A 72,025-nucleotide genomic window follows, 5' to 3' on the forward strand; every position below is an offset into this window, starting at 1 on the left:
AGCTTAGTTTCGCTCACAGCCAATTACAAAGCAGCATGTCCAGAGGCCGGGATTCAAATGCTTCCTGCTTCCTTGGAGCTCTTTCTGAGCAGAGGAAAGGCTTTTTAAAACCGATGCTTGGATTTCTCCCTCCCTTCTTTTCAGATCGCTCCATTTTTTGTTTTTTTGTTCTTAAAATGCTTTTTTATGTGGCAATTGGGTTTGTGGGGGGGGGATGGAAATTTCTTTCACTACAGCCAATTACGAAGCAGCATTTCAAGGGACAGGGATTCAAATACTTCCTGATTTGAGCTTGAAGACTGCTGGTGCATAAACTCCCAACAGGAAAGTGTGGGTCCAGCGAACTACGAACCTCAGGTAAAACTCCCATGCGTAAAATGACCCCAGATTCAAATCCCCACTCTGCCATGGAAAATTGCTGGGTGGTCTTGAGCCAGTCACTCTCTCTTAGCCTATACTACCACAGTAGCGTTGTCAACCTCCAGGTGGGCTTGGAGTTCTTCTGGAATTACAACACCAGACTACAGAGAAGACCGCCCCCTCCCTGCATTCAAAGAAGTGAGGGGAGGGGCGCATTTGTCTGGCGCGAAAAGAGAGCCAGTCCTCTTGCATCTTTTGGCCTGACGTGGGGAAGAGGGCAGGCCTGGGAAAAAGGGCTTAATAGAAACGGGGTGGAGATTTCCTCCCTCTTTTGAAGCGGACAAAGCAGACATCCCACCCTCCCTCTCCTTGTTTCAGAGTAGGCGCAAGCTGTCGCCCATCTGGGGGCCGGGTAGGAATTTTTTTACCCCCCAGGCACTATTGGCAACTAGCCGAAGGGTTTTTTTCGCCTACCCTGCTCTGAAAGTGATAGGTAGCATGCGGGAGCAGTGCGGGAAAAAGGTGGCTTCATGGTTCATGTTACAGCTCCGGTGAGCACCCTGAGGCATCACTTGGGAAGATGAAGGAGTAACCCTCCAACCAGGACTGGGGCCTCGGTGCCTGGCAGGGACCTGGGACAGGAACTCCTTGAGGGGTGCCACTATCCTTTACCTATAGACCTCGCGGCTAGGGTGGATTGGACGCGGCACACCTCCCTCGAGCACTAAAAAGGCTTGGCAAGGAAAAGCAGGAGCCGTACCACATGTGACGGCTCGGAGCTCAGAGCCAGGGTGGGTCTCGCCCTTAGAACGGGGATGCAAAAGCAAGAGGAGGCCTGACTCTTCAGCATCCCCGCAATGGCCCGCACTGCAGTCAGTTATTGGGGATGTTTGGTTTTGTGCGCTGCAGATCCCTCTTGAACGATTAAATAAAGTTGGCTTTTTTATTATCCCAGCTCTGGTGTCAGCTCTCATTATTTACGCATCCGCGGACAACAGTTCCATGGAGGAAATAGCAGCTTCAGGGGGTAGACGCCATGTAATTGCATCTTCTGAGCCCCCTTCCATCACAACCCCCACCTTCCCCTAGGCACCACCTCCCAATCTACAGGAATCTTGCAATTTAGAGTTGGCAGGCCTATACCATATGGTTTTTGTGAGGATAATATGAAGGACTGGGAAATGATGATGCAATGCCTCCCTATTGTGGTGTAGTGGTTAAGAGCAGTGGTTTGGAGCAGTGGAGTCTGATCTGGAGAACCGGGTTTGATTCCCCACTCCTCCACATGAGCGGCAGAGGCTAGTCTGGTGAACTGGATTTGTTTCCCCGCTCCTACACATAAAGCCAGCTGGGTGACCTTGGGCTAGTCATAGTTCTCTCAAAACTCTCTCAGCCCCACCTACCTCACAGGGCATCTGTTGTGGGGAGGGGAAGGGAAGGTGATTGTAAGCCGGTTTGATTCTTCCTTAAGTGGGAGAGAAAGTTGGCATATAAAAACCAACTCCTCCTCCTCTTCTTCTTCCTCCTCTTCTTCTTCCTCTCCAGGTTATATGTTATATCAACTGAGGGCAGCCTGCTGTCTTATCTGGCCAATACGATTGGAATTTAGGTGCCATTTTGGGATTCTTGGGGATTATTTTAATTTGGGATTTTTCTGTTTTAAATTTAGAATTTGTTTTTAATTTTATTGTTTTAATATTGTCGATGTATTTTAAATGCTGTCACCCGCCCTGAGCCTGGCTTTGGACGGGGGAGGGAGGGCTACAAATCACAAAATAAATCAATCAAATAAATAAACAAACTTCTTTGGGTCCTCATTGGAGAGAAAAGCAGAGTATAATATCTGACTAAATACGTGTGATGCATATGCATGTGTGAATTAGCCATGTGTGTTGAAATGGGATTCAAGTGTATATTCTTACGCTTTGGGAAGGAATGTCGGGCATTAAAACTGACCGGCAGCAAAATGGATGTTTGTCTGCTCTCCCTGGGGATACAATGGACCAAATAACCTTTCCATTTCAACTCTCCAGAAATCTGTCATGTTATATTAATAAAGCAGTATAAAAAACTTACTAGATACTTTCCAAACAGTATTTGATCATTTGTCTCAGAGGAGGAGTTATAAAATGTCCTAATTCACACTTTATCACATGTCCAGGCAACCATGTTAAGGACAGCTTTGTTGGTTAAGAACTTAAATTAAATGTAGCCACATTTGTGGCTAATTTATTCCAAAGAAATGCAAATTATACTTCCCTACCACCAAGGAGCTGGGATAGAGAGGAGGGACTCTCCCAGATTTAACTGTGTTTAACTTGGCTTTTGCTGTTGTAAATGTAGTTGGTTTAGAGTTTTCATCTCTTTAGAGTCACCCAACTGGATGATTCATTTAGTCAAAGGACTTTTCTTAGCAGCTCAGTCTTTCACTCCAGCATTGTCTATGGATGACTTTGGTGTTGCATGTATGATCACGAGCTGAGTTCGATCCTGGTGCAAGTCGGTTTCGGGTAGCCAGCTCAAGGTTAACTCAGCCTTCTATCCTTCCGAGGTCTATAAAATGACTACCCAGCTTGCTGGGGCTAAAGGGTAGATAACTGGGGAAGGCAATGGCAAACCACCCTGTAAACATAGTCTGCCTAGAAAACATCGGGATGTGACGTCCCCCCATGGGTCAGTAATCACCCTGTGCTTGCACAGGGGACTACCTTTACCTTTTTTACATTTTAAAAACCCTGCCCTTTCTCCAAAGAGCTCAGGGTGGTATGCATTAGTCTGACTTCTTCAGTTTTATCATCACAACAATCCTGTGAGGTAGGTTATGCTGAGGGAGAGGGGCTGTGGCTCAGTGTTAGAGCATCTGCTTGGCATACAGAGTGTCTCCCTTTCAATCTCTGGCATCTCCACTTAAAAGATCTGGCAGCAGGTGATGTGAAATACCTCTGCCTGAGACCCTGGAGAGTCACTTTCAGTCTGAGTAGACAACAATGACTTTGATGGGCCAAGGGTCTGATTCAGGATAAAGCGGCTTCACATGTTCATATGACCAGCCCAAGGTTATCCAAGAAGCTTCATGGTGGAGTGGGGATTTGAACCTGGGTTTCCTAGATCCTAGTCAGACACACTAATCACTATGCTTTGTAGGGAAAATGGATTCTGGTATTATTGCTTTTTCATTTACCAAAGCTTCTTGAACTGGAACCAAGTTCCAGTTTCCCCCTGGAATTACAGCTCATCTCAAGTCTACAGAGATCAGTTCCCTTGGAGAAAATGGATGCGTTGGAAGGTGGACTCTATGGCATTCTACCCCACTGAGGTCCCTGTCTCCCCCAGGCTCTATCCCCAAATCTCCAGGAGTTTCCCAGCCTGGATTTGGTAACCCTAACCCCTCCCCATCCCCTGCTGGTGGCTACGGGTGACCTGGCAACCCTAAAGTTGAGTTAGCCGAAACTTGGGTACAACATTGTTGTTGGGGGTGGTGGTGCACAAATTGCTTTCTGGGGATCAGATGCAGGGTTAGAAGATCTGCTGCTTAATAGCAATGTGGGAACAGGTCAATATCAATATGACATTTGCACATGATTAGGGTTGCCAACCTCCAGGTGGTGGCTGGAGATCTCCCGCTATTACAACTGCTCTCCAGGCGACAGAGATAAGTTCCCCTGGAGAAAATGGCCGCTTTGGCAATTGGACTCTATGGCATTGAAGTCCCTCTTCTCTCCAAACCCCGCCCTCCTCAGGCTTCACCCCCAAAATCTCCAGGTATTTCCCAACCCAGAGCTGGCAACCCTACACATGATGCAACAGCACTAACAGGCTCCCTTTTAAAAAAGAAAAAAAGAGGAAAGTGAAGGCTACTTCTGCTGATTGGTGAACTGTGAGAAGGAGTGGAATCCAGGGGCAGTCTTAGTGATTTTGGGGCTTTGGGCAAGTCCAGGAAGTCCCACAGAATCACTGCCAACCCCACTGAGCCTTCCTGTTACCTCCACCTCCAGGGCCAAGAAAGGGACGGCCCCCACCCTCTGTGAGGCAGGTAGGAGCCATTATCAGAAGCTGCCTGCCTGAATAGGGTTGCCAACCTACAGGCGACGACTGGAGATCTCCTGCTATTACAACTGATCTCCAGCCGATAGAGATCAGTTCCCCTGGAGAAAATGGCCCCTTTGGCAATTGGACTCTATGGCGTTGAAGAGCTACACAGAGAATTGTCTGTATATAGTAGTAGGCTTGCATAGAGATTTTGTCTAAAAACATCTGATGTCGCTTGGCCAGACACGGGGCCATTTGAGGTAGCTATAGCCTGTGCTGTGCCAGGGAATGTAGCCCATTTTGCATTTCTGATTTCTGTGGCGCTGCACATCCCAATGACGGGGGGAAAGTGACATTAAAATAACAGCCCTTCGAGGCAAGCTGGGCCTTGATTGTATACCTGAGATTACTTGAGCCCGCAGCCTCCCGTGGGGGATTGTGTGTTTGCGGCACCATAGCCACCGGGCGCCAGGAGAGAAGGGTACAAAAAGTGAGATCGTTTTCAGATCCTCTGCCCAAACCTCCTTTGGCTAGCAAAATGACTGTCCTGGCCAGCATGGGTCCCTGAAGGCCCGGTGTGGAGAATGGTGAATGAGATGCTAGAGAGGGCTGGCAGTTACCGGGTATCCGGGCCCTGGCAGCTGATCAGAATGGCCCACTGCTGCCTAAGCAGAGAGGTATGCGATAGAACCAAGGCGCCATCCGAGGCCAGGGTGAGTACTCTTGTGAATGAACCTACAGAGAGCCCGCTGGCTAGCGGACCTGACGTCGTCTGTGCACAGATCCTCGTGTTTACTCTGAAGGTATATTTGGTGCGGCAACTCAGTTAAAAAAATCACACTGACTGAATTAATCCTGAGCTCTTAGGGAGCAAAAGCCCTAAACAGCCTTATAAAGGAGATGAATTTCTAGTCTGAGAGCCGCTGGATACCAGCTGTGTCTAAAAGTCACCCAGAAACCCTTAATTTCAGATTTAAGAGGGCAAACTGGGGCAACTGGGTGAGGAAAGAAAGGCCCAGGCCTAGGGTTGCCAGCTCCAGGTTGGGAAATACCTGGAGGTTTTGGGGGTGGAGCACAAGGAGGGGGGTTTGAAGAAGGGAGAGACTTCAATGCCATAGAGTCCAATTGCCAAAGTGGCCATTTTCTCCAGGAGAATTAATCTTGGCCACCTGGAGATCAGTTGTAATAGTGGGAGGCTGGCAACCCTGCCCTCTGTATATGCTCAGGAGCACTGACTTGATTCTTACTTGAATCCTGGCGCTTTATTGCCCCCGAAAGATACACACTGACCTTGGGTCTCTTTTGTGTGGGAAAAGGTGGATTATAAATAGGTACAGCCCGTGGGTCACAAACTGCCTCTTGTTGTCCCATGTAGTTGGAAGAGGGCAGATTCTACATGGCTGGAGAGCAACGTGGAACCACCAAAAAAAAAAAAAAAGCTTCTTGGAGCCAATGCTCAGCTCAGGCTTCCAAATAGCTTGGTCCTTTGAGCCACTGCTTTATAATTTTGTGTCCTGTTCTGACTAATGGATAATCGTTTTTTAATGTTTGATTCTGACCAAGAGCACATTAGCATAGGCAACATTTTATTTTAAAAAATACTCTTGGAATGTTCTGTCCAAACAGATCACTGACATTCCCAAAGCAGCCTAACACTGCTTGTTTTGGCGTACTGACAGCGCAGTCCTAATTTTTTCTAAGCCCATTGACTTCAAGTGTGTGGATGGCACTGTCAGGGCGCTCCTCCCGAGGCAAGACAAATATAGCTTCCATATTAAACAGCAAAAAATCATCTTGGTTTGAATTGGCAAGGCTGCTTCCCAAGTGTACTGCAGCGTAAACACAGCAGTGAGAAATGGGTGTGCAGCTGAGGTGAGGCTCACATGAACAGGATGTTCAGATGATGTTTTCTAGGATCTTGCACTTGCTGCTGGTGGTGTGTAGTTTTCACTTGTGTGTACATGAACCCACGCTGTGTGCTTGCCTGTTCAGTATGCCCATTAGAGAATGGACGAGGAAAAAGTCTGGCAAGATTAAACAAAAACACAAAACTAAGTGAGATGATCAGGATGAAAAATGGCAGGCAACACAAGACTTCACAAACCTGCAGTTTACAGAATGATGGAAGCCATTCAGTAATTTTGGAAAAGAAGGAGGAGTTGGTTTTTATATGCCGACTTTCTCCACCACTTAAGGAAGAATCAAACAGGCTTACAATCACCTTTCCTTCCCCTCCCCACAACAGACACCCCTGTGAGGAAGGTGGGGCTGAGAGTGTGTGACTAGCCCAAGGTCACCCAGCTGGCTTCATGTGAAGGAGCAGGAAAACAAATCCAGTTCACCAGATTAGCGTCCACCACTCACGTGGAGGAGTGGGGAATCAAACCTGGTTCTCCAGATCAGAGTCCACTGCTCCAAACCACCACTCTTAACCACTACACCACACTAGCTCCCAGGCAAAGTTGCTCCGCTCTGCTCAGTGGACTTAGGCTGGAGTCACTCTGCATAGGATTGTGCTATTACAGTGCAATCCTAAACGTAGTTACACATTTCGCTGCCCCCAGTCCTCCTGCTGGTTGCCAGGTGTGGCCCGGCAACCTAACGGCACTACATGCATAGGCAGAAATTAGGCTTGTCAACAGGCTGGAGAAAAAAATTCCTGTCTCTTTGATAGAGGCTTAATGTGCGGAAATGGGAAGTTGAAGTTTTTCATGGCGTGGAGGTAAATAATATTATCTGGTAAATAACAGCCCATTGTGTGTGTGTAAAGTGCCGTCAAGTCGCAGCCAACTTATGGCGACCCCTTTTTTGGGTTTTCATGGCAAGGGACTAACAGAGGTGGTTTGCCGGTGCCTTCCTCTGCACAGCAACCCGGGACTTCCTTGGGGGTCTCCCATCCAAATACTAACCAGGGCTGACCCTGCTTAGCTTCTGAGATCTGACCAGATCAGGCTAGCCTGGGCCACCCAGGTCAGAACAGCCCATTAGCCTCTGTTAAATGGACAGATCATTTCTTTTCTCCAGAGAGTTGGCAACCCATGGCCCTCCTTCCCTCCAGGTGAGCTCTTTATAAACCAATTGATTCTAAATGATTTGAAGAACTTGCTGCTTTATGTACAATGAGCCACTAGAGGGCAGCAGCTGTTCACACAATAAAAACGGAGCCTGTTGGGACTTAATCACAGGAAAGGGCTAATTTCATATTGACTACAGTGGAGAAGGTGGCAACTCTCCTGTGCCACTGTACGGCAGGCAATGATGGCTAGGTGTTGGTTGGGTGTGTTTATGCACAGGGTTCCCTAGCGAATTCCTCTGTTTGCATGAATGATCTCTGGGCCAACTGGTTTCTTGCTTCCCTTTTCCTCCTGCATCCTACTGATCTCTTACAAAAGTCAGAGACTGCTCATTAGTTATACTAACCTACACAATGTCTGTACTCGTTTTCTAAGGGGGTGGTATTTGGATCAGAGCTATGACACTGATGGAGGGGCTGTAACCCTTCCCTCCTCTTTCCCAGGAGGGCTGCCTACTGCTTGGTGAGAAAAACACACACCCTTTAATAGAGTCATAATGGTACCATGAAAAGCTTCAGCTGCCCATTTTCTCACATTAACCCTTTATATAAAAAAAGGCAGAACATTTCCCCCCAGGTCAGTTGGCAACCCTATTTTCTTCTCAATAGAAATTGCTGCTGTTATCCAAAGGAAGGAAACAGGGCAGGTCTCTCCGGAGTATCGGTCCCCTCCTCCATGGGGTTGAATAGCAGGTAAGTGAGATGGGAAACAGCACTGGGAAAAGGGTTAACCCCCTCCTCCAAATGAGGTCTTTTTGTTTAAGTGGACTTTTGAAGGCAATTGAATAATGTTTAGGAAGCTGAGTATATGGGACTGAGAGAAGTTAGGGCTGCTTTTTTCTGTCTTTTTACCTTGGTATTTAATATGTCCCCTGACCTGGGTGTCCCAGGCTAGTCCAGTCGCTTCAGATCTCTGAGACAAAGCTGGGTCTGCCCTGGTTAGTACTCACATAGGAGACCATCAAGGAAGTCCAGGGTTGTGATGCAGAGGAAGGTGATGGTGAACCCTCTCTGAACATCTCTTGCTTTGACAACCCTATGGGGTCACCATAAGTCAGCTGCGACTTGACTTCACTTTCCACAACCATTTAATATGTCAAAGGTAAAAAGACAGGAAAAAGCAGCCCTAACCTCTCCTCCACTACATGTACTCAACTTCCTACACATTATTAAATCGCCCTCAAAAGCCCTCTACATCATCTAATGTGTGCCCTGACCTAGATAGCCCAGGCTAGCCTGATCTTGTCAGATCTGGAAAGTTATGCAGGGTTCGCCTTGGTTAGTATTCGGATGTGGGAGACCACCAAGGAAGTCTAGAGTTGATATGCAGAGGCAGCAATGGCAAATCACCTCTGCTCATCTCTTGCCTTGAAACCCCTATGGGGTTGCCATATATTGGCTGTAACTTGATGGTGAATTTTTTTAAAAATAATAGGTATTATACATATTTGTGTGGTGTAGCTCACACCTGTGTTTGTAAGCTGCCTTGAGCTACCATTTGATCGTGGGAAAAGTGGAAAGTAAATATTTTAATAAACAAATAAATACTATATCCAGGAGAAATCACTGTGAAGAAGGCTGAAAGGGTTGGTAAGAACTTGAGGGAGGAATTATACAGCCCTGCACATACGTGCAAAAGCCACCACTTCACTTTTCTTAGGGAAAAACAAAGCCCTTTCCCCTGCTTTTTTGCACACTGGATGTTTTCATTTTTAAGCCGACTGATGTATGAAGGCAAGTTGCCAACTCCTTGGGAGGCGAATGAAACATTTCATTCAGCACCGTATGTGCTCAAAACCAGCCTTTCTTCCCCCTTCTTAATTTTTTTGGCAACGAAAAGGGAAGGGAGACAGAGAGGCCTGAATTATCCCACCTTTGGGGCTTGAGCATGTTCTTTTCTATCAGGAAATTAAGAAACAGACACCCCTTTCCTTTCCTAAAGCCACCAATGCATGCCCACGTGCCCTGGCTTCTGCTGTGTTCCCCTGAGGTCAGCCACAGCTGAGAGATACACACGAACACACATGAAACTGCCTTACAATGAATCAGACCCTTGGTCCATCAAAGTCAGTATTGTCACCTCTGCTTAGCGTCTGAGATAGGACAAGATCAAGCTTTCCTGGGCCATCCAGGAAAGGGCCTCACCTCCTGGAGATCCAGCATGGTGAGGTGGTTAAGAGTGGGGGTTTGGAGCGGTGGAGTCTGATCTGGAGAACCGGGTTTGATTCCCTCCTCCTCCCCATGAGCAGCGGAGGCTAATCTGGTGAACTGGATTTTTCCCCCCACTCCTCCACACAAAGCCAGCTGGGTGACCTTGGGCTAGTCACTCTCTCTCAGCCTCACCTACCTCACAGGGTGTCTGTTGTGGGGAAGGGAAGGTGATTGTAAGCCGGTTTGAGTCTCCCGTAAGTGGTAGAGAAAGTTGGCATATAAAAACCAATTATTCTTCTCCTCCTCTCATTTCTTTCCCCCATCTCACTACACAATTATTTTCACTCTAGTGAGGTAAAACTTGAAACTGGAGAGACCATACCCTTCCCCCATCCCTCAGCTCAGCAGGATCAAGATAACCAAAGAAAATGCTTCTTTTTTTAATTGGAGGGTTTTTTCTCTTCCCTTGTCAGGTAGATTGGGTGAACAGATTGGTAAGGGAGAAGAAGAAGAGTTGGTTTTTATATGCCGACTTTCTCTACCACTTAAGGGAGACTCAAACCGGCTTACAATCACCTTCCCTTCCCAACAACTGACACCCTGGGAGGTAGGTGAGGCTGAGAGAGCTCTAACAGAGCTGTAACTTGCCCAAGGTCACCCAGCTGGCTTTATGTGTAGGAGTGGGGAAACAAATCCAGTTCACCAGATTCGCCTCTGCCACTCATGTGGAGGAGAGGGGAATCAAACCCGGTTCTCCAGATCAGACTCCACCGCTCCAAACCACCGCTCTTAACCACTACACCATGCTGGCAGCCATGGCAAAATATTTGGGATCTAGACTGAATGAGTTTTGGGTCAACCAGGCAAAATGGGCAAGGTTAGAAGAGGAAGAAGCCATTGTCAAGTACTCATACTGTCAGTGGCTCTCCAGGGTCTCAGGCATAGGTCTTTCACATCACCTACTTGTCTAGTTTCTTTCAACTGGAGATGCTGGGGATTGAACCTGGGACCTTAAGCATGCTGAGCAGATGCTCTACAACTGAGCCACAGCCCCACATACAGAATGGCCCAGGAAAGCTTGATCTTGTCCTATCTCAGAAGCTAAGCAGGGTTGACCCTGGTTATTATTTGGATGAGAGACCACCAAGGAAGTCCAGGGTCACAACACAGAGGCAGGCAATGGCAAACCACCCCTGAACATCTCTTGCCTTGAAAACAAGGGGTTGCCTTATCAGCTGTGACTTGATAGCACTTTCCACCACCAATGTAGGTGAGGGAGGTGAGGTGGAGCTACGAGTAGACCTGAGCGAGAGCCTTGCCCATTTTTGCTCCCTGTCTAATTCCTCAAGCAGCACATGTTCTTGTTTGTTTCTATTTATTTGATTTAGATGTTCTTGTACTGCTGCCTGGGAACTGTTGTTCAATCAGCCAGTTCTGAGCATACGCCCACACAACATCACTGAAAATGATTATGCCTGATGTGTTATTGTGCCTTAGCACAATAACTTTTCCTATCTGTCTTGACAAAGTGGCCATCGTGTTTGCGTGCAGATTTCTGCTACACCGAACTCACATAAGGGAAATGAACAACAAAGGCATTCTGTACCACCTTGGGATGGACAAAGATGAGATATTGTGATGGGCAACCTATTCAGTTTCACACATGAAGCTGCCTTATACTGAATCAGACCCTTGGTCCATCGAAGTCAGTATTGTCTACTCAAACTGGCAGCGGCTCTCAGGCAGACGTCCCAGGCAGGGGTCTTTCACGTCACCTACTTGCTTAGTCCCTTTAACTGGAGATGCCGGGGATTGAACCTGGGATCTTCTGCATGCCAGGCAGATGCTCTACCACTGAGCCACAGCCACAAGTCTAATCCCAGTTCAGACATGGATTACCTGGTTAAATCACTAATTTCTAGCTTTCAGGGCCAGTCTTCTCATTACAGTGTCCCTACGTTTGCTGGGGGACAGCACAAGGATTTTGTATCATATGGGAATTTTGTGTCTTCCAGACTCATGCTGGTCATCTTCTGTCTGTGTCTAGGGCATGCAAGGACAAGCAGCTTCAGCCTTCCTCCCACTCTGTTTTCAAGTCCTCAAATTGCCTTGTGGAACCTCTGTTGCAAAAATTACATGTAGTCATATAAGTAATGTGATTTTTGCAATGGAGCCAATAGTGACTCCAGAGGCAGGATTGCTATTTGCCAGCCCATGGTGGGCAAAGTGCTTCCCAGTTCCTCACCCTCAAGAATCTGAGGCGCAAGAGGAAAAAAATACTCAAAAAATGGCCTCCATAGTGATGTTCTAGGAATTTCTCCATATCTCTATAGTCTTTTCCACAGAGGTTAGGGGAAATTCCTAGAGGGTCATCCAGGAGTGACAACCTGCCCCAAAGTCCACTTTGCCCAGGCCCTTCCATCAAAATCTCTTGGCATTTGCTGAGGTGATGGTCAGAATCCATGGGGCAGGTTGAGGATGTAAAATCAGCAAAGGGGGGAAGGCTGAAGCTGCTACTTCCTACTTGCTGCAGTCACAAGCAGAAGAGGGGCAGTATTTATCTGGGAAGCACAAAACTCTGGTCAGAGAACTGATACAAAGTCCTCTTGCCTTCCCTGAGCAAATGTGAGGACTTTGTGATGTGAAGATTGGCCCTTAGTTTCTCATGTATGAATACATTATTATTATTATTAATTAATTAATTTTTTTAAATAGGGGGTAAAGAGAAAAAAGAAAGGGAAAAGACAGATAGGGAAAATTTAACATTTTATTTTATCCGTACCCAGGGTAGCCCGTCAACTTATTCTTCCCCCAGAATAAGATCCCCCAGAATAACAATACACCATTTGACTATTATTCAAAACTCATTAATACTTCATTTCTATTCTGTGCTTCATCAATCTTTACTAAAAGACCAACTTAAGCCTGTACTAATAACTGTATCTATATTTCCATTGTAGAAAACTAAACCCAAGTCTGTATTACTGTTATAAACAACTAAGCCCGTTATTGAATACATTATTTCTTGTGCAGATAGATGAAATGATGTTGTTACCCCCTCTAACCTTTAGAAACAAAATGTGGTTATTCGAAATCAATAATTTTGTTCCGGTGACCGCCTGACTCATCTAGAAGGTCACTGAGTACAGGACGACCTGTGCGAACCTGGCAGCGCCAGGCAAGCTGCTACGTTTGCTTTGGATTACCAAGCCTCATGACAGGTTCCAGGCTTGTTCCCTGTGATATGCCACAGAACATACTGTGCTGGTTTCCTCTGCGGAAGCAGAAAGACACTCTCAGGTAATAGAGATGCAACAGCATCTTTATTCATGTTCCTTGAAGCCCCCTGGTGAATTTGACATTTGAGCTGGAAATGGAGGAGTTGCTGATGTACAACTAGCGAGCGTGAATGATTTCTGGCTTGACTGAAGATGTTGACTGTGTCGGTCAGTGATTGCACAAATAAATATTTTTCGGTCGTTTCTCTCCGGTCCTTTGTCGAGACGCCAAGCACATAATCCATAGAGTGGCAAAGACAAGCTGGTTTTTTTTTTTTTTTTTTTGGTGTGTGTGTGAGTGGCCAAACTATATTTACAACCCATTTGTAAGGGCTGGCAGGGGGGAAAAAACTCCAAAATACAGAGGCTACTGGCATTTCCGGCAGGTTTTAAAGGAAACCATTCCTGCCATGAGGCAGGAGGATTGGGTGACCCACTAGAGGTTCTTTCCAACCCAAAAGAGCTGCTGATTTTCCTATTTCAGCCTGTGATTTAAATTACTGCCGAGGTTTGCTTAATACATTAAGCTTTAAGAGCTTTGCGCTCCGGCCATCCCGTCTAACGGCTTTGCAGTAAACAAAAGCTTATTTGCTTATTTCAGACTATCAGACTGGGAGGAAAAATATGTCCACCCCCAATTTGAGCAACAAAAAAATGTGGCTAAATATAGAAGGAGGCCTTCCTTCACAAAATTAGAATCGCAAACTATTTAGCTGGGAATATCTCAAAAGGGAGGAGAACGGAATTGTCCATCCCATCCATTTGGTCTATAATCAGTTTGGAGAAACAAGGCATACACTTCAGTTTTTCCCAGCTTTTTATTCGATTCCAGCGCTTTTCAAAGGAGACCGAAGGAGGATGTGCTTTGGGGAAAGGGATCGTGTAATGGGAGCAACTATATTCCTGAGTCCTGGGACATAACTCTCCGTATTGCTGGTTGCATATTATAGCGCAGACCAAGGATTATAATCTTGTGGGCTTCCACTCTATCGGCACGCATAGCACTGTAAAAAGAACCTTATTCAAGACCATTCAAGACCATCAAGATTATCCATGGCTACTAGTCAAAACGAATACTAGTCATGATGCACACCTATTCTCAAGTATCAGAGGAGCATGCCTATTATATTAGGTGCTGTGAAACAAAGGCAGGATAATGCTGCAGTTGTCTTGTTTGTGGGCTTCACAGAGATCAGTTCACCTGGAGAAAATGGCTGCTTTGGCAATTGGACTCTATGGCATCAAAGTCCCTCCCCCCTCCAAACCTTGCCCTCCTCAGGCGCCACCCACAAAATCTCCAGGTACTTTCCAATCCACTGCTGGCAACCTTACTGAAGCCCCAAGACTCGCAAAAATCTTCCCCAATCTACAAGGGTCATTAGACTATTTCAAATGAGGCTGCCAAGAAAGTTCGAGGAAGTGTGGAACAATTTTCGGTTTGCTTGCCCTGCCTCTTCCAGCTTAAAAGGGGCGATTGAAGTTGCTTTGTTGGAGGTCCCACTTCAAATTCTGACGATACCACTCTGTATATTAAGGATTGTCTTCCATGATGATGATTCTAGATGAGCAGCCATATTGCTCTGTAGCAGCAAAATAAAGTGGGAATCCAATGGCTCCTGAAAGACTAACTAAATTTATTCCACTGGATTCCTGTTTTATTAATGAGTCCATTTGGAAGGGAGGGAAGGCAGCATGGTATAGCCCAATCTTATCAGATCTCGGAAGCTAAGCAAGGCCAGTGCTAGGATGGGAAACCACCAAAGGAAGGACCTGCAGAGAAAGGCAATGAGTGGAAAACCAACTCTGTTTTCACTTGCCTTGAAAGTCCCTTGCTGGGGGTTGCCATAAGTCAGTAGTAACTTGATGGAACATATATGCATATGTCTGGAGGAACAATGAGAAACAGTATATCAGCTGTGCATACACAAATGAGCCATAAGGGAACCAAGTGGGTTGGAATGTGATGTAGCCCAATCTGGATTTTCAGACCCTTGGTAAGCACTATTGCCCAACATAACTTAGTCAGAGCAGTAAACTAGAAGGTTGGCAATTCTACCCTACTTGTGCAGAAAATAGTTCCATCAGAATGGCTCATCCAACACTTAGCACTTACATGGGCCAATTATGAGCTGTGTGTCTTTTAGTTACAGCACAACCAATATGCAGAGCTGGAGAATGACTACAAAGAAACCAGTAACACAGAAGTCTTCAACCTCGTTGAACCTATGGGCACTTTTGGGAGCAGGAAGTAAACATTTTCACAAAAAGGGTTGCCTTGGGAGCAGGGGCAATCACAAAAAGCTGGGTAGATCCAAGCCAAGCATCCTCCTTTGACCGAGGTAACTGTTTCTGAATGGGTGCTCCAGGCAGAAGTAAAGGTGATGCCTCCTGAGCACTTCAGTGAGATGGAGGAAAGCCAGGACTGACTTCTTGCTTTGGTGAAGTGGGTGCTATAAAAACACATTGGTGGGCACCATGTTGTTTATCTCCGTGGGAGCCCACAGCTAGTATTTGCATTGTACAGGCATTTACCTGAGGCTTTACAGCTTCTCCTGTCTATGTAATATTTGTCAGGAAAGGTGGAGTATCGTTCAAAACAGCTGATGTGTGAACATGTGGCCTCTTCTAGCGGAGCGCTTGGTGTTTATGTGTGCGATGACTTACAAAAGCCAACTCATCAATGCATATTAGGGTCGACGTGCTGGTCCCCTTTGGAAAGTCTGGGAGGCAGAGATAAAATGAAACATTGTAGGTTGTGAGCAGAACCAGAAGGGAACTAAGTGGGTGGGAATGTGATGTAGCTGAATCTGGATTTTCAGACCCTTGGTAAGTACTGTTGTCCAACAGAACTTAGTCAGACCAGTGAACTAGAAGGTTGGCAACTCTACCCTACCTGTGTAGAAAATAGTTCCATCAGAGTGGCCTCATCCAACACTTAGCACTTCCACAGGCCAATTGGTTGAGTAGGAGCTTTGTTAGTACAGGTGCTGGACTCAATATGGAACTGGTGCTCAGTTGATTGGTTGGTTCAAGCTGTACTTTCACAGAAGATGTGGAAAATCCTATCTAGGCTGCAGTCCTAAACATTCCAGGTATCCTACTGAAATCAGTAGGACTTACCTCTGAGTAAACACAGGATGGGATTGCTGATGTAGACCCCACTACATAACCATGCAGCTCCATCTGCATTTACTGCAGATGAGATGTCACCTGAATATTCTGCAAACCAGAATCCAGGGATGAAGATTTCATCACTAAAAAAAAGGGGAGTACTTCCAGTATTTTCACATAGAAAATATTTTGGGTAAACTGTTTCATGCTTTGATTTGTACTGTGGAGCATGATATGCAGATAGGGCTTATCTGTGAAAGACATCCACTGGGATTTTTGTCTGGCCAGCATCAGAAACCTATGTAAGTGTTGCAATACATGCCTTCATACAGTATTGAATAAAAAAGCAGGACAAGAGGAAAGGAAAGAGAAGGCAACTCAGAGCAAAGTGCACACAAAAAGTCTTATTTTGCTGTTCTTGGCTTCTCCCTGTTGAGTTGCACCACCAATCCCCCAGTGGTTAAGATCTCAAATGTTCTCTGAACATCATTTTCACATGGAGTCTATGTTCCCAATCGACAAATATTGATTTTGCTGACCACAGCCTCGCAGCCAATCCCTTGAAGCATTCATAGCTTTTAACTATACATGCAAGCAAAGCAACTTTTTAGAGCCCTTCTGCACATATTATTGGGGTGGTAAAAAGAGCCTCTTTACTAGATCTCAGACTTTGTGAGTGAATAAATTGTACTCACCATAAGGATAATACACAGTCCAAACCAGACTCAGTGTAGGGAGCAAACCCTATCCTGGTGGTAACATTTAGAACTCCTGATTCTGAGATGTTCACATCACAAGGAGGCAAGATTAAAATATCTTCAGCCTGTGCTTGATGGCTTTCTGGGCGAATCCAATGAAATTAAATTGGAAAACTTATTGTCTGATAAAAATCACTGGGCATCCAGACAAGCTGCTAAATTTTGCCTCGGGATATGTAAGACTCAGTGAACGATAGTAAAGCCGTTGTAAAGCTGTGTAGACTTTTATTCTTCCATTGTATTCAATCGCTGTTTTAAATCTGGCACTTTTGTTAAATCTTGTTATAACTTTTGTTATAACAAAAGGGGTATTCATGGCTATTAGTTAGAATGGTACGTGGACAAGGCCATGTCCATGGGGTACTCCGTAGCTTGTGCTGCGTTTGAGGCCTTCAGCACATTCCTGGAGTGGGCCATGATAAGGAAATCTGGGGCTACGCAGGTCACCCATTATCTGGATGACTTCCTGTTCATAGGCACATCAGGCTCAACGTGTTGTGCTGACCTTCTGCATTCTTTCCATGAGCTGGCGGGGGAACTGGGGGTCCCACTGGCTCACGAGAAGACCGAGGGCCTGGCTACCAGGTTAACTTACTTGGGCATCGAATTAGACTCCATGGCGGGTACATCTCGCCTCCCGTTGAACAAAATCCTGGCCTTTTGTCAATGATTGCGGCCCTTAAGAAATGTACTCTGAAACAGCTGCAATCCCTGGTGGGCCACCTCAACTTCGCGTGCAGGGTCATTGCACCGGGCAGGGCCTTTTGTGCTCACTTGGCTAGGGCCACCACCACTGGGTCGCGTCCTCACCACCGGATTCGGATCACCAAGGGTATGCGGGCAAATTTAAAGGTTTGGGAGGTGTTCTTGAGCGCGTTCAATGGGATATCCCTTTGGCAAGAGCAATGGGGACCTCGGGGGTTCTTTGCAGGTGCAGTTGGACGCAGCCGGTGGGCTGCGGTTCGGGGTCTATTTTGACGGGCGTGGTGCGCGCAGCGGTGGCCTCCGCAATGGGCCGCCCTGGGCATCACCTGGGATCTCACGTTCCTTGAGTTTTTTCCCATACTGGTAGCTGTAACCCTGTGGGCAGGGCAGTTCCAGGAGGAGTGGGTGGTGTACTGGTGTGACAATGAAGCCGTGGTGAGGATCATTAACAAGCAGTCTTCTCATTCTGAAAGGGTCATGCGGTTGGTCCACAGGTTCGTCTTGACCTGCCTAGTTTCAAACATTTCCTTTTCAGCTAGACATGTGTCCGGGGTGGATAACAAATTGGCGGATGCGCTGTCTCGGTTCCATGTGGAAAAGTTCCGCACCCTGGCCCCGAGGGCAAAGCCGGGCCCGGAGAAGTTTCCAGAGGAGCTGTGGTCCCTTGGCGCAGAACCATAATGGAAGGGGTGTGTAACTCTGTCGCACCTTCTACCTTTCGGTCGTACTCGGCGGCTACCAACTCCTTCCTCGCCTTCTCAGCCAGAGAGGGGGGTTCGGGGGGCTGGCCGGCCTCGGAAGAAATGGTCCTGCGTTACTTAGCGGAACTACGAGAGTGTGGGCTGGCACCCAGGACCATGTTGGGTCACATGGTGGTCATTTCCTTTTTTAGTAAAGTTCATGGCTTTGATGACCCCTGTGATGCCTTCATTGCACGGAAAGCAGTGGAGGGTTGGAGATGGTTGACCCCGCGGCCGGCAGATAAGAGGAGACCCATTACCCTTGATTTACTGTCAGGTCTGATTGCGGTTTTGCCGCAGGTCTGCTGGTCCCCTTTCGAGGCCATCCTGTTTGAGGCAGCCTTTACACTGGCCTTCTACGGAGCCCTTCGGGTGGGAGAACTGGTGGTGGGGTCCACCAGGGATGCATCTGGCCGTTCTCTGCAGGTCCAAGGAGTGACGGTCCTAAAACGGGAGGTGCGCATCAGGGTCGCGCGCTCCAAAACCGATCAGGTGGGCAAGGGGAGCGTTCTGAGGCTTGGCAGCACTCCTCACCAGGTGCCTTGCCCGGCTAGGTCCACGAAAGCCTTTGTGGCGGTCAGATCAGCCGGGGGCGGGACCTTTTTGAGGCATGCAGACGGTGCTCCGCTTGTGTGTGTGTAAAGTGCCTTCAAGTCGCAGCCGACTTATGGCGACCCCTTTTGGGGTTTTCATGGCAAGAGACTAACAGAGGTGGTTTGCCAGTGCCTTCCTCTTCACAGCAACCCTGGTGGGCAATACTTTCACATGCCTGCATTGGGTGTTGATTGTCTCTTTAATGTTCCCAAGTAGGGTCAATATGGGCTTTCCCATGTCCAGTTTGTTCCAAATACCGACGCTTCTTAGCTTTCAAAATTTGACAAGGTCGGGTTATACGATGCTATTTTCCTTCCTGCACATTTTTAATAGCCTGCCAAATTTAAGACAGCCACTATGTAATCTCATCCCCCCTTCCCAACATTTTTTTTATTTGCATGGTTCAGGTGGGAGCTGCTGTTTTGATGTTGAACAAGGTTGTATTTGGGAGTGGAGTTGTCTGAAGCAAGACTGGGGTTTTCTTTGGAGTTGAAAGGGTGGTCCAAGTGTTAACCAGGTCAGCTTCCCCCTCTTGAGCAAATGAATGGATTCTTGGACATCATGGAAATATCGGAAAGCAGCATGGAAGCCCATCTCTGAAATCTTAGACATCAAATAAGAATCAAATAAGAATGTCCTGTAATCTGAAAGGCACTGGCTGCAGGCTTTCACAAGCCTGTGAAACACACTAAGGAACAAGAGAGTCTTCCAGTGCCAGAGTCATGACTAGGGAAGTCAGAGAAAGAGGGGCTTGTTGGCAAAGCTCGCCTGGCCCTTTGAAGAGGCTGACACTCACGACACTGCGGTCTGTTACCACTGGGCTCCTCTGTAGGCCTTCAGGAGTTCAACACAGGTTAAAAGCTAGTGTGGTTTTGGCAGCAGGCTCCCTTCTAAATCAGCCTTTAATGCTAAAACAACATGCTTCAAAATAGAAGATTGGCCTTTTGATGCTGCTTTCGTCTGAAGGTTCTAAATAAACCTTCCAAGCCTGCAACATGTGTACAGTGGATAACTGTACATTTGTGGAACGCAGATGCACCCTAAGTAGGGTTGCCAGATCCCTATTTGCCACCGGCGGGAGGTTTTGGGGGTGGAACCTGAGGAGGGTGGGGTTTGGGGAGGGACTTCAATACCATAGAGTCCAATGGCCAAAGCGGCCATTTTCTTCAGGGGAACTGATCTCTATCGGCTGGAGATCAGTTGTAGTAGCAGGAGATCTCCAGGTAGTACCTGGAGGTTGGCAACCCTAACCCTAAGGTACTCTGATGTTTGCTGCAGAGTTGCTAATTAAAAAAAAGCATATCTTTGCACATATAAATGGATCTGAACAAGCAGTAGGGGGAAACGGCCTACATCCAGTGGCAATTTGGCTGGGCATCACATTTCACATGCTTCCAGCATCCTCTGCCACACTCCCACAAATGCTAAATTCTCCATAGCTGGCACCTCAGTCCTTGACCTTCTCTGATGCCAGAGAAGAAGGCACCAATATGGCCCTATATTTTGTATAAGATGCTGCCGCCTTTGTGATTTGGCCAATGTGGGAAGTTGGTGGCCTCTTATAAGAAGAGTTGGTTTTTATACTCGGCTTTTCCTCACTCCTCCATATGAAGCCAGCTGGGTGACCTTGAGCTAGTCACAGCTCTCTTAGAGCTCTCTCAGTCCCACCTACCTCACAGGGTGTCTGTTGTGGGGAGGGGATGGGAAGGTGATTGTAAGCCGGTTTGATTCTCCCTTAAGTGCTAGAGAAAGTTGTATATAAAAACCAACTCTTCCTCTTCTCTCTACCTTAAGGAGTCTCAAAGCAGCCTTCCCTTTCCTCACAACAGACACTTTGTGAGGTAGGTGAGGCTGAGAGAACTCTGAGAGAACTGTGACTGATCCAAGATCACCCAGCAGGCTCCACATGGAGGAGTGTGGAATCAAACCTGGTTGTCCAGGTTCTTAAGAGTCCAAAGCTCTTAACCACTACACCAAGCTCTTAACCACTACACCAAGCTCTTAACCACTACACCAATTTGTGAACTGGCCATTGGTGGATCCTGCCTCCTGGTACAAACTGAAGAAAGGTGCTTGATTTATTGTATTGTATATAATTTATCCTGCATTTTTTTTTGTTTCATTGCATAATAGAGCCTGATTTGGCTAATCACCAGCAGGGCAAGGGCCCTGAAACCCCACCCCTGCCCACTGAAAGCTTAATGAGTTACCTATCTCACTTCTTGGATTGCAGCTAGCATGGCTACACTCTTATACACAAATCTTGTTGTTGTTTCTTAAGAAACAAATGAATGATTCCAGGAAGCTGAATTCTGTGCCCATTACCACTTTCTGCATTCCCCCCTCCAGCGCACTCACAGAATCACATACAGTTCTGGCTCTAGCTTTGCATGAAGAGATGGAAGTTGGTCCTGGTGAACTCCTGGTGGATGGTGTCAAGCAAGCTGTCGGAATCCTGCGCCATCTCCTGCAAAACGGGTTGCCCCGTGAAGAAATTCTGCTCTGGCGTATATGTGAAGCTGAAAGTGCTGGAATGGATCAGACCATCGTTCCTTAGGAGCAAGAGAGGCACGGTGATTGGGTATCTCAACCACCTCCAGTCACGGCTAAATGCAGAAACATCAGGCACAACACATACCAAGGACTTGGGACTCCTGGGAAAAATGCAGAACAGAGGAAGGTTTTTTAAAAAAATGTCTTTAGTTTTCATTAGATCAGAACCCATTCATATTATAGAAATGAACGGCAAGAGTTTTAACATCTGAATTCGTGCAGGAGCTTGCTTGAGTTATGCACTACTTTTGGTTATGCACTATCTCTGAAATATCTATGCAGGGAGCAATTTTGTCCAGTGCCCCGTGGCAGGGCAGCACTTCAGACTAAGATCAGTTTTGTACCACTTTGTCTGGGAGTTGTCTTTTAAAGGTTCTCCGTTACTGAACTACAGTTCCCAGGCTTCGGTGTGCTTCGCCTTAGGTGAAAGCACTGGCTGCCAGCAGGATACTGTGCAGAGGATAGGGTGGAACAGGAGCTGTTTACATTGATATTTCTTACCTGTTCTATGCACCATTGGCTATGCAAGGTCCTTTTAGTGGAGATACCAGTTCTGATTGACCTCAATAAGAAAAAGCCTGTATTCTGGAGCCATGGCTCTAGCGTGCATGGAGAGCTCCACTATAACCTTCCCTTCCAAATGAAGGGCCTTCATGGTTATGGCGGCAAAACGTGGGAACTCCGTCCCCAGGGCCGGTCTCCCTCTGTTGTTTCTACCAGCAGGGGAGCACTTTTTTGTTTGGTTTGGTGTCGTCCCCCCACTAACTGTTATTGGCCTTCCTCCTGGTTGTGTTTTGTGGGTTTGTGTTTATAAGTTTTATTGGTATCTTTGCACTGTTGGCCCTTTTATTGTTATCATGGGTCATGGCTGCCAGAAACATCCTCCCCGAGGTAAATGGTGCCATCTATATTAAAATGTATTGTATTGACTTTAATCTTGATTTTAATTTTATTTAAAATTTGTACTATTATATACATGATGTTAGCAGCTCTGAGCCTGGCTCCGCTGAGGAGGGTGGGGTATTTATTATTATTATTATTATTATTATTATTATTATTATTATTATTATTATTATTATTATTGAATTGCTTGATTTTTTATACATACTTTATCTTAAATACTGTTTTAATGCAGAAATGTTTTAATGTTTTGATGTTTGCTGCCTTGGGGACCCTATTGGGTGGAAAGGCAGCCTAAAATGTTTCAAATAAATAAACTATCGCTCAGTCTATTCCTCAGGACTGTTGTGAGGGACAAAATGGGACAATCCCTGGTATGTCATTCTGAGTTCTTCAGCGAGATATAAAACAACAGTGTGAGGGAAAACCACCTTTGGCAACTTTATTTCAAAATTAGAGATAGATCTGTGGCTCAGTGGTAGAGCAACTGCTTTACATGCAGAAGGCCCCAGGTTCAATCCTTGGCACTTCCAGTTAAAAGGATAATGTACTAGGTAACCAGAGAGACCTCTGCATGAGCCCTTGGAGAGCTGCTGCCAGTCAGAACAGACAACAACAACCATGATAAACTCAGGATACCATGATAAACTCAGGTTTGACTCAGGATAAGGCAGCCTCAAATGTTCACATGTAGAGACTACATTTCTGATTAGGAGACTGACCGAATATTTGCCACATCAGCATTCACAGACACCACAACAACTCTGTTGGTCTACTTGCCTCCAGTGTGGCTCAAACACCTACCCTACCACTGAGACAGAGAAGAATACTGCTTCCCATCAGATGGTGCAGTTTATCATAAGCCCCAACTGTTCCCACTCCCTTTCTCATGTGGCCCAACAACTGACAGTGTAACTCATTCATTTCTCCAGCAATCTGGCTGATCCCTCCTGTTATCATGCAAGAAGGGATGGTGTGGCAGCCCTCCCAAAGAACACTGGCTGTGAAACTGCCTGTGTGTAACATACCTTGTGTTCGCTACAGACTGTCTCTCTTCCTTACCTGTACATAGTTTCAGCTTCCACATCTCCAAACCAAACCTTCAGGTTTTCGTGGAAGCATTCGCCCTGCACCTCCAGCATTGCCACATCTCCTCCACCTGTCAGCTGTGAGGAGCAGACCCAACCACAAGGGAGAGAGTTACGCAAAGCACCTCATGCAAGTAGCGAAACACAGACCCTTCTCTCTCTCCCTCCTCCCAAACCTGTATCTTCTGACATTAAAGCAAGTGCAGAGACATCGCTTTTTGGAGAGCTTCCTGGCCTGCTGGTAGTTAAATTTGGCTAGGCATGAGAAGGACCATACCCCTTAAGAACTTAAGGCAGGCCATGCTGGATCAGACCAAGGCCCATCAAGTCCAGCAGTCTGTTCATCAGGTGCTTCTAGGAAGTTCACAAACAAGACGATTGCAGCAGCACCATCCTGCCTGTGTTTCACAGCACCTGATATAATATAATGGGCATGCTCCTCTGATCCTGGAGAAAACAGGTATGTATCATGACTAGCATCCATTTTTACTAATAGCCATGAATAGTCTCTCCTCCATGAACATGTCCACTCCCCTCTTAAAGCCTTCCACATTGGCAGCCATCACCACATTCTGGGGCAGGGAGTTTCACCATTTAACTATGTGTTGTGGGAAGAAATACTTATTTTTATCTATTTTGAATCTCTCAGCCTCCAGCTTCAGCAGATGACCCCACATTCTGGTATTATGAGAGAGGGAGAAAAGCTTTTCCCTGTCCACCCTCTCCATACCGTGCATAATTTTATAGACCTCTATCATGTCTTCCCTGAACCACCTTCTTTCCAAGCTAAACAGTTCCTTGTAATGTGTTTTGCAAACTGATGGTTCCAGGTTTATTCCCTAGCAGTTCCAGGGTTTTAAAAAAATCTGAAGTATCTGGTCTAGAAAAGCTGCTAGCAATTTCATTAAGGCAATGCAGGGTTAGTTTGTTTCCAAAAATAATGTATAAATCTGTATGTTCATACTGCTCTAGGGTGATGAAAGAGGCAGGAAGGAGGAGTTAGGTCTCTGAATAGGACATTCATCTGTGCTACATTTTCAAACCACTTGGTGTCTGACAATGCATTTCTAAGCAGAGTTACACCCTTCTAAGCCTTCGATGGATTTAGAATAGCTTTGCCAACCTTCAGGTGAGGCCTGGAGAGTTCCTGGAATTGCAACTGATCTCCAGGATACAGAGACCAGTTCTCCTGGAGAAAACAGCTGCTTTGCTTTAGCAAAGAACTACATCCTCGTAAAACTATAATGCCCAAATTCTGTGAGGGTCGGTGCCAGAGTCAAATTAGTTCCAAATGTACAGGGAGGGGCTGTGCAGCATGGCTATAGCTTGGTGGTAGACCATCTGTTTTGCATCCAGAAGGTCCCAGGTTCAGTCCCTGGCATCTCCAGTGAAAAGGACCAGATAACAGGTGATGTGAAAGACTTCTCTGTCTGACACCCTGGAGAGCCACTGCCAGTCAGAATAGACAGTAGTGAACTTGATAGACCAACGGTCTGAATCAGTGTAAGGCAGGTTGATGTATTATGTCCTTAAGAGTTTAGAGGCAGCAAGAGTAAGGAACGCCAAGTGGAATTTCAACTCCCTGTTTTTAATTAAACTTGGTCAACCAACATTTTTTTGCTCAAGTTTCTCACCAAGCAAGCAGACAGAGGATGGAATTTTTTTTTAACATACCTCTAGGACAGTTATGAGAGGGGCTGGGCTCACGGGGTCTCGAATGCAGTTCAGGCTGTCACTGAATGTATATTCCACGGTCTCTGTCCCAATGATGGTCCAGCAGGAGCTGTCATTCAGCAGCTCCCGGTTGGCTTCTCTGGGACACGGAGATGCCTGAATCAAAACACGCCAGGGCATTAAAAGATGGGGTGGTGAGCTGAGCCCTGATCTATGTTGCCTGAGCTGTCTGGTTACTGATTCCTAGAAATATTGTGATAACAAACTGGGAAGGGAAGATGGGTGGACAAGATGGGACACGCAAGCATAGTTTCATTCGATCTGGGAGAGCCAGATTCAAGTTTCCACTCTGCCACGGAAGCTTGTTGGGTGATCTTGGGCCAGTCATGCATCCTCAGTCTAACCTACCTCACAGGGATGTTGTTGTAAGACTGAAGTGGAGGAGGGGAGAACAACGTTGTAAGCTACTTTGGGTCCCCACTGGGGAGAAAAAATGGGGTATAAATGAACTGCACAGGAAGAAGAAGCAACCACCGGCTGCTGCCCTGAAAGCCGGGCAGGTGAGGGGTCGGATGGTGGCAGATCTGGCCAGCTCTTCCTCCCTCCCTCCTTCATGGGGCAGGAGGAGGAGTTGGGAGTGGGGTGGGGAAGGCGTGCTAGGCAAGCAGGCCCCCACCAGCATGAATCTGGGTGGCAACACTAGGGTTGGAGACGCTGCTCAGGGTTGCCAGTGTGCCATTTGCCACCCCTCTAGCACCCTAGACAATTGTCTAGGTCACGGGTCCCCAACTTGGTGCCTGTGGGTGCCCTGGTGCTCACCAACACCTTTCCTGGTGCCCGCTGATAGTTTTTGGAAAGTGGGCAGGGCCAGGTGGGTCTTATGCTCAGCAACACTGCTGATTGGCCACTGGAGATTTGATTGGCTGTGCATATATTCAAAGACATTGCTTTGGCTGCAGCTGCCACCACAGCACAAAGATCTTCACTGTGTGACTGGAGGTAAGCTGCTGCAGCCATTTTGTGCCTGGCTCTGCCTCTTGGGGCAGCCATTTTGTGGAAGCCGTATAGCTGCTCCCACCACACTGTGTCAGACTTCCAAAGGTGCCCGCAGGCTCAAAACAGTTGGGGACCCCAGTCCAGGTCCACCTAATTGGTGGGATGGGCCTGTCTGTTACCAATCATAATATCTTTCGATGCGCCGGTATAAAAGACGATGACCTGTGACATTTGATTACTGGTTTTTTTCTCTGAACAACCTGTTACCTGGAACTGGATCACTTTCTCTGTGGAGAGGCACAGGTACATCCCATCACTGCCGTAGAGCTGGAAAGCACATTTGTGCAGCTGGGAGATGGGCTCGTCCACATCCATCAGCACGGACTGCTTAGCAACTTTGCGAATGATCTGGGGAGACGGACACAGAGATGGGCTAGCAGCTGTGGGGGGGGCAGGGGAGGAGGGGGGAAAGACTCCATTCGACCTCAGAAGCTGCAAAGCATTTCTAAGAACTCTGTCCCTTGTTTTCACTCACAGAAGTGATTCCCCCCACACACTTTTGGATTCACTAATAATGTCACCAGAAGAACATGATCTTCTGAAGATGGAGATTTCTAACCACACAGCTGTACTAAAGTGTCAGGATTAGGGCTGTGCGTATCGATAAACCCAAACTGAAAATTAACCCAGAAAAGGCCTTTTCGGCTTCTTTCGGGTTTAATTTAACCCGAATTTTAAAGGGAATCAAGCCGAAGACGGATAGACGATCGCCGAATCAGCCGAATAGGTATTGGGCTTTTTTTTGGCTTTCCCCAGGCTTTTCCCTATGGGAATTTTTAATGAGCTCTGGGGGAGGCATTTTTGGAGGTCCCAAATTTTCAGGGTAGCTTCAAGGGACTCTCCTTGCATGAACCCTGAAGTTTGATGAAGATTGGGTCATGGGGCCCAATTATATGGGGTCCCAAAGGGGTCGTGCCCCCTCCATAGAAAAGCATGGTAAAGTTTACAATACTTTTCTATGGAGGAGGAGGGGGTCAACCTGTTCAGGACCCCATAAAATTGGACCCCTGACCCAATCTTCACCAAACTTCAGGGTTCATGCAACATCCCAGAAGTGGTCCAGGTGTGAGGGAGAGTACTCCAACCCTCTTGGCTTTCTGGAGTTATTTCAGAGAGTTTTGGGAGCAGACTGAGCCTGAACAAAGGGGGAATAACATGCTGGTGGGTGCATAAGGCATTTTTACATTGGCTTTTAATACTTTCCTATCTGTAGTTTTACCCTAACCTGGATGGCCCAGGCTAGCCCAATGTCAGGTCTTGGAAGCTAAGCAGGGTTAGTATTTGGTTAGTATTTGGATGGGAGACCACCAAGGAGGCCCAAGTCATGACGCAGAGGCAGACAATGGCAAACCACCTCAGAACTTCTCTTGCCTTGAAGATCCTACGGTGTTGCCATAAATTGGCTGTGACTTGATGGCCCTTTCCACCATCTGTTCTTTTAACGTTTGTTTTATCAGATTGTTTGTATATTGTTGGCACCCATGTTGAGGACTGAGATGCTCAGCAGCAAGGTGAGCATTTCCATATTTATTTTATATAAACAAACAAACCAATTAGACAACTCTATGATCCACATTTTGATTGACAGCTGAGACTTACCAAAGGGGGCAGTGCAACACCTGTGGTTGTGCAAACGAGACGGACTACGGATCCATAGCGAATGTAGCCTTCTCGGAGGGGGAACTCACTCCGGGGCTGGGAACAACATTCATTTGCTTAAGACAAAATGGATAGAAAAAGACAAAGGCTGAAAGCAATGAGCAGGATGTGGGGTTGACTGTAATGTTGGAAAATAAGACATTTTGATGGAATAGGAACCAAACTCTGCTTTAGGACCAAAATACATCTTACGTATGACACGAATCAGTTCAGGGGTGCTTAACCTGTCTCTCAGTCACTCATTCACCCTGGGACTAACCTCTTAAAATCTCTCTGTTGTTTCACATGGCTGCAAACACTGCAGGAGGGACTACAGGCTTCCCTCCAGTGGTGCTTTCACCAGTGGAAATGGCCACTGGAAGCTGTTTCCCCAGGCTCCACATAGCCATCCTAGGGCATGTGGAACCCAAGGATGGGACAATTAGCCCCCACCCCTGAGGCTATTTCCGCTGGTGAAAACAGTGTGGGAAGGAAGCCAGAAGTCTCTCCTTCCCCCTCACAGCATTTTGAGCTGTGTGGAGAAATTGAGAGGTTTTTAAAGATTGGTCCCCATGTGAACATGTGATTGAGAATCCGGTTGGGCACCTGTGCCCAACTCATGTAACATGTAATGTGTATTGTGGCCCTGAGCCATGGCTGACACTGGATTAGCCCCTGTCTCGTAGCCTTAGTTCACTCCTTGTAAAACTACTTTACTGGATCATGCCTAAGTTTCAGTTAATTTCACATTCTTTTTGCAAGAGTGGTCAGCTAGATGCCTCCAGGAAGTTTACAAATTGTGAAAGGAAAAATAAAAATATTGTGCCCAGTCAACCAAAATTCTGCACCAAAACTGGATTTAGTGTCAAAACTATGCCAGCTGGGCCCATCTGAATAACTTATCTTGGTTTGCATATGGTATTTTGTAATGTGCAAGTGTCACAACCATGTTGGATCTTTATTTTGCATTTCAAACTTATTTCTGCTGTAGTGGGTAGACATGACGAGGCACATTCAATCCCTGTTGCCACCCACTCTATTTAAAGTAATTTATTTACAAGGAAAATAGCAATTACAAGAGGGACACATATCCAAATCAACAACTCAAGGAGGCCACATAAGTAAACAAAACAAAAAACCCAAATTGATGCCATTTCCAAGAAGCAGTAGACTAAAGTCTATTAATCACAGTTAACTATGTTTCTTTATATTATGTTCATCCCCTGTAGAAAACTTCATACATTTGATTTTCTGGTGCACTTTATCTCAGGCTCATTTAAAGTTTTTAACTTTCAACAGTGACCTGGTAAAAGATGTTAACGTTATTTTGACCATCTCTGAACCCCGCCATTAAACACTCTCTTTGCTTTCGGAGACTGCCACCCACTCGTGGGCACGGTTCCCTAGGTTCAGCCTTGCCAGCGCCTGGTCAGGGGCAGCCTTCTGAACGTCCCCGCATGAAGGATTAGAAACGAACATGCACATCACAAGCCTCACCCAGATGAAGCGTAAATGCTGCCCACTGCCTGGCACTTGCAGTGAAGGCACCGCCCTCCACGGAAAGATAGCGGGTGCTGACCGTTTGGGAGCGCAGGCGGTTGAAGAGGGAGACCTTGGATCCAGATGAAATACACACTGTGGGGGGGGGGGAGGAAAGAAGGAGACATCAGTGACGCAACCCCAAGAAGCACCTTTGGGGGGTTGCATTATTGTGTAATGCACATTAAAATAAAACTGGCATTGGCAGGAATATAAATTTGAGTCTTGCTGCTCCACATCAATATGTTACTGAAATATTACAACTGCTGTTGCTTCTACGTCCCGGTTGTGGACTCATTTCCACTGCAAATACAGAGGCAGCATTGGAGCACCCAACTGGCCTGATTCAGTTCCCCCACCCATGCCTGTCGTCCAACCTCTGCAGCTTTAAAAAAAAAAAAATCTGTAGTTGATATATTGCTATAGCATCAAAAATCCCTCCTGCAGCTGGAGAGGAATGACAGATGTGAGTGGAAATGGACAGAGAGGGACATCAAATGTGGGTTGTAAAGCACAGAAATCTACACCTTCTCATCCACATGTGGGCTAATCCACTTTGACTCTGACGTTTTTGGAAACATCAGAACAAAGAGGAAAGGGAGGGGAATCCATGGAAGGCCCGTGAGAAGAGGACAACATCATGTGGATGTTCTGAAAACCCACAGTGCAGTTTGAGAGCCGGAGCATAGAAAATCCTTCACATGGAAGACTTTCCATAACAGACTTGTCCGTAATGTGACTAACATAGGAAGCAAGTAGGGTCCCAGTATGTGGTTGGAAGGCACCAACCTTATACTCAGAGCTAAGCCAGTCTGGGTCCGGCCAGTACCTAGATATGAGGCCTCCTGGGAACCTTATGAACCTCGCCTAAAACAGCCTGGATTGTGGGCAGCATTTCTGACTGGGGAAACGGTGCAGGGAGATGAAAGTTTAATCCCTCCTTCCTCAGTGCTGCAGCCTTAATCACACTGGCCTTTCCTTGGCTGCTCTTTTGCAGGTGAATTACATGTTTGGGGATTTGGTCACAGAGCCTCACCATCGTGTGAAGTCTTGCTCTTAGATGAAGGGGAGTCATGGCAGAAGCCCCTGTTCTGCAGCCCCGTTTTTCTGTCCTCCATTTGACCCCACAGTGATTCCCTTATCCCCTCTTGCTTTTAGCCATTCTTATCCTAGAGCTCAATGACCATCTACGATATACCCCCAGGGCCTAATGGGAACCTGGGATTCCTAACTCACCCATGATCTCATCAGATCTTGGAAGTTAAGCATGGTGGGCCCTGGTCAGTGCTTGGAAGGGAGACCACCAAGGAAGTCTCAGGTTGCTTCACAGAGGCAGGCAATGACAAACCACCTCTGTTTGTCTCTTGCCTTGAAAACCTTATGGGGAGTCACCATAAGTCAGCTGCGACTTGACGGCGCCTTCCACCACCTCATATTAGTTGGGGAGCGTCTCACACCCTCTCTGGGTGAATTCATTACTGTTTGGAATGGTTCTAGTTTTGAATCATACTCTCTTTTTAACCCCCTCCCCTTTCTGTTTTGTATATAAATCGGCCTGATGGATGTACATCTCAGGCATTAGGTGAACTGAGCTCTGACTTACAAAAGCTTATATGGAAATAAACTGTGTGAGACTGCGGGGTGTCAAACATGTGGCTCGGGGGCCAGATACGGCTCCTTAAGAGCTCTTATACAGCCCATGAGCCAGCCAAGGCAGCCACCCCCTCCAGTTCCAGTCTGGGTTGGCAAGCACACTGTGGGCTCACAGCTTGAGGCATCCACCACCACCCCACTCCCAATCAGGTCTGGCAAGGCACGGCCCAGCTCGACCAAGTGACATTTATGTCATACCCAGCCCTCGTAACAAATGAATTCGACACCCCTACTCTAAGGTGCCACTGGACTCATTTTATGCTACCACTCTTTCCATATTTCTCTGTAGGATAGAAGGCTGCCTCAAAAAAGACCCAACACCCCCCCCTTCACTAGGACTCAGCAACCCAGCAACACTCACACTCCGTGTTTTTCAAGGACTGTTTCTTCTGTGAGGGCTTGGAGATCACTTTGATCAGCTTGCTGTGGAAAGTGCCAATCTCCTGGCCATTGCCGAAGAACAACTTTAAGACCAGCCGGAAGTGTTTCCTCTTGTCAGAGTCTGAAATGTACAGAGTTTTGGCACAGCCGAATTCCTGCATTCAAGGGAGAACTTCTGTGAGGGAGAAATTATGCTGAGGCATTACTGTTTGAAGGCATGGAGGCAAAATTAAGTTGTTCGTCTCTATTTAATTTTAGGTGGGCCACAGAAGTAGTTTTTGTGCAGAAACTTTGACAGGGATTTTGACTGGTCTACTGATTTAGCTGAAGATAGTTTGATGTTGGATCTGTTTTTATTGTGATTCTAATTAACTATGTTAGTTAAATTACAAACCACTTGGTCTGGTTAGACATCATTCCACCCTGAAACAAGGTAGCAATGATTTTTTTTTTAACAAGATACAAGGGGGAGGGAATCACCTCCTTCTACTGAGAAATAAGATTGCAAGGCATCATTTAATTGAACTGAAAACAAATTGACCTTCACAGGGAATCAGCGTGAACTGCAATGGATTGGCCCAGCTTACAACCAATAAGTATGAAATATGGGACAAAACTGCTCCCACTGGAGTGCATAATGCTCCCCATTCAAAGCTCTTTGAGGTTCATGTAAAGGGGAATGTGATTAGAGATGTTATTACAGGTGGAATGAAGAACTCAATGACAGTGAAGGCTTTATTTACTTTGGGGTTGGGGATATCTAAATGGAAATCAATGTTCACGCACAATTTATGCTGCACAACATAAGAAAGTTCCTAGGTTTACAGTTCCCAGTCATCTTGGCACTCCCTCTGTCCCGGATACCCTTTGCTTTCACAATGAGTCAAGCGTAGTGAATACAAAGGTCCTCTCTGTAGCCTTTCTGGCCCTCCTCTGGTCGCCGCATTCTTCTGAGGTTGGAGATAATGCTGTAGACACTTTTGTTCTACAAGAAGGTGCCAAGTTATCACTGCCTCTCTTGATCTTTGGGTTTTCTTTCGCCACTTATCTGCCAATAAAAGAAGGCACTTCTGCTCGGCAACCGGTGACATCATTGTTCATCAGCAAGGCGTGTAATCCCTGGCAGGTCTCCAGTCGCAGAGAGTACCAAGTGTGGATGGACAGATGGGTTTCTTTGAAGACCCTAAAGGCTGACTTTTTCTGGCTGCCATGTGGCAATGCATGTTGATGGTGCAGAATTGGAAACCGTGATTTGTGGGAAGGGTGCTGAAGTCGATGGCAGGGGATAACTGAGAAGCTGCGTGTCATTGACTGTTAGTTGGGAATCAGAAGAAATTTGAGTGGCTTCTCCAAGTGAAAACCCAACTTCTGCCAGGTTCAGTACAGGAAACCAGGTGACTTCTTTCTAACTGGACAAGATAAACAATGGGTTGGATCCAGGGGTCCATCGGCAGAAGGAGCCGGCAGTTGTGGATCTTTCCTCTGCTCCCCTCCCCCAGCAGTCATTTCTGACCCTGGGAAAGTTTATTCCTGAGGCTGTGGGAGCTGTGATACCCATGCTGGCTGGGAGACTGCATTGGGGAGTGGAAGTGGACCGAAATTGACCTCCTTTCTCACAGAGCTCTACTGACGGAAGAGGAAGAAGAGAGTGATTTCACCCCCTTCTACCGCACCCCACCGACCCCGCGAGGCTATTAGTCCTCAAGGGTCCTGCAATCCCAGGAATAAACTTTCTCAGGATTGCAAAAGGCAGCTGGGGGGAGGGGAATGCAGGAAAGATCCACAATCTTTGCATCTGTGGATCTACTGGATCCAGCCCAATGACTTAGGGCCATTTCACAGGCTATACAGAGGCAACGATCAGGAGTGAAGTGGCCTTTATTGATTCTGTTGCTGCAACACCAAAATCTAAGCTGTGTTCTCCTTACTCTGCAGACGGTCAAATGAACTAAGCTGCTGGCCGTTGCTACGCGTAGGGAATTGCCTCTCCTCCATCTGTTGGGAGGCTCCTGTAATGAAGTTTTGAACACTCGTCTCGATTTCATCTGGTATCGATGTCTGTGTGCCTTTTGCCAGCATGTGGCATAATGCTAGACTAGACTTCATCCAAGGGCAGACCGCCTGACTAGGGACAGGCTTCCTCTAAGTTTCCATTACTCAAATGTAAAGGACATTCAAGCAATCCAAGGCTGAGATCAAAGGCATTTTAGAGCAATATGGCCTTGGGCCATGAGGAATCTTCCTTCCATCAAACCACTGGAGGTTTACAATGTCAGATGGGTGTTGCCTCTTCCTGTTCAAGGCACTGGCTGATTTCCTTAGGGACTTGCATGCCCCACACCAAGCTCTGGTCTTTAGCTGCCCCTTGGCAAAGACTGTGTGGCTGTCATATTGGTTGTTTACTCAGAGTCAAAACAGGGATGATTGTAAATCTTTGTTGGGCCCTTCCAGTGATATCACAGTTTGTGGGAGTTGACCCCATATCTTTTTCAGCCCCGGTATTTAGAGATAGCCATGCACAACAAGGTGATGTGCATGACTAGCAGGAAGCACATGATAGCCACACGCAGTAGACAGACAGTGGAATTGGTTCTTGTAGGTTATCCGGGCTGTGTAACCGTGGTCTTGGAAAAAAACAAGACCACGGTTACACAGCCCGGATAACCTACGAGAACCAATGAACTCTGACCATGAAAGCCTTCGACAAGACAGTGGAATGTTTGGGAGTAGGTGCATTTATTTGGGAGTAAGCCCACTGAATACAGTAGGACTTTCTTCTAAGTAAACCTGCCAAGATTGCACCATAAGATAGATAGCAGATAAGTATATTATTCCTGGAAGGGAAAGGTGAATCCTTACCCACACTATGCAGTCCTATAAGGGGATCACATTGACTGGGTTATATGAGCCTTTGGATGGCAGTGTGCATGTATTCTCTGATCCCTGCCACTCTGTACTACTTTCTATATATATATTGGCTGGTCACGTCAGACACACTGCCAAAGAACACATATGGAAAGTGTGTTTCAGGATCCACCCTTTCACTTCAAGCACAACATAGGCTTTTGTGCACAACGTCACCAGCTGGATTGGGGACTGTGGCTTGGCACCAACCATTCTCATTGTGCCCTTTTTCCTTGTCTGCACGATTCAGAGGCTACATCTTGCTTCGGTACTCACCACAAAACTGCAATGCAAACAATGTTCTGCACTTTCCTTTGCTGGCTGATCTCAGGGCTGTGTTTGGTTTGGTTTGTTTCAGCACCAGCTGCTAGAAAAACAGTTTCTCCCATGCAATGCAATGCAAAATTTCTACCCTGATCTGGTTAGCCCAAGCTAGCCTGATCTTGTTATATCTTGTAAGCCAAGCATGACTGGCCCTGGTTAGTACTTGGATGGGAGACCCCCAAGGAAGTCCAGGGTTGTTATGCAGAAGACAATGGCAAACCACCTCTGTTGATCTCTTGCCTTGAAAATCCCTTGAGGGGTTGCTATATGTTGGCTATGACTTGATGCCACTTTCCATCTCCACCAGCATTGCCCTTATGAGGTTTTTGAGAAATTCCAGTGTGAGGTCTCAGGATCATCAATGCTACAAAGAAAAAGGGGAAGAGGAGGGCACAATCCAACCCAAAACCATCACTACGAATTCCCACTAATGTAAGCATTTGGTTAAGCGTGTGTATCGAATTCAAGATGGATTAACTTTTCCATTGGATTCAATGGGATGTTGAAGTGTTTAACTTTGGCTGGAGAATACCACAAACAAATGAAAATTTCAGGATACAGCAAAAAAAAAAAAAAGCAGTTTTTATAAGAATTAATTTTTAAAAATCCAAATAGCGGTTTTTAAAAGAATGGATTTTTCAAAATAAAATCCTTTCCAGGGGCTATGAACAAATTGCTGAGCACTGGGATCTGCCATAAAAATGCAGTATGAGATAGGAGCATGGTCTATAGATGCCCATGCTGAGTAGAGTCACATTATGTGGCTTACCTTGGAATCTGGCTGTTCTTCAAAGTTTAATTTCTGTGATTCCATGTGGCTGTTGCCCGCACTATCCAGCCCCATGTACCCACATACTTTGGAACTGGATGCTGTCAGATCTTTAGCTGGAAAAGAAAAGGAGAGGAGAGAAGGCATTTACAGTAATGCCTTAGAACTCCAGGCTATTACCAAGGAAGGAAAGAGAAAGTATAACTGATTCTTGCTTTCTGTTTTCACATTTCCACTTTAATGGGTGGATCTCAAAGGAGGGGTGTGAGCCATTTATCCACATGTGGCTTATGGAGGACATTGGTATTCTGCTTCCATGAACTGCACAGCAAACACATTGATAGGTGAATACATCATATTCCATAACTGCCACCATCCATGAACCAAACGTCTCATCTGTTCTCCTGTCCACCTCAAAGAGCTGACAAACAGCTTTGAAGGTGTGCAATAGCTGGGGTGGTAGAGTTTCATTTTCTGGCCTTGCAGGGGTTTTTTTGCATCTGTGCAACAGGTGAGATGATTCTATCCAGGATCATGGATGGTTAGGTTAAGCAATTAAATGAAGTGTGGGAGGGGGGAACTACTCCTCCCATAAGGCTGTGAAATAATGTATATGTCAGAAATGACATCAATAAAACAGACCTAAACAAACACCAAGTGGCAAGTCATTTTTTTTAAAAAAAACAATGTTTATTTTCAACTGCAGCATGACTAGTTGATTTGCTCGCTGTTGATTTATATGATTGACTGCCAAATGGCATAGAAGGACAGCAGGTTTTGTGCTGGAGGAAGTAGGACTCCTATTCAGCTATATGAGAATGCACATGAAACACGGCCGATTGCCCTGGACTGGACTGGACTGCTTGAGTACATGAAAAATAACCCAATGAAACTGTTTACAAACAGCCAAACTGGTTGACGAAAAAACTACTCTGTTTGTGACCGGCAAACGGGCCATAAGACAAAGTGGTGACCGTTCAAGCATTGCTAATTGGAAATCCACTTACTCGTCTTGGGGCAGAAGAGCAAAAAGAAGACGTGCAAGTCCCGTGTGCATCTTCTGCTGCTACTTCTTGAGGGGTGTCATAAAGCCTTATAGTGCCAAAGAGCCTTACACTTGAGGCAACTGTCCCATAAGTGATCACAACATTCCAGCTCCCCCCACCCCCACATCCCACAGGGATAAGCTATACATCATGCTGGAAGGTTGTGGCTGGAATTTCAGTCACCATAAAAAGCATCTAAAGGGGGTTCAATCTGGATTGTGGCTGTTCTACTGGGATGGTGGGGGGTTATGCTCCCCCCAATTGCCCCCAAGGCTGCTTTTAGGCCCTGGGGTGGGGGAAGTATATGTATTGTGCCTGCCTTTTTCTCTGTCAGGACTTAAAGCAATTGGAGGGAAATTTTCAACCAGGAAAAGGTGCAAGGGGAAAGAGTTAACACTCCCTTTGCCCAGTGCGATGGCCCAATTCTATATCAGGTTCTCCATGTCCCATATTACATGCCAGGAGTTCCAGAAACAGAATGTTAGCATCTTGTGTAATTTTGTCCTCAAGGAGCACAGGATAATCTCACGTCTCGCATGCCAAAGCAATGCCAGCCTTTGTCTGCTCACCTCTCTCTGTCCCTTCATGTGTCAGCAAATCATGAGACTGTAAAACTCTCCCTGTGGTCTGGACACATTTCCTGCAGCTGGCAGCCCGTTCCCCAGCCCAATGGCTCCAGGCCTTTGTGGTGTTTTTTTAGGCTACCAGTTAGGTGATGGACTTCTCTGTGTCCAATGCAGTGATTAATCTGTGTAATTTACTAGGAAACAGAGGCCAAAGTTAACTCTTGGCCCAAGTGGACACATCTCCCCTTCACTCCTATGCTAGTATTAGATGTTTGGTGCTCTTTGGCTAACACAGAGGAGAAGGTAGGGTTGTCAGCTCCAGACTGAGAAATACCTGGAGATTTGGGGGTGAAGTCTGAGGAGGTTGGGGTTTGGGGAGGGGAGGGACTTCAATGGGGTATAATGCCATAGAGTCCATCTTCCAAAGCAGCCATTTTCTCCAGATGAACTAATCTCTTATCGCCTGGAGATCAGTTGTAATCCAAGCCATCACCTGCAGGTTAAGTGATATCTTGATTGCTTGTTGAAGGTAGGTAAAGATGGAAATCAAGGAATCAAGATATCACTTGATCTTTGGAAAATTTAGCATCAAGATACATGCAAGTTACAATGGACTATAAATGAGATTTTATACCCTCTAGAAGTCATTTGGACACAATTGATGAACTTCATGTCTTATGTTTATGTTTATTTTTGTTTAGGTTGTTTATAAGCTTTCGTTTGCACTTCACTGTCATATTCACTGTATTGTAATACACTTTTGATATTTTTGCGTATAGAGTACTGTTTCCTTTCCAACTTATTACCGTACAGTACAGGTGATTTTTTGTATTAGACCACCTGCAGGTTGACAACCCTAGGAACAGGCTATGCAGAAGAAGTCTATACTGGGTATGTGCATGACTAGACAAAGAACAGTAAGTCACACAGTGTGAAAAGTATAGTGATGGCTGAAGTAGGGCAGTGTGGCATACAGCAAAGCCATGGTCACCACATGGATAGGGTTGCCAGGTCCTTCTTCACCACTGGCGGGAGGTTTTTGGATGGAGCCTGAGGAGGGTGGGGTTTGGGAAGGGGAGGGACATTACCATAGAATCCAATTGCCAAAGGGGCCATTTTCTCCCGGTGAACTGATCTCTATCGGATGGAGATCAACTGTAATAGCAGGAGATCTCCAGCTAGTATCTGGAGGTTGTTGTAACTGTACAAAGAGGCACCATGTGCTGCCTCTTTGTACAGTTTCCACTATTTTCAGCATAGGTTCCTTCTTTCTCCAGTATCTGGAGGTTGACAGGCCTACATATGGACAAGGCCAGTTTAGGGATGTGTCCAGATAATGGTTCGAAGGTACATGTGCTGGCTGTTGAATGTAACGCTAAAACCAATTAACTGGTAAATGTAAATATAAAGGCCTGATTCAACCCTTGGTCAGAGAGGGGTGGGATAAAAATCAAATATATAAGTGAATAAATAAATAAAATAAGATCTATTTTGAGCCTCCTGGGCGAAAATACCCTCTGTCAAATCTATTGTATAGATAGTGATGAGGCTCAATGTGCAGCTCTGAGCTCCTTGGAGGAAAAGAAGGATACCAATGCAACTAAAGTATCTTCCCATCCAGAAGAAGAAGAAGAAGAGTTGGTTTTTATGTGCTGACTTTCTCTACCATTTAAGGGAAACTCAAACCGGCTTACAATCACCTTCCCTTCCCCTCCCCACAACAGACACCCTGTGAGGTGGGTGGGGCTGAGAGAATGTGACTGGCCCACGGTCACCCAGATGGCTTCATGTGTAGGAGCAGGGCAACAAATCCAGTTCACCAGATTAGCCTTCATCACTCATATGGAGGAGTGGGGGAATCAAACCCGGTTCTCCAGATCAGACTCCACCACTCCAAACCACCGCTCTTAACCACTACACGCTGTGAGGAAACGAATATAGGATATGTGATACATTTGTGAATGCTGCAACCACATTGTAGGGTTGCCAAGCCATTGCCTGGGACTTCTGGGAGCTTTGGATGCCAGGCAAAAGGCGGAAATGATCCAGGATATCAATTCTATTATTACGGCTTCCAACTGGCCATACCTTTCAGTTCTTCCTGCGTTAGTTTCCAGCCTGGTCCAATGAGATAAACACAAGGTGGTGGACAGAAAAACCTGATAAGAAATAAAATATTTTGTTAGTCTGCCAAGCAAATATTAAGCAAAGGAAGCTTCTCTGTTATTTCTAATGCAATAAATATATCTATATTGTTTCATAGAAGACACAAAAGTTGGTGCAAAAATCATGCACAGGAAAAAGAAAAGTGAAATCAGAGAATCTGTTCCACTGCGGGAATCTGCTTCATGTAGCTGATCACAGGAGGCTTTGTATATCCACATATAGAACCACGCTAGTGGTTCCCCCATGCCCCCCTTATACTCCACCCTCCAGATCACATCCTCTGATTTCAAGCATAAATATTATTCAGTTAATGTTATAACCTTTTTGTTGAAGAGCAGCCTAGGGCAGCCTACAGCTAAAAAGCAGTAAGCAGGCAGGGCCCCCTCAGATCAATTCAGAAGCAGAGTCAATGATGACAAAAGAGGGAGGGGGGTAGGGAGGCCAGCACAGATCACACCTGTGTCTGCCCTCAATGGTAGGTTTGGTGGAATAGCTCTGTCTTGCAGGCCCTGCAGAAGACTCTAAGGTCCCGCAGGGCCCTGATGTTACTAGGAAGAGCATTCCACCAGGCTGAAACCAGGGCCGAAAAAGCCCTGGTTCTTGTTGAGGACAGCTGCACACTCCTAGGGCCCTCTCCTAATTTCATGTTGTGAAGCCATATCCGAATTTCTTCTTTTACCTTGCGCTTTCCTCAGCCCATCCACCGGGCAATGTAAAGGGGCAGATAACAGGAGTTTCAGTATCAACAGCGACATTAGTACCACAGTGCTGAAGGAGCTCCTTCAGGGTTTCTTCTTGCAACTCTGTCGCCCGTGATTAAGTCTTGCCACCTATTTGACGCCCCCCGCCGCTGGCTCCAGAAGTCTGCATGAAACTGCCACATCTATCAGGGGCTCTGTAAGTCGAGCAGACCAACCCTGACCCATGGAAGATGGTTGCGATTATATAGGGAAATAAGGTTGCGTTTCTTTCCTGCTGGAGCAGGAGAACTTGTCACGGTGACTTTTTCCCCAGCCAGGAACGTGGAAGTTCTAACAGGTTGAGCACAGAGTTTATATTCACAGCCAGATCCATAGACCAACACAAATAAACGGAGGTCCAGAGGTTTGGAAACATGTTTTCCTGTGTTTTATTTGGGTTTCCACCATCTTTAAACTCACGTGAATGGCTGAGATTCATGCTGTACTAACACCATGTAAAATGTTAGTAATCAAAACATCAGAATGGGTGGTTTTATAGCCCCATGCACTAATAGTATTTTTCAGCACATCTGTTATGATATAATGTCCTGGACTCAGCATACACAGAGGAAAAAGTAGTTGTGGCTTATTTAAGATTTAGCTGGAATGTTTAGGGCTAGTTCTCTTTGTCCTGCCAAATCCACAACATTTCCATTTTCTACAACACTTTGTGTCACAGTAGCATTAGCTCAAGAAGCTTCCTATCATGTCCACTTGTGGAAATAGATGATTATGTGAAATTGGTCAAGAGCTTTGCTTGCAGGAGAGAGAGAGAGAGAGAGAGAACGAACTGACTGGTGCTAATATCACTACCCATGTGCTGCCTTGACCAGGCGCCATTTCGGCAGCTTTATGAATATTTCAGGCTACCAGGACACAGCTTCTGACAAACTTCTTGTCACAATTCTTCAACAACAAAAATGAAAAGGGAGACTCCAGCATTTACACTGCCTCTCACTTCAGGATGAACCAGAATTCAGGATTTTTGTTTCAATATAACTGCGACTAAGAGATGGATCAAAGGAAAACCTAATTTTATCCTGTTCATGGGAGGAACTGTGGGGTGGCTGCGAGTGGAGTGTCCATTTGGATGCTCCATCTGCAGCCAATATGTGTGTGTGGGGGGGATATGAAGCTAAGTTCCACTTTCAAAATGATGTAGCTAGAGAGCCAGTGTGGTGTAGTGGTTAGACTAGGATCAGGGAACCCCAGATTCAAATCTCCACTCTGCCATGGAAGCTGTCTGGGGGATGTTGGGTCAGACACGACCTCTCCACCTAACTCACCTCACAGGGTTGTTGTGAGGTTACAATCCAGGAGAGAAGAATGGTGTAAGCCGCATTGGGTCCCCACTGGGGAGAAGGGCATTGTATAAACAAACAAACAAACAAACAAACAAAGAAGTTTGCATCACCCTTTAAAGAGCTTTTTCCACTTGGGAAAAAATGGAAGGAAAGGGAAAGGAGGGTTCTGGGCTGTGGTAGACTCCAGTGTAATTGTCAATACCTGTGAGGATCTGGCTATGATAAAGTCTGTGACTCCCCTCTGATTACTGGTAGTAACTAGCCAAGCATAGCTACTAAATAGTCTCTATATTTTCTTGATTAGATCGGAATTCTACATAATATCTCAATCTGTTCAAGCTTCATCTATTGATCCCTTTATCCTGCTTTCATTTATAACCGCCTACATGAAGAGCCAGCTTGGTGTAGTGGTTAGGAGTGGTGGTTTGGAGCGGTAGAGTCTGATCTGGAGAACCGGGTTTGATTCCCCACTCCTCCACATGAGCGGCGGATGCTAATCTGGTTAACTGGATTTGTTTCCCCACTCCTACACACGAAGCCAGCTGGGTGACCTTGGGCTAGTCACGCTCTCTCAGCCTCACCTACCTCACAGGGTGTCTGTTGTGGGGAAGGGAAGGGAAGGTGATTGTAAGCCGGTTTGAGTTTCCCTTAAGTGGTAGAGAAAGTCGGCATATAAAAACCAACTCTTCTTCCTCTTCTTAAAATGAATGCAATGTGAAGATTGGCTCACAGTGTCTGAAGAAGTAATCCATGAAAGCTTATGTGGGAATAACATTTCTTTAGCCTTTCAGGTGCCACTAGACTCCTGTTTATTTTTGCTGCAACCGACCCACATGGTGACCCTTTCTGGAACTGTTCACAGGGAAGTCATTCAGAGAGCCAAATTAGCTGGGGTCAAAAGCAGCAGTCAAGGTATTGCTTCTCACCTGACAGGTGCGCCTACATGCAGACAAGGAAAGGATATCCCAGAGGCAGGTCTCTGGGGAAGCTCTCCTTTCTTGCTGGGAGAAGAATTTGCCAAATGAGAAACAGTGCCTCTCATGTTCAGCATGGTATGCGGCAACATTGGGAGGGGGAGCGCATAGAATGATTACGGGGCCAAATGAAATTCCTGAATTAGAATACATTTCCCTGTGTCCTTGGTTGCAATGAAAAAAATACCAGAAAGTTTTGGCTGGTTGGCTATGGAGGAGGTTCAGGCCATACTAGATGTGGTGATTTTTTTTGGGGGGGGGGGAGTTACTGAGAATCCTTAGCGCTCTCGTTCGTTCAATTAAAACATCCAACACTCTGGTAGAACTGGAATGTTCTTCCCACGCCTACAACACGCTTTCCAGACAAAGCAGCAGCTAGAAAATTAGTTCGTTGGTCAGAGTAAGGAAGGGGAGAAGAGCTGGGAATGCCTGGGCGACCAAAAAACCCTATTCTTATGGGACACACAAACATGCACATGTATACATGCAGACTTATTTCTATACTGCAGAGGTCTCTGTGGTGCTCTGGTTTAAACAGCAAGTTCAGGAGACTTCCTACCTTTTTTCATTGCCGTATGATTTCTGAGCAACCTTTGCGTGGAGTATTAACACAGTCCGGTCACATGGAAGCTGAAGGTATCGGCGCACTCCATCTTGGACAGGGTCTATTTGCTCCGTGTTGGATCTAAATGAGAAGCAAACATAAGAGGAATCACATGTTCTTGTGTACCACCGAAACTCATGAGTTGGGGCGAAGCAGTCAGAGTCCCCAGTTGTACAGTATGAGATGGAAATTTAAGAAAGATGGGGAAGGGAAACCAGCTATGGTGAATACCACTGCTGTCCTCGACCATAGGTCTGTCTCCGTCTTACAAATTTTTCAACAGCCAAAGTGGCCCTGTGTTCAGTGCCTGCTAGGAGCACCCAGTTTCTCTCCAGTAGGTATGTTTGCCCTCCCTTGAAGAAGTGGCAAAATCCACAATTCTCTTATATCCAAGTGAAACACACTAGAGTCAGTTTTACTCTGACAAACACTGTACAATTAACAGCTTCCCAATGAGCCAAAATTCAGCAGGCAAGGCTTTCCTCGACACGGAGATGCTGTGAGGGGCATTTGTTCGATTCCTGCCTGCCACACAGCTGTCGTTGGGACACAGCCTCTGCCAGACAACACAAGGTAGTGATAACCCTTGCTTCGAGCAACAGGAAACTGATATTGTACGGCAGTGACCACACAGTGTTGTACAATGCTGTACTGTGTCAGCCCGCAACCCGAACCAAACACAGCCGTTCTCAGTTAAAAACGGAGAAGATCAGTTCAGGCATCCATGAGATGGAACTCGATATCATTTACAAGAGTGAGAGCAAAGAGAATGGAACCAGATTTTTATACAAAGTCCATGCCATGGCTGTTTTGAAGTATACTAAAAATGTACACACATTGAAAAAATAGGTCTTTTTAGAAATTCCGTTTTGGTACTGTAACAACATGTAAAAGGAACATATGCTACTCACAATACTCCCAATAAGTGCAGTCGCCAATTTGTGTGAATAGGGCTGTACATATTTTTCTATGCACATACAACTTCAGGGTGTGCAAATGCATTCTCTCAAAAATCCAGTGTTTTGTTCTGTTTGCACATACTGAAGCTGGAAAATATGCGCTATTCCTACAAACGGTGACTATGTATACCAGGAAAACCGTGGGTAGCAGACACTCCCATTATGTGTGGTTGGTGTGTAGCTAATTTTCTCCAGGTGAACTGATTTCCATCAGCTGGAGATCAGTTGTAATAGCAGGAGATCTCCAGCTAGTACCTGGAGGTTGGCAACCCTATGTGTAGCCTTGCTGGATCTGCTATGGTGGGACAATGCCTGCCCTGGCTCCTGCTGCTCCCACTGCTGCTCTGTGGAGCAGTGGAAGCAAGACTGGGGGGAAATCAGCAAAGATTATCCTGCAGTGTCACTTCCAGCATGAACCTGAAAGTGACATCAATGCATTGGTTAGGGTGGCCAGCCCCCAGGTACTAGCTGGAGATCTCCTGCTATTACAACTGATCTCCAGCCGATAGAGATCAGTTCACCTGGAGAAAATGGCCCCTTTGGCAATTGGACTCTATGGCATTGAAGTCCCTCCCCTCCCCAAACCCCGCCCTCCTTAGGCTCAGCCCAAAAAACCTCCTGCTGGTGGTGAAGAGGGACCTGGCAACCCTAGCTCTAGAATCCTAGAATGTCATACCAACCCAGTGACATCATTTTCAGGTTCACACTAGACGTGGCGTTGTAGCATTTGTGCAACACTGATCATCAGGCGGTGCTCCCTGTGTCTTTTAGAGGTTGCCTGCACTCTATGCTAGAATCACATATCTGCGAAGGACCAATGTGAACAGTCTACACATACATACACATGTTTGAGGATCCTGCCTTTTGCATGCAGGAATGTACACATATTAGCTCTTTCACAGATTATGATGAATGTATACAGGAGGTACACGCTTACCAAACAATCCCATTACCCCACATGTGTGCCGAATGCACATACTTTGTGACATGTGCAGGGCCGTCTTAACAGCATTATAAGCCCCCAGGCAAACCAGTGCCCTGGGGCCCCGACCTACACAACCACTCACAGGAATAAAAATGTAAATGGTCGATACAATTAAATATATATTTATTGGTACTTCCATAATGAACAAGTCTTTTCTTACATTATATTTCAGTATTTATTCTTAAACCAAACCCAAAATAACGTTCATATTGTTCATTATCTTTAGTAAAACACATGCTAAATATGCATTTTCCAATAACAAATAAGTATAGTTTAGTATAGTATTTATTTATTCATTGACAGCATGTCACAACATACATAGATTAGCATGGGGCCCTTATGGTCATGGGGCCCCTGGGCAACTGCCCAGCGTGCCCATGCGTTAAGACGGCCCTGGACATGTGCACAGTTCCACTCAGTCGGACCATTGGTCCATCTAGCTGAGTACTGTCTTCTGGGACTAACAACAGTTCTTCAAGGTCTCAAGCAGAAGATTTTTCCAGGCTGATGTCCAAAACCCACTAAGTGAAGATAAGGGGACTGAATTGAGGACCTTTTGCATATATAGCACCTACTTAGCTATGGCTTCCTCTGTGTTCGAGCACATGCTTTGAGCCTTGCTGCCATCAATCTTTGAGGAATATGGCCTTATGGGGAAAAATATTGTAATAAGGATGGTGTATGAGCTTGACAGCACTTAACACACACACACAGGGTTACCTAGAAGGAAAGAAAAAGAAAGAAAAAACCTAGCCTGACCTGGTCGTCTGCTTTGAATAGTCACTTGCAGGTTGTTTCCAAATGGGGATTTGGCTCCAGTTTGGCATTCAACTGGAAGTGTTTTGGCTTTTTTTTTTTTTAACATTCACTCTTGGGGTTTCCCCATGCTTTGATGCAATATTTCCCCACCTTGGTTTGATATAGCCTTTTTGAATGCCACATGGACGGGAAGGTGAGCATTTTTGAAATTCCTACCCACCTTCACTTAATCTGCTGATTTTTGGTGCAATCCTAGCAGTTATACCCATAAGAGTACATAAGGGCATACCGCTGTTTAGGATTGTACCAAAAAGCAGCTGCTTAGGATTGTACCAAAAGCAGTTTTTAAAGCAAGGAGATAAACATTATCACCTGTTAATGTTGGCACACCAAGCTGCTGCTAAAGGCAGTGGCTAGCTGAAATGTTGGCAACCCTAGAATAGCAGCATTACACATTTTTTAGCCTTTTGAAGGTACAAACAATTTTTCTGAGACTGAGTGTAGCATTTTTGGGCACGGAGACATTTTATGATGAACCTCTCACAAAGAGACTTATTGTGCTTTGTTACAATTTCAGTCATAACCAATGGAGGTGCCTTGGAGACAAAGGTTAGGTGTGTTTAAGCCACACAGAAAAACAAGTCCATTTAAATTCCTCTTTGGCCCCTTTTATCTCTGAAATTCTGACCATCTGATCCTTAATCTGAACATATTCTGTTTGGAATAGTTTCCTCTGCCCCAGTTCTCACATATGAAGTGATAAATCTTTTTACACATCTGTACCTGTTCAGGTACACCCTCTGGCTCCTCCAAACTGATTCTGGCAGAATCAGTTAAGAGTTTGGGGGTCTTATTAGTTAAAAGTCAAGCAAGGTAAATGGGTAAGAGATCACAAGGAAACTGATTTTTTGTATGGATACTGCTAGTCTGGACATGCTGATCCATTCCATGATAGTCTTCAAGGATAGACTACTGTAACATGCTATACATGGAGCTGCCTTTGAAAACAATTTTGAAATTACTACTTGTGAAAATGTGGTAGGCTGTTGATTGGTTGGTGCAAGCTATAATACAATCCTTATGCCTCTGCTGACAAAATAGACAGTGTGGTGTAGTGGTTAGAATGTCCTACTGGGATCTGGGAGACCCAGGTGTGAATCCGCACTCTGCTATGGAAGATTGCTGGGTGACCTTGGGCCAGTCACATGCTCTCATCCTAACCTACCTCACAGGGTTGCTGTAAAGATAAAATGGGGGAGAAGAGAACAATATAAACTGCTTTGAGTCCCCATTGGGGAGAAAGACGGGGTATGCTGAAGTAAGTAAGTAAGCACTGGTTCTGTTATTCACCTCTTTGGCCTGGGGCCCACATAGGAACACATGCAATGACTATGCTCTTCCAATCAGGGCATGTTGGTTCTCTCTCTCTGGCCCCTTTCAAACTGACCTTATAATCCGATTGAGTTGTGGGTTGCTAACAGATTTTTTGCGTCAATTCAGACACAACAGTTTGGCTCCCAGGTGTGAACAGATTTTTTTAACCTGTTCAGGCAAAGCCTCTTGGATCCCATCAGCATCGCAGGGCTCTGCCGCTTTTAGTGAAAACTGCTTTCTCCCATTTTCAGTTCTTCCTTGCACTTCTGAATTGCTCCAGTGTGCTGTCTGAACTGTCTGAAGCACCTCCAAAAGGTCCGCTATTGTCGTCTAGCCTTTTTTGGCAACACATTCTTTTTTGACTTCTTTTTTTAACATTCTGAGATTTGCGTTATAGCACTACAGCACCATAGTAATCCAATGCATCCCAATGCTGGTGCTATAGCACAAATCTCAGAACATTTTTTTTTTAAGCCGAAAAAAGGCTTGGAAAACAATAGCGGCATTGATTGAACTGGTCAGAGAGCTTTAGAGACGACTCATGAAGGCCCATCCATGTATCGCTTTACTCGGAAATGGGCCAACACTGGATGACATCTGGTTTAGGGTGGTAATCTTAAAGGGACCTTTACATTTGTAGGTGAACGAAGCAAAGACATTATTTCAGAGTAACTATTCATACAAATAAATCCTACCTAGCTTCAATCCAATTACATGATAAAGGGATGAATCAGAACCTGATCCAAATGGAAAGTGGCCAATAGAGACCCTGGATAATTTGGGGCTGTTTGATTTGCTTTTGGCTTCGAAGAGACAGTAGGGGTTTCCTTATCTCCCAGAAGCACAATTTTTATTTGAAAAGTTCCACCTTTTAAAATTGATTGTACGTTTTACAGCCGGAAGACTGTTTTACGGATATCATTTTAGGTGGTTTAAACCTGGTTTTTATGGCTTGCTTTAACACTGGTGATTTTATGGTTGTCTTAATGATTTTATCATATTACCCTCACTTTGTGAACTGGCTCAAGCGGGTTTCTGAAGAGGTGGTGTATACATTTTATCAATAAAAGTAGTCAGTCTGTTCACACACATCTCACTGTTTGAAGCTTTTGCAGGTTTATCTTCTCTTCTATTCATCTATCACATTTTATCTTACCCTTCCTGCAAAGGTCTCAGGGTGGCACACATTGTATTGTTCTCCGCTTGTATCTTCTCCACTGCCCTGTGAGGTGAGCTCCTGCTTCAACAGGTCATACTTCAAGAACCTGCAGGACCTGTTAGACCAGAGCCACTGTGAAGCAAACTATATGAGTGTTTACTCCATGAGAAGTTATGGTTTCGATCCTGATAGTGAAGCCTTACTCTGGCAGAAGAAGCCTGCTGAGCAGGCTCAAGGCTTTTTGCACTGAGGAAGGATCCACCATTAGCAGAGTAGATTCAAAGGATCTAAGGCTATGGCTCTATAATATCTCCTTCAAATCCCTTTAAAACTGTGTCTGTGTCCAGTCTTTGTTGGCAGTGATTTTTATGTTCAACTGTCACATCCATTGATCTCAAAGGGTCAGGTTTCCTGATGTCCACCTCTTTCTCTCCTTTCCAAAGCTTCTCTTCCTCAAAGCGAGCCAATTCTGGCTTTCTTCCTTTGCAGCAGGTGATTCAGAAGAGTCCAGAAGACACCATCTTTGTTTCAGCCGACTTCACCCATTTCAAAACAGTTGCCACCATCATAGAAGGATGTTTGGCTAAAAAACTCCTAACTTTTTGCGGCTAGCTCTAGGCATCATGTGGCCATTTTGTGGATGGTGGTGCTCTCTGTCCCTGGCAGCCATTTTTGGGGCGATGCCTTCTCCCCCTCCTCAAAATTCCAAAAGTGCCCACAGGCACGACAACTGGCTCTAACCAGTAGTCAATAATGACCTTGTCCTCTGTCTGCAGCCATTTAATTTGTTTTGTCTGAACTGTTTGGATGCTGCATCTGTAAAGGCGTTCCACATGCTGACTCCTGAGGGGACCACCCAAAGTCCATCATCTGGTTTGAATTTACATTTGGCAAAGTCAATGGGGAATTGCTTAGGGGAGCTCAACAGACCAGTTCTGTGATCTCTGGCACATGGTACAGATTTAGGATTACAAGGAATTATTCATGCCTTTTGACATTTATTATTCTACTGAATCCATACAAAGCTTTGTTTCAGCAGCTTTTGTTTCAGCAGCGAATCCCCAGCCCATATTGAAATGGCTTTAAAAAACAGTGCAAGGAAACAAAGCAAGAAAAAGCATGGTTATTTGAGCATAATCCATCCCAAATTAATCCCCTTAAAATCCCACTGATTTTAATGGAACAGTTCTGCATAATACTTAGCACTTGTGCATTTTTGTCCACATTTGAAGCATTTTGCATACATTGGCTTAGTAATCTTCCCAAAAACCCTGTCAAATAGGTTCACATTATTCTCTCCAATTTGAGGAACAAGAGCCAAAGGGTGAAAATGCATGGTCACTTTACCCTCCTTTATTCCCTGTTTCAGCCAGGATTCAGCCAGGATCGAATGCACGTTCGGCGAAACGCATGCGTTCAATCCTGGCTGAATCATGGCTGAAACAGGGAATAAAGGCGGCTAAAGCGACCATGCGTTTTCGCCCAAAGATGACAGATAGTAGTCTGCTACCAGGGCTGATGCAATGTTGAGGGCTAGGGATACAAATTTCAGAGTGCCTGGGTGTTTCTAGGAACCAGTCAAAGGAGGATATTAGCAGTATTCATGCATGTTCTTCTGAATGAGGAGGTAATCTGTTTGGGAAGTCTCTAGAGGGGAATCAGTGATTCATGCGAGATGAGTTTTACCTGGGGTTCGAGGCTTTCTTGACCCACACGTTTCTGTTCCAAATCCTAAAAATGCTATGCATGTTGTTATTTGCCCTGGAGAAAGTTCTGGGGTTTCCAGAGTACTGCAGAATCACCAGCAGAAATCCAGAAGCATCTGAGTCCCCGCCCCTTGAAAATGCTGCTTTGTAATTGGCTGTAGTGCTTATTGTGAGAAAAAGGTCCCCCTCTCTTCAGCTCCCCTCTCCCACACTTAGATTTATGCATGAAATGGAGATGATTTGACCCAGGCTGATCTCAAAGGAGATTGAATAATTGCGTTACAACAGGATCAGGAAGACCCGGACATTGTGAGGGCTAGGTGTGAGGTCATCTGTAAGGGACGGAAAACTCATGCATAACCCTGACGAAAAACCAAGCCAGAAAAACCAGCGGAGAAAGTAAGTCAAAGTGCCCATGCATAAAAGACCTTTGTCTGGCGATTCCATGAAAGCTCTCAGCAGCCCTACTAGCCAAATGTACTGCAATGATTACTCAGAAGTAACCCCAGTGGAGTTCAGTAAGGGCTGCTACCTTGTAAAGGTGTGCAGACTGAGGCCCCAGCAAATCCACATTCAAATCCAGGACTTCCTGACTCACAATTCTTGTGCATTCATCTTTCACGTTGACACCAATGGTTCTTTAAAATGCCTAATCTGACTTAGGTCATATCCTTTGTGTTTCCTATGACTTCAGATAAATAATTAATCACCTTCTCACCAAGAACAAATATTTGCAAATTTCTACTACTGTTCATAATGGTAAAAAGTTAATCAAAGCCAGAATGGCTATTTTAAGGCTAATTTGTCATATCTCATAATGTTTGGAACTTTTCTTAAAACCTCAGAGCCAGGCTCCTGAGTTCTGATGTCTGAATATACCGTCTTCAACGTTTTTTCCCCTGGTGTACTTTTTTCAGATGCTTTTGCATTCTCTCCCCCTTACCTTCACTATTAAAAAATATTACCAAACATGTACCGAGAATGGAATAAGGAAGAAAAACAAAGCCCCTCCCTTGTCCTTTGCAAATGTGAATAGAAGGCCAAGAAGGTGCAAATAATTTTTCAATTATGTAAAGTTAGAATTTGATGGACACATTTCGTGATTGATGTTTCTGCTTGAACACAGTCTTCTTTGCCACCTCCTCTTCTGCACTTGCATAAACATGAAGATTTCAAGACAAATCAGGTAGAAGCCAGTTTCTGACCTTCCTAGGAAATTCCATGCAATTAAGCACATCGCTACATACAGCAACGGCATGCTAGTAAAGTCCAGTCCATGGGCCAGCCGAACAAGTGCTCTCAGAGCCTTATGAGTATCGGTGGTGCCCAAATCACCCTTGTTTACATTTGTCAGAATCACATGAATTTCAGCAGATCATGGGCTGGATTCCCTTCACACTTACACACAATTACTCCTGTTTAACTCAATTTAGCTGGTGGAAGCAGAGGCCAAAGGTGAGCTAGATGTCTTTTGTTGAAGCAAACAGATCAAATGGATGGAAGGTATATTACGAACCTTGGGGATAAAAGAAGAGCCAAAACTACACAAAATGTTAGAGATCCATGACTGGAATGCCAGATGTGTTGACCCTAAAAAACAGCCAAGGGGTTCCCCTGATAAAGACTCAGGCTACAACACTGGAGAAGGAATTTAATTCGTTCCCCATACTCAACCTTTGATGTTTCCCCAGTCCAAAACAGCTGTTATACCCCAATGAACATAAGAACATAATAAGAACATAACAAAGGCCATGCTGGATCAGACCAAGGCCCATCAAGTCCAGTAGTCTGTTCACACAGTGGCCAACCAGGTGCCTCTAGGAAGCCCCCAAACAAGGCGACTGCAGCAGCACCATCCTGCCTATGTTCCAAAGCACCTAATATAATAGGCATGCTCCTCTGATCCTGGAGAGAATAGATATGCATCATGACTAGTATACATTTTTACTAGTAGCCATGAATACCCCTCTCCTTCATGAACATGTCGACTCCTCAAAGCCTTCCAAGTTGGCAGCCATCAACACATCCTGGGGCAGGGAGTTCCATAATTTAACGATGCGTTGTGTGAATGTATCGTGCTTGCCTTCATTTCTGTATCAGGCCTTAACTCAGTCTTGGGGGACCATTTTGAATGGGGAAATAGCATGGGGTGTGTGTGAAGATTTAACCATATCTCCCCTGCCTCCAGTCAGCTTTTTGGGCTGAATAACACACTTGGAGTTTTTAATCTCAGAACTCTCACATCAGTTGTTTGGCCCTGAAGCTTGCTTCTTATGGCAGCATGTGTGCATAAAGTGCCATCAAGTCTCAGCTGACTTATGGCAACCCATAGGGCTTTCAAGGCAAGAGACCTTCAGAGGTGGTTTGCCTCTGCGTAGCAACCCTGGACCTCCTTATTGGTCTGATCTGGAGAACCGGGTTTGATTCCCCACTCCTCCACATGAGCGGCAGAGGCTAATCTGGTGAGCTGGATTTGTTTCCCCGCTCCCACACACGAAGCCAGCTGGGTGACCTTGGGCAAGTTACAGCTCTCTTAGAGCTCTCTCAGTCCCACCTACCTCACAGGGTGTCTGTTGTGGAGAGGGGAAGGGAAGGTGATTATAAGCTGGTTTGAGTCTCCCTTAAGTGCTAGAGAAAGTCAGCATATAAAAACCAACTCTTCTTCTTTTCTTCTTCTTCTACTAACCAGGTCTGAAGCTGCTTAGCTTCTGAGATCTGACGAGATCGGGCTAGCCAGGGCCATCTAGATCAGGGTACTTCTTATGGTCCTAGACTATAAGGGGCCTTATAGGCCATCTATTCCAACCTCTGGTTCAATGCAGGAAATACAAATCTAGAGAGTGCTGGTTGTTCATGTTCTGCTTCTAAACCTTCCCCCAGGTAATTGGTTCTGTTATCAGACTGCTCTTTCCATTAGGAAGTTTCTCCTGCCAGTTTAGTCTATTAGATCTAGTCTTGCCTTCTGGAGGAGCACCAAACAAGTTGTTGACCTCTTCCATGTGACTACCATTCAGGTAGCTGAACAGTGCAAGCCTCTTCTCCTCTCTTCTTCAGGTTATACATACCAAGTTCCTTTTCTTCATAGGACTTGTTTTCCAGACCTCCGATCATCTTTGTTGCCTTCCTCCAAACCCGTTCCAATTTGTCCGCATCTTTTTAAAGGTGCGGTGACTAGAACTGGACCCAGGTGAGGTGTGACTAACTCAAAGTAGAGTGAAAGGCTTCTTTTTCACAACCTGGATGTTATACTTCTATTAATGTAACCTAAGATCACATTAGCCTTTTTTGCAGCCATGTCACTCTACTGGCTTAAGTTCAGCTTGTGATCGACCACAACCTTTTTCACATGCACTACTCCCAAGCCAGGTATTCCCCATCCTACATCTGTACATTTGATTCTTTTTTTGCATGAATACAGGTTTCTGCAATTGTCTCTGTTGAATTTCCTTTTGGTCAGCTTTGCAACTTTCATTGATAAATTGACAGTTTGTTGGTACCCAATTATAAAAAGTTATTGTTGTGAGTTCTTTATTAGGAAGTGGCACACAACTAGATATCACAAAAGTAATAAATATACACAGGATCACCCAGAACTAGCATTTTGGCGCAGTGACATAAATTGGTGCACAGTTCGTGGTGGGACTACTGGCTACTGTTCACCTCTATTGTTTCCCTTTCTATAAAGCATCCTTGTAGTCCCATGGTAAACTTTTCATGCCACTCCCTTTACAGCTATTTATCCTAGCATCCCACCTATGCCTCCAGTACACTAAAATGTAAATGTTTCATCTTCTTCTTTTGAAGAACCATATTTGGATCTGTACTGAGCCTCAGTTAGCTCTGGCGCCACCGGTCGCACACCGCTCCCTGAAGAATTACTTTGAGGGTAGGTGTTTTAAGGGGGGGTGTCTTCTTGATTGGTGAAGCAGAACTTTGGAATGGCGAATGCATGTCAAAAGGACATAGTTGGGAGGCCAACCTGCCACCAACCAAAGACTATGTATAGTGTAAAACCTTCTGCAAATTTAGGAATCAGAGATTTTGGGTAGAAGATTTTTTGGGGGAGTCCCAGGTTGCTCATTCACCCTTTAAAACTCAAAAACACTTGGGATGGAATGAGTTGATTGAAAAATTTCATAAGGTTTTTTCTTGTTGACTCTGTTGTGCTTATGATTTTTTTTAAAGCAGCCCTTTTTAAAGCTGCAAATCAAGAAGACAAAAGGGAGACTGCACCCAACAAATCTGAAGGAGGTTGAGACTAGGAAGGGCAGCCATGAAGGAGCTAGAAAAGATTCTTAAGTGTAAGGATGTGTCACTGGCAACCAAGATCAAAATAATTCATGCCACAGTATTTCCTATTACTATGCATAGGTGTGAAAGTTGGGCAATGAAGAAAGTTGACAGGAAGAAAGTTGATTCCTTTGAAATGTGGTGTTGGATGAGAGTTTTATGGATAGTGCAGACCACCAAAAAGACAAACCAGTGGGTTCTAGATCAAATCAAGCCTGAACTGTCCCTAGAAGCTAAAATGACTAAACTGCAGCTATCCTACTTTGGTCACATTCTGAGAAGACAAGAGCCACTGGTAAAGACAATAACGCTAGGAAAAGTCAAAGGCAGCAGAAAAGAAACCCAACATGAGATGGACTGACTCGCTCAAGGAAGCCACGGCCCTCAGTTTGCAAGACCTGAGCAAGACTGTTAACGCTAGGATGCTTTGGAGGGCAATGATTCTTAGGGTCGCCTTAAGTCAGAAGAGCCTAGACTGCACTTAACACCCACACAGTCCTATGCATGCTTACTTACATGTATTTCAAGGATCCAAGCGTGGATAGCGTTGTGTGTGTGTGTTAAGTGCCGTCAAGTCGCTTCTGACTCATGGCGACTCTATGAATGAAAGTCCTCCAAAATGTCCTATCTTTGACAGCCTTGCTCAGATCTTGCAAACTGAAGGCTGTGGCTTCCTTCATTGAGTCAATCCATCTCTTGTCGGGTCTTCCTCTTTTCCTGCTGCCCTCAACTTTTCCTAGCATGACTGTCTTTCCCAGTGACTCTTGTCGTCTCATGACGTGACCAAAATACGATAGCTTCAGTTTAGTCATTTTAGCTTCTAGGGTCAGTTCAGGCTTGATTTGATCTATAACCCACTGATTTGTTTTTTTTTTGGCAGTCCACGGAATCCGTAACACCACATTTCAAAGGAATCTATTTTCTTCCTATCAGCTTTCTTCACTGTCCAGCTTTCACACCCATACATAGTAAACACGCATGCTTACTTACATGTATTTCAAGGATCCAGGCATGGATAGCGTTACTCCGGAATAATTCTCGCAGAGGACCTGTGCTTTTTTAAAAAAATTATATGGCATACAGATTCTTACGAATAAACTGGGGCCATTTATGCTTGGAAGGTTTTTGCCTTGGGTTGGCCGCTCTCTAGATGCACATTTCCCCCCATCCGAATTCTCCAAACTAAAAAACGAGCCCCCAGGCAGAGTTTTGAGAAATCGGATGGGGAAAACGTGCATCTAGAGAGCGGCCAACCCAAGGCAAAACCTCCCCTGCACAAATGGCCCGGGCGTCTGATTTCCTTTGACCTCGAACCTCCAACCGTTTCCTTTCCCAGCTGGGGACTTGGGACCTCTCTCCTCCCTTTCCCAGCCCGCCCAGCCTCCCCCGAGACCAGGCCCCCCCATCTTCAGCAGAGGGGGCTCGAGAACCCGACGGGAAGGGGGGGGTGTCCCTCGCCTGGCCCCACCTACCCACCCTGTCCTTTCCAGCCCCTGAACGGGGGTGGGCTCTGGGGGCAGAGCGGGCCACCGGCTCTCCGTGGGGCAGACCCCCTCGCTCCAACCTGCCCCCCCCCCCGGCCTCTCCCCCCACGATCCGGCTTAAATGGGACGGGCGCTGCCGGCGGGGCTCTCAGTCCGGAGCAGCCGCCGGATCGCCACCGCCGTCGGGCGCAGCAGCCTCCCCGCCGCCCCCTCTCCAGGCTCCCGGCTTTACCTGTAGCAGCACGTCGGGGGAGTCGGGGGAGCCGCCGGCCCGCCTGCCGCTCCGCTCCGCCGCCGCCCCTCGGCGCCTTCCAGCCGGCCCAGGTGAGTGAGGGGCTCCGGGGCACCTGCGGGGAAGGAGCGCAGCGCTGAGCGCGGACGCCTCGGGCGGGGGTCCCCCCTTCCTCCCTGCCAGCCCCCCCTGACAGGGGGCTCCCCCTGGGCCAGTGGGGCGAGCTTCGCGCCGGTTTCCCTGCTGGGGGGAAGAGAGAGAGAGAGGGGGGAAGCCGCGATCCTAAAAGCCCTTCGACCCCGAAGGCTCCCCTGTCGTCGAGCTGCCCCGCCGGGTGTGCCCGCTTCCAACCCGACCCAAGGATCACCTTGCTTAGCCTTAGGATCCTAGAGTCGGAAGGGACCTCCAGGGTCATCTAGTCCAACCCCCTGCACAATGCAGGGAATTCACAACCACCTCCCCCCCCCACACACACACACCCGGTGACCCCCTACTCCAGGGGTGGGGAACCTTTTTTCACCCAAGGGCCGTTTCGATATTTATAACATCATTCGCGAGCCATACAAAATTATCAAATTGAAAATTAGCCGACCTATACGTTTCTCCATGGCCCGGGTGGGAAAGGGTTAACACAGTTTCTTGGGCGGTCCTAGCAGCTCCATAGCTAACGACTCTTCTGCAAGGAGAGGAAAAGGTTCCTTTTCTTGGCAAAACAAACTCACATCTGCCTTGAATAGAGGCTACTCCTGTCCACTGGAGGGGGCGGATCGCCAGTCTTAGATCCTTCTGAGCTAGAGATCTGTCAGGCCCCACGAAGGGCCAGACCAAATGATTTCGTGGGCCTTAAACGGCCCCCGGGCCTGACGTTCCCCACCCCTGCCCTACTCCATGCCCAGAAGATGGCCAAGATGCCCTCCCTCTCATCATCTGCTTAAGGTCATCGAATCAGCGTTGCTGACATCCTTGCTTAGCATAGCAAGGACACTGAAGAAGATGGAAAGTATTTCAAGGCGGCAGCCCACAGCTGTGTGAGACTTTGGTTTTTTTTTTTTTATTGGTTATCAATTGGGGTCTCTGTGTGTGTGATGTGGTGGAGGGGAGATATTGGGAAAGAGTTTCAAGAATCAGCCTCACATCCTGGGCGCTGGTGCTATTCATCCTTCCTCCCCGTCAAAGGTCCAGAGAATGAACACACATGAACACATGAAGCTGCCTTATCCTGGTCCATCGAAGTCAGTATTGTCAACTAGATTGGCAGCGGCTCTCCAGGGTCTCAGGCAGAGGTCTTTCACATCACCTACTTGCCTGGTCCCTTTAACTGGAGATGCTGGGGATTGAACCTGGGACCTTCTGCATGCCAAGCAGAGGCTGTACCACTGAAATCCCACAGGCTTCCTCCAGGACAGGTAGCCCCACTGCCCAACATCTCTCCCACAATCCCTTTCGCTTCTTCATCTCAATCAGCAGCTCTGACCAGCAGTTCTGTAGCTTCAGAGAGCTTTCCAAGTTGATCTTGGAGGGGTGAGCTTACAAGACCTGAGAGGTCACTTGGAGACAGAGGAGGCTGATACTGAGCCTCATGGAGTTAGAAGAAGAAGAGTTGGTTTTTATATGCCAACTTTCTCTACCTTTTAAGGAGAATCAAACCAGCTTGCAATTTCCTTCCCTTCCTCTCCCCACAACAGATGCCTTGTGAGGTAGGCTGAGAGAGTCCGGAGAGAACTGTGTCTGGCCAAGGTCACCCAGCTGGCTTCATGCTCACGTGGAGGAGTGGGGAATTAAACCCGGTTCTCCAGATTAGAGTCCACCGCTCTTAACCATTACACCATGCTGGCTTAGAGTTCTTGGGCACCAAGAGTCCTGGCGGGGTGTGAGGAACTGGAGTGTCTGGAGGGCGCATGGATGTGAGTCTGTGTCCTAAGACAATTGGGGGATTGGCAGCGGCGTGGGGGAAGCCTTTAATGCAGATGCGTGACTGAGGGCTGCTTCACCATGATGGTTAGTGTGACCTTACACTGTGACTTTCTTAACAGTGATTTAACTACTGTGCAGAAAAAGCTTGTGTACCATTACATGGGATAAAGGTATATGTGCTTGTGGGATATCCATAGGCATTCATTATATGTAATGGTGTTCACACAATGTATAAACAGGGAAGTGATAACCATATAGGAGAATTGTCAGCCTAAGGAGCCTTTGTCCTCCTTAAGCGTCTTTTTTCCATTTGAGGAGAAGACAGTCAGGTTGGAGGAAGGCATCCGTTTTGCTGAGCGGAATGCTAGGATGCAGGCCATCATGTGGAAGCATCAATCCAGAAATAGTGTGGAGCAGAATTTTACCATTTCATTGTGTCATTCAATGCAGCTAGTTATCTTACATATCTCACCCTTCCACCAGGCTGAAAGATGGAGAACCAGGTTGCCCCCAAGCCCCATTATATCTTCAGAACCCCCTACATGGTAGATTAAGCAGGGATGCAGTGATTGTCTCAATGCTCACCCACTGAGCTTTGTGGCAGAGTGGAGATTTAAACCTGGATCTCACTTGTCCCAGAACAGCTGGATCCAGACTGATTTTTCCAGAAACGGAAGGCATTTCTGTCAGCAGAACAAAACTCCCCTGCCGCTCCTCTTCCTGCTGCAGCCTGTTGATCTCCCCCCAAATGCTGCTTCTGTGGGACCCTCAGGAATGACATGAGGAGCAAATTGGGGGTCTGCAGCAAGAAGGAGGAACTGGCGGAAATCACATCTCCCCTTTGGTTAGCAGAAAATTTAGTCCAGATCCAACCCCAACACGCTGCACTGGCTCAAAGGCATGAAAGAGAGTCTTTACGAGAGAAGGAAGAAAAGAATGCATGGATCAAGTCATGGCAAAAGGCATGACTGACTTTATGCCTTTATTCTGGAATGAAGATTAAGGGTAATGGGTATTAAGGGCCGTTGAGGAAGAAGTGTTCAGTGTAGTAAACTGGGGTCTGTTTCACCTTGCTCATTTCACTGTTCCTTTCAGCCAGCTCTCCAACTCAGCTTTTGTTAAAATGGTCCTTTATTGTGACCCCTTTGCAGGAAAAGGGGGAATAATGGTGCTGGGGGCATGCTAAAAATATCCTACTTGATACTTTGAGCTAGGGTTGTGCGGTGGTTAAGAGCAGTGGACTATGATATGGAGAACCGGGTTTGTTTCCCCACTCCTCCACATGAGAGGCGGATTCTAATCTGGTTAACCAGGTTTCTTTCCCCACTCCCCCACATTAAGCCTGCTGGTTGACCTTGGGCTAGTCATAGTTCTCTCAGAGCTCTCTCAGCCCCACCTACCTCACAAGGTGCCTGTTGTGGGGAGAGGAAGGGAAGGCGATTCTAAGCCGCTTTGAGACTCCTTAAAGGTAGAGAAAAAGCGGGTATAAAAATCAATTCTTCTTCTTGAGAAATTGCATCTGTTCCTTATTGCCTCGGTATCTCTTGATTTGCCTAGCAATGTTGGAGTTGTGGTCAGTAATCCGCTCTTAATATTTAAAGTGATTTGGATTTGTACAGTCACCCCTTATCTACAGGGCTGAATGTTTATGCAGCTGTTCCTACATAGTTTTTTTAAACAAACCCTGAATGCTAAGACTGATGCATGCTCCAATGCGTCGCTCACAACAGAACAAGATCTGTTTGTCAGACCCATGGCTGACTGTTTTAGTTTTTACATCTCTGCATTTTTACTGAAATTATTCCTGCAAACCAGGTAACCACTGGCGCACGTGGGAGGCATGTTTGCACAGGCAGCTGCTTGCTTTTGGTATCCCATCGAGGTATGCACAACAGCTCTATCAATTAGGCGGCTGCGAAGACAAGGTTGTTTGCTGCATCTGGCTCTTAGGTCACTGCAGCTTCTTGTGTTTGTGTGGGGGAGGTACTGGGACTGAAGCAGAATTAAGTAGTTGCAGGCAGGACATGATGTTACCTACACTGGTTATAATGCAGCGGAAACCTGAATCACAACTTTGACTAAGGGGATCCTTAAGTTTTAGAGTAATTTGCAGAGCAAGTCTACTTAAAATCCTACTTGGGTATATTCCATTACTCCAGTTCAATGGGCCTCGTTTGTTAGGATTGCACTTTTGGGCTGTTGCATGAAGAAGAAGAGGAGTTAGTTTTTATTTGCCGACTTTCTCTGCCACTTAAGGGAGAATCAAACCGGCTTACAATCACCTTCCCTTCCCCACAACATAGGTTGTGAGATAGGTGAAGCTGTGAGATAGGTGAAGCTGAGAGAGTGTGACTAGCCCAAGGTCACCCAGCTGGCTTCGTGTGTAGGAGTGGGGAAACAAATCCAGTTCACCAGATTAGCCTCTGCTGCTCATGTAGAGGAGTGGGGAATTGAACCCGGTTCTCCAGATCAGATCACTACACCATGCTGGCTTGATTAAAGAAGACTTCATAATAATTAATTCCTGTCAGTCAAGTCACAGCAAACTTATGACCACCCCTCATACAGTTTTCAAGACAAGAGATGAGCAGAGGTGGTTTGCCCTTGCCTTCCTCTGCATAGCAACCTTGGTCTTCCTTGGTGGTCTCCCATCCAAATACTAACCAGGGCCAACCCTGCATAATTTCCAAGCTCTGACGAGCTCTGGCTAGTCTGGGCTATTTAGGCTGCTAAAGAACACTTTAAGCCAATTAAATGTGTTAGGTAATCAGCAAATTAAATCTGCAGTTCAATAGATGGTAACTTTGATGGGAAAAAAGCTTACTCTTTCCTTGTAAATAAACTTCTGTTCCAAAGAGAGGGAAGGAAGGAAGCCTATTCTGAGATGACCCTTGTAGTTTTTGTAAGTAGTTATACTAAAAAATTGTGCTTTAAAAAACCCACAATACTTGCATGGTGAATCAGGCCCAATTTTTTTATTTAATCAGAACAACACGAATTGATCACGGTAATCAATTAATTGATGTTGAAGTCTAAAGAGTGGTTTTACAAGATAAGGCTGGGTGAACAACTTTCCTTTGCCAGCTTACCAATTTTTTTTTGCCAGCTTGCCAATAATAGCTGTCCATATTCTACGGGAAAATAGGTGTGCTTAACATGAATACCAGGATGGAGACCTTGGCCTATAAAGAAGTCTCTAATTGGGCAAACTGTTACTGGATGAAAACCATCACATGTATAATGCCAGGGCAGAAAGAACTCTTGTGCAGCAGAAACATGTTCTATAGAGCCTCGGTTACCAAAGACGTCTAGTGGTTTAATGCGGAGAAGGCGGCAGACAGGAAGGGCCTGGCTCCATGCTGGTGGAGTCAATGGGGCTTTTGTCCCAGAAACCCAGTGATTAAAATTGGCACAATAAATTATCCTACAAAACCCCTTCCACAACTCACGCTGGAGTTGCCCGCCCTCTACGAATGAAATCTTGTAAAAGCTGTAGTAACGTAGCCTTGAGGCTGGTATTTAGAACCTGCGAGTAAAACAGAGACTTCCCCCCCCCCCGCCGCAAGTGAATCCTTATGGTTCGCTTCCAGACTCAGCTTTAGTATTCATCTCAGAGGGTGGCTCAGTAGAGTAAGTGGATTTACTTGAGAGAAGGAATTGGCCCCACATGAAATATGAATTCCTGTCTGGAATGCAGGCAAGAGCGTGTGGTATTTTTTAGTAAAATGACACTATCTACCTAAGCAAATGGGCTTTTCTTTCAGCCATCTGGAAGAACCGTTGTTCAAAAACTGCATAAGCTGCCCCCCCCCAACAAGAGCACACGTTCCCCCCTTTTAGAAAGCATTCCATCAAATGCCGTTTGAGGGGAGCTTTCTCTTTCACCAGCCTTTTAAAAAAGACATTCCTTTCGCATTTATCCTTTGGTTACTTAGAATACAATATGTCTCCTGAGGTTTTCTGCAAGACTTCTCAAAGGAAGTTGAAACATTTTTCAGCATCCCCAATAAAGCCCTTTTGTTAAATTTCCTAACTATGTATCTAACCTCATTTTGGAAAGAAAAAAAACTGCCTGGCTCTTAAATGTATGGTGAAAACATCTGAAGAAATGAGAACTTTGTTGGCATGTTTGGAATTGCATTCGGCCACTATGGGGAAAATAAATGGGAGATTCTCAGGTCACATACTTCTTATTGTAGGCAGCGCCAATTTGTGGTGACTTTTAGTGCAATCCTAAGAAATTTTGCATCCTTCTAAGCTCATTGACTTCAATGGCCATGGAAGGGTGTAACTCTGCTAGGATTTCACCATAGAAAATTTCTACGCTGCCTCTCCAGAGAGCCTGCTCAAGCAGGCTTACACAGTAAGACATAATTTTTTAAAAGCCATACAATGTTAACAATTAATAAACTATTAAAAACCCAAGGAACAAGGGAGCAGATTTTTAATGCACAAGCAGTCACATCCTGAGTCAGGACTTCCAATTCCCATGCAATATGCAAGTATCCAGAGAATACCAACTTCAGTATTTTTTTAAAAAAATTAAGTTTCTAGTCCCTGTGATTACTTGAACATGCAAAGGACAAAGCTTTTTGAGACTAAAGGAGAGTTACTTCAGTCTAAGCCCATTGAAATGAATGGGTTTAGACTGGAGTAACTCTCTTTAGGAATGCACAGTAAGAGTGGTTTAGCAGTTTGGGACTCCCCAGCAACTTGGGTAAGAGACGCTGAATACAAATCAGAAGGGAGTTGCCTGCAAAGTTTGTTGAATGCAAAACTGACGGTAGATTCCAGAGATGAGGATCCCTTTTGCCCATGCCGGTCTCCTCCCATTCACATGGGAGATGAGGATTTTTGAGACAGCTTCATGGATTGTACAGTCTGTAGAACTACCTTCCGGCTGGCAGTAAAAAGGGAAATGAGCCTATATTTTATATTGCTGGCATTTCAAGGATAGTGCCATATGGACAAGACACTGTTTTGTGTCTTCGCCCAGTGACCCCAGTCCCAGATTCCTATTGGTATTTCCTTTTACACTTGTGCAGTTGGAAAGTATATTTAGAATTTTGAAGAGCCAATATGCATTTTTAGGGGATTGCCCAGAACATAGCTGAGGAAAGGTTTCAGATTTCTAGATGCCAGCATCAATTGTTCAGGATAGGGTTGCCAACCTCCAGGTATTAGCTGGAGATGGCCTGCTATTACAACTGATCTCAAGAAAATGGCCGCTTTGGCAATTGGGCCCTATGGCTTTGAAGTCCCTCCCCTGTCCAAAACCTGCCCTCATCAGGCTCCACCCCAAAAACCTCCCGCTGGTTGCGAAGGGGCACCTGGCAACCCTAGTTCAGGATCACAGGTGACCTGAGCTCCCCCCTTGCAATGAGGTTGTTATATCAAAGCATGGAGGCTACAACTTTTAATGAGCTATTGCCACCACTGGCAGTGAACCTTTTTGCTTAATCTATCAAAATGGATTCATCAAAGTAATCCAGCAATATTTGCAGAACAATGTGTTTTGCACAATGGATTCTCTTCACAGTGGATTTGCGGCATTTTGCATTTCCGAGGATCAATGGTTCTGTTTTAACCCGAAGCAAATTAAAATCCTAGCCATCAAGCATGCTGTTTTTGGTTTTGACCAGAGTACTCCAGTTATCTAATTTGTGCATGGTGGTTGGAGGCTACATTCCTCAAATCACTTCTTTCAAAGAGCCTAATATCCCTGTAAAAGGGGGTGGCTTTGCTCCAGGCTAATGTTCTCGAGCCATGGAACGTTAGCTTCAATGATCCAGTGTTGTACTGGTTGCTGAAAATATACAATTTCCAAAGATACCATCAATCCATTCCTCAGTAGGAAAGGCTGTACTTTGGTGTGACAAATTATCTTGTAAGGCTGTGGTTCCCAGACTTCCTAGCTCGAGGGAACCCATTTCACATTGGCTTGACTAGCATAAAAACCCTTCTGTGTTGCAGAGGATTCTGGGCTATGTTCTAAGGAGCATGCTCAGTTGACAGGACACTCTTATCAGACATGTTGGTTCTCATTGCAATTGAATGTGTACTGAGAATGCAGCCTAGAGCACATGCCCCTGAGATGCACCCTAAAACACACCTAACACACTATTGCAGCTGTACACTAGTTTTATTGTTAATAATAATCCTTAACATTTATATAGTGCCATCCTAAGCAGAGTTTTATTATCTTCATATTGCAGACAGGAACAGAGATTTAAGCCTGGGACTTCCTAGGATCACAACTCATTCTCTGTCTGTACATTTTATCTTGTCCTTCCTCCAAAGAGATCAGGGGAGGGGCTCTTTTTATCCCCACAACAATACCTCTGTGAGGTAGTTTAGACTCAGAAGGAATGACTGGACCAAGGTCACCCAGGGAGCTTTCATGAAATAATGGAGATTCAAACCTAGGTCTTTTCCGTCCTTAGTCCCTTAACCGCCACACCACACTGGCTTTCTTGAACAAGGCAGAGGAAAAGCAAATGTGTTGGATAATCCGCCTTTCAGGAAAATGTGTTGCCTGTTACTGATCTTCTCCTTGAGGAGTGATAATCTTTTGAGGAAACTTAGGTTTCTCCTCCAAAAGACAGTCTAAAGCCAAACTTTGAGCAATTCTCTCCCCTTCTTCTCAACTCCTCCAAACAGTAACAGCTTTGAATATGTGGGTTCAGTTCCCATCATGTCTATCACCTTTATTTCAATCGGGGATCTCATAAAGGTTTCATTCAGGGGCCAGCCTCTGCAACTCCCTCTTCACACTTCTTCTACATTGCCTGCTTATGTAGTGGAAGAATTAGCCTTCTGTGGGCTTTTTCCAACACAGACAGAGCTTTAAGTATCATGTAACGTTTTTTAGCGGTTGAAAGTGAGTTTCCCCCCCTCACCTTCACACATCTTGGCAAAATGAATAGGTTTGTTAATAACAGACTTGTTAAAATGAGGACTGGAATAGAAATGTATGTAGGAGATCTTACATTAACAGATTCCATGCCCCTACTCTCTTCTTTCAGCCAGGAAAGTGCCACAGCAGTTATTATGATGGGGGACGTCTCATTATCTTTGCAGGCAGGTGTCTCCAAACCTCCATTTGCCAAGATGTGAATACAGAGGCATGAGGCATTTTCAGGGAAGAACTGCCTACCAGTTTTCTTCTGCAAATGCTCTCCCCCCCCCCCCCGACGATTTTTTGTCACCTGGCTGGATTTACTTTTGGTTTTGGAATTTGGATCCTAGCAGGGGGGAAATGGCTTTGGGTTTATTAGGGTCAGGGGAAAAGGCTAAGCATCCCGTCCTGCCACCCTGCAAATTCTGCTTCCTTCCCCTATATTAATATTACATGGGAAACAACTGGGCACTTCATAGCCCCGTTCACAAGTTACAGTGAATGCCCATGCAATCCATGTACAGTGTACCTTTGATGGTTCCTTTATATACATGTTAAGTAATTCTCACATCACATTCAATGCATGTGCAGCTGATTGTGTAATTGAAACCCCACATTTGTCCAGGTACTGGTTCCATTTGTAACACAGAACTCATATTTGCTCTTTTTTACAAACAGGCTTATGCAGGTTGTACATGTGTTCACTGTAACATGTGAACAGGACTCATATTTCCTCTGCAATGCCTGGTTCCTGGTCTTAAACGTTTCTATATTGTGGAGCACCCTTGTGGGGTTTTTTGTTCATGGTTGGCCATCATATCTTCTTACATTCTACATCCATCAAGTGGGAGGCTGCTGAAAAGGTTTTGGAATTAAAACTCAAGTTCTTCTTGCTCTTTGGCTTAAACATGATCTGATTCCTTCTGTATGGAGTACCGTACTATGTGTGGTGTTTCTTATAAGAGCTGATTCACACATTACAAAGTCTTTGTGTCTTCCATGTGACCGCCCCAAGGACTTTCAATCAGATGTATGTTGGGAATTCCATGCTCAGAACTTAATTCCCAGGCTTGCAGGGCCCCGATCCAGATCACACAGTGGCACCTGGTTGGCCACTGTGTGAACAGACTGCTGGACTTGATGGGCCTTGGTCTGATCCAGCTGGGCCTTTCTTATGTTCTTATGTTCTTATCTCAAGTGTAGCCATCAGTATATATAAGTTTCCTCAATGGGGCAAATTACAGATCCTGGACCTGCTTCAGATCGGTATAAAGGTGGGAAGGACCTGTCCCTATAGTCGACTTATACACTGCACGTGTTTATTGAATTCATGGCTTCATTGTCTTACAGCCCATTACAGAGGCGTGCCGGTGGTCGCGCCCAAAGCCCTTAGGAGGCCGACAAAGGCCTCCGCTGGCGCAGGGCCCCACAACACCGGCACCCGAAAGGCGCACGCCGGCGTGAGTGGCCCCAGCGCCGGCATGCAGGACTGGGCCCGGATGCCACCGCAGCCTCCTGCTGGCCTCTGGCCGCCGGGAGAGGCCGCAGCAGTGAGCCGGGAGGCGTTCCGGCGCCCTGGGAGGCATTCCCGGGGTGTTCTGATGCCGGGCGGGGGGCGGGGCTGATGTTATTCGGCCTCCTGAGCCATTTTGGCCCAGGAACGCCCCCCTATTTTGTAGAGATACGCCAGCTTTTTGCTGGTGTATCTCCCTTGCAACCCTATGAGGTTGCAAGGTTGCAATCCTATGAGAGTTGCATGTTTTTTTTTGCTCCAGGTAGAGGTTTCGAGGCAACGCTGCTGGGTTGCCTCCTAAGCCCGGCTCAGACATTCCTCTCAGGAATGCGCTGTTATACTACCTATATTTCATAAAGGAGAATTGCTTCATTTCTGATGATTGCTACAATTACAGTCTGAAGAAGAGATGAAACGGGGTAGTAGCCAGCAGACCTGTTGCTTTTGTGGTTTTGTGTTATAGTAGCTACACTTTTCTTTTTGTTTTTGCTCATTATATGTAGACTGCAGTACGTGTTTCCCAATTTCTTTGAACTTTTTTACCACTATTTTGTATAATTTTGTAATAGCTACAATTTGTTAGATAAACGCCTTTCAACCTCTGTTGCTCAGCATTTCTAAATTTAAAGACAAAAACTCTCATGGCTGTTTCATTGAGCATATGCAAACCTGGCAAAGATTGAGGGTTGTTCCCATAGTGGTCTTATGTTCTGATAATCCAGGACCAAACTGCATGTGACCATGGTATTCTCTGAAACTCCAGACATATTATTTGGCTCTAAAAAGAAGCAGCTGCAGAGACACAATGTGGATCGGGCCATGGTCCTGGAAGAAGGGCCCAACTATATGTCTGGAGTTCCAGTCGTGAAACTCCAGAGTTTTACAAAATAGCGGTTCTTCCAGGGTTGCATTTTCTTTCTTCAAGCTGTTCAAATCCCCAAAACAGTAAAAGGAAAATTATCATATTTACTTGAAGGGAAGATGACCCTGAATGTAAGATGACCCCCTTAAAAAAATTATGTGTGTGTGTGTGTAAAGTGCCGTCAAGTCGCAGCCAACTTATGGCAACCCCTTTCTGGGGGGTTTTCATGGCAAGAGACTAACAGAGGTGGTTTGCCAGTGCCTTCCTCTGCACAGCAACCCTGGTATTCCTTGGTGGACTCCCATCCAAATACTAACCAGGGCTGACCCTGCTTAGCTTCTGAGATCTGATGAGATCAGGCTAGCCTGGGCCATCCAGGTCAGGGCTAAAAATGTTATACAAACTCACAAAATGCATTATTCAATATAACTTTGACTTAGATGTGAATGTAAGATGACCTCTCTTTTTTGATGGCATACCTGTGAAAAAAGCTAGTCTTGCATTTGTGTAAATAATGTAGGTTAAATAAGAAGCATTTAACCCTGTTCAAGTTGCTGAGTGTTTCTTAAATCATTCTTGATTAGGTCCGAATCGTGCAGTTGCTTAATTTAGTCATAAACTAGTACAAAAGTAACTTAATCTGAAGGCAACCCTCCCCCACAGCTCATATTCCATAGGAGAATGTAAAACCCACCCAACCCCCCTCCACCAAGACTGATTCCCTTTCCAGAATGCTTGCCTATGCCACCATTTGCTTAAAAGCTAAAGGGCACTGCCTACAGTAAATCCACTCACAAGCTGGCCTGAGACTGTGATTTGGATACTCCTCTCAGTGCAAAGGAACTTGGACAAGACGCCTGCATTCCTACCAGCTTAGTGCACAGGGTTACTGCGCCACACTTTTGATCCTGACAGCCAACAGAGACACGGACACAGATGGAAAATTAGAAAGTCCGTGGGACGGCCAAGGAAGCCGGTGCCAATGACACTCCGGAACAGAAAATTATTTCTCCAACAAAATGGGCTAATTAGGATGAGCTTTCAGTCACCATCAAAATATATTGCACAAGGATTCCTCACTGTTAAAAATAGCAACGCATAATTCTTTTTTTTTGCAAGTACAGCAATGACTTTCTAGCTAGTGCCCAGTGGCCCAGTCTTCTGAGCTCTAGCACAGAGGCATCAATTCATGCAACATGGTTGAAGAAGCCGAGCAGCATCTAAGTTGCTCCATTGCTTCATCCTACACAAACAGAGCTGTGCCACAGGAGGCCCATAGTGTAGGTGTGGTAGGGAGGAGGAAGGTATAGGATGCTTCCCCCCCTTGTAAGAATAAGAGTTGGTTTTTATACCCCGCTTTTCTCTACTGTAAGGAGTCTCAAAGCAGCCTACAATTGCCTTCCCTTTCCCTCCCGACAATAGACATCTTGTGAGGTAGGTGGGGCTGAGGGAGTTCTGAGAAAACTGTGACTAGCCCAAGGTCTCCCAGCAGGCTTCATGTGGGGGAGTGGGGAATCAAACCCAGTTCTCCAGATTAGAGTCCACCGCTTTTAACCACTACACCACCCTGGCATCCTCTTTTTGGCTTATAGGTGCTGAAGAGATAATGTGAGAGGAAGGACTTTTATTTATATTTATTTTGATATTTATACTTAGTGGGGACCCAAAGTGGCTTACAACATTATTCTCCCCCTTTCCATTTTATTCTCACAACGATCACCCATGGCAGAGTGGGGGATTTGAACCTGGAACTCCCAGATCTTTGTCCAGGACTGCACCTTGATGGTTTTATTTTCTTTCAATCTTTATCCCAAGGAGCTCTGGGCAAGAATATTTCCCTATCCCGTGTTATCATCACAAAAGATTATGTGCCATGTATGTGAGAAGGGAAAAGGGCCATAGTTCAGTGATAGAGCATCTGCTCAGCATGCAGAAGGTCCCAGGTTCAATCCCTGACAACTCCAGTTAAAGGGACCAGGCAAGTAGGTATAAGACCTCTGCCTGAGACCCCGGAGAGCTGCTGCTGCCGGTCTGAGTAGACAATACTGACTTTGATGGACCAAGGGTCTGATTCAGTATAAGGCAGCTTCATGTGAGATAATGACTGGCCCAACAGTGAGTTAAAGGATGGAGAGAGGCTTTGAGCAGGAATCTCCCTAGATCAAGTCTAGCGTTCTACCAAGTATGCTACACTGGCTTTTATAGCGTATTCTTAGAAAGAAAGGGTGAACTAGCCAGCTCAGCAGTGCTCAACTGTAGTGGCAGAATTCATTTTCTGCTCTGTTGCAGTGTAAGTTGTTAAGACTGAGATATTAGTCTAGGTAATTTGCAGTGCACATTTGATAGAATAAGATGGAAATGGGGGAGAGGAGGGAGATCAGGCTTTGAAACAGTGGATAATGGGGAGGCAGTGGGAAAGGTATTAGAGGCAGTCCAGGGTAAGGCAAAGCTAGAGCAGTTCAGAAATGTTTTGCATTCTTGTTAATGAAATAGTTGTGGTATAAAAAGGCAGTGGGTGTCTTTCTTGAGAGTGTAGGTGTACGTGCCTGCCTTTCCAAAGATTGCAAATTGGAGTCTGTTCTGGTACTTCCAGCTACCCACATAAGCAGAAGCTAAATCCATTGGTTTAGGAAAGTCAAAGGTAACAGGACCCTCTTTCCCCCATTCTGTATGGTAGGCTTTAGACACTGGGTCATGGCTTGGAGAAGGATTGTGGATGGAATCTCCTGTTCCAGTTGTGCCAGTGTGATGTTCATATCGATATTTATTTATTTTACTTCTGTACCTCCCACCTTTTCACTAGCATACTCCAGGCATTAAAATCCAAATTGCATAAAACGTTTACTCTAAATCAATACAAAACGATAACGCGAAAGAAAAGGGTCTTATGGAAGCAAAATTAGGGCAAGCACTTCTGTCTACTGCTGGCAATGGATGGTGGGAGTCCACCTCAAGAATGGAAAGCGGCAGGCAGTCCATGGCTCCTCTATCGCTGGCAGTAGGGTTGCCAGGTCCATCTTCGCCACCTTTGGCGGGAGGTTTTTGGAGTGGACCCTGAGGAGGGGAGGGTTTGGGGAAGGAGGGACCTCAATGCCATAGAGTTCAATTGCCAAAGGGGCCATTTTCTCCAAGTGAACTGATCTCTATCAACTGGAGATCAGTTGTAATAGCAGGAGATCTCCAGCTAGTACCTGGAGGTTGGCAACCCTAGCTGGAAGCCAATGATGTCAAGTGGCCAGAGCAGGGATGACATGTGGATGCCTGTCATGGTCTCTCCCTCTGCTGCCAGCACAGGGGAGGATGCTCCTCCAATGAACCTGGAAGCCCTGCATGTATCTTTCCAGTGTGCAGCACACGACTGGGGCTAAATACATGTTAAATGATTGAGATTCGTAGCAGCCCTAATAGCCCAGAGTAGCCTGATCTCGCCAGAGCTTGGAAACTAAGCATGGTCAGTACTTGGATGCGAGACCACCAAGGAAGACTGCAGAAGAAGGCAAGGGCAAACCACCTCTGCTGATCTCATGTCTTGAAACACCCATGTTCTGCCTCATGAGGTTTTCAGGGCATGAGATGAGCAGAGGTGGTTTGCCATTGCCACTGCCATGAGTCAGTTGTGACTCAATGGCACACTTTATCTAGCTGTAATTCATGCTGAGGTTGTAGTGATCTAGTCTGGACAGACAGAAAGATCATGTTGTGTGCCATGGAAGACACATGTTAATAGCATTCTAGAAATCATCCCACATCTTGACATTTTAGTGTTCAGGTTGCATCGAAAATTAATGCTTACCCAAAAATGTGTGTGTGTGTTTGGCCATTTTCAGTCCTCAGGAAACACATATATGCACCTATTTTGGCAGCATGCATACCCTTTCCGGCAAATCTTTTGTGCACAAATCTTATGTGCAGCTGCACCCGTGATACCCCTTTGGTGCCTCCGCTCCAGTACCTGGCATAGGGTTGCCAAGTGCCAGGTGGTGGCGGGCAAACCCCCGCCAATCCACCTGGTTGCCCGCTGACCAGGTGAGGGTTGGCGGGCAATCCATGCTGGGTGTTTGAGTAGAAACCGGCCCTTTGCAATGCAGCACTTCCGGGTGTAAACTGGAAGTGATGGAACACTTCCAGGCGCACGTGACCCCCCCGCCCCACCTCCACTATAAAAACCTCCCGCCGAAGAAGAAGAGGGACTTGGTAAGCCTAACCTGGCATTGCATCGGTCCTCCAGAGCCTTATCCGTGCATAAGATGACAATGTTAACGTTGCCAGGAAGAAAGTTGGTTTGAATGGAAACCACCACCAATTGGGGGCTGTGCGCAACAGCAAATTAGTACGAAAACCACCCTATTTCAGACCCCAAGGGGGACAAAAATGTGCATTTTTCATGCCAAAAGAGCTTGCCCCGTCTCTCAAATTTGGCATTGCAGTAGTTAAAACAAATTAGTGATAGTGTTTTTTAAAAAAAACCTTTGCTTATGGGAGTAGATCTGGAGTAAGTTAAAGCAGAACCTGTTCCAAATGAGAAGAAAACGGCTCCTGATCTGCAGTACATAAAAGGTAAAACGATCTTTCTGCATAATAAAGAGCTTTTTTGTTCAGTTCTGTTTCTCTCTCTCCCCCGCCCAAGATCTTGAATGCGAGGGGGAGACTAACCCAGGATTTCCACGTGGGAAACAATTTGTCACTGTGATAGAAGCAAAGACAGGTTAATGTTTCAGTCATTTGCAATGGTTTGCCTGGCTGGGACTGGGGTGTTGAGCAAGGGGGATATGGAAAAATAATCACCAGCCCAGTGGGAAGCGTTTTGTGCGGAGCCTTGGCGAGGCTATTAGCTGCTGCTTGCTGCAGCGCGCTCCGGTGCGGAGAAGCAAAGCAGCTGTCCACGGGGTGCCGCCACACTGGCCTGTTCTCTTCCTTTTTTGTTTACCCAACATCTCAAGCTGTGAACTCAGCGCCGCTCCGGGGTCCCTTTTCTTTTGACAAAGTCCGATCTTTGTTCCTTTCCCTGAGCTTCACACTGTATGCCGCCATCTCACATGAGGCAGGAGAGATGGGAAAGGCATCTGTCACAGGTCCAGAGAGATGGCTCTGGGTGAGCCAACATACGTGGCGCGCTTGGAACCACTTGGAATGTGGTCACACTGGTATGCTATGAGCTGGGTTGAGCCAACGTGTGTACTGGTCAACACATTAGGCCTTTTCAGAAGACCTA

At 45.9% G+C, this 72,025-nt stretch overlaps 1 protein-coding gene across 1 annotated transcript; it reads right to left on the reverse strand.

Annotated features, from left to right (window-relative positions):
- Positions 1-21,174: 21,174 nt before the first annotated feature.
- RBPJL (recombination signal binding protein for immunoglobulin kappa J region like) lies at positions 21,175-45,229 on the reverse strand. The gene is made up of 11 exons (XM_056844874.1): positions 45,198-45,229; positions 42,634-42,795; positions 38,979-39,049; positions 35,279-35,394; positions 31,262-31,436; positions 29,206-29,343; positions 27,670-27,785; positions 26,278-26,418; positions 25,015-25,170; positions 23,315-23,418; positions 21,175-21,453 (listed from the first exon to the last, which is right to left on the reverse strand). The coding sequence occupies exons 1-11, from the start codon at positions 45,227-45,229 to the stop codon at positions 21,180-21,182; spliced, it is 1,485 nt and encodes a 494-aa protein (XP_056700852.1). The 3' UTR covers positions 21,175-21,179.
- Positions 45,230-72,025: the final 26,796 nt, after the last annotated feature.

This window comes from Euleptes europaea, chromosome 2, assembly GCF_029931775.1.
Source record: "Euleptes europaea isolate rEulEur1 chromosome 2, rEulEur1.hap1, whole genome shotgun sequence".
Classification (NCBI taxonomy): Eukaryota; Metazoa; Chordata; class Lepidosauria; order Squamata; family Sphaerodactylidae; genus Euleptes; species Euleptes europaea.

What these genes read in the sequence shown, in the direction of transcription:
- RBPJL (XM_056844874.1), bottom strand. Translation starts at nt 45,229, where the DNA reads ATGTGCTCGAACACAGAGGAAGCCATAGCTAA. An exon ending in ACAGAGGAAGCCATAGCTAA is followed by an intron (nt 42,796 to 45,197) that starts GTAGGTGCTATA and finishes GTGGTACACAAG; the next exon opens with AACATGTGATTCCTCTTATG. An exon ending in GTGTTGCACTGCCCCCTTTG is followed by an intron (nt 26,419 to 27,669) that starts GTAAGTCTCAGC and finishes CCGTCTCCCCAG; the next exon opens with ATCATTCGCAAAGTTGCTAA.